The 72,089-nt window shown below is 34.6% G+C and overlaps 3 protein-coding genes across 3 annotated transcripts; 1 reads left to right on the top strand and 2 right to left on the bottom strand.

The window, feature by feature from the left end:
* Positions 1 to 4,876: 4,876 nt before the first annotated feature.
* On the bottom strand, positions 4,877 to 9,505 carry LOC115228421 (zinc finger BED domain-containing protein 5-like). Its single transcript, XM_029799002.1, has 4 exons — positions 9,092 to 9,505; positions 8,375 to 8,461; positions 5,701 to 5,761; positions 4,877 to 5,013 (listed from the first exon to the last, which is right to left on the bottom strand). Exons 1-4 carry the CDS (start codon positions 9,503 to 9,505, stop codon positions 4,877 to 4,879), a joined length of 699 nt encoding a protein of 232 aa, XP_029654862.1.
* Positions 9,506 to 47,536: 38,031 nt separating this feature from the next.
* Positions 47,537 to 49,331, top strand: LOC115228420 (tigger transposable element-derived protein 4-like). The gene is made up of 3 exons (XM_029799001.1): positions 47,537 to 47,794; positions 48,009 to 48,456; positions 49,192 to 49,331. The coding sequence occupies exons 1-3, from the start codon at positions 47,537 to 47,539 to the stop codon at positions 49,329 to 49,331; spliced, it is 846 nt and encodes a 281-aa protein (XP_029654861.1).
* A 473-nt stretch (positions 49,332 to 49,804) lies between these two features.
* LOC115228419 (tigger transposable element-derived protein 6-like) lies at positions 49,805 to 50,329 on the bottom strand. The gene has a single exon (XM_029799000.1). The coding sequence runs from the start codon at positions 50,327 to 50,329 to the stop codon at positions 49,805 to 49,807; it is 525 nt and encodes a 174-aa protein (XP_029654860.1).
* Between the last annotated feature and the right edge of the window lie 21,760 nt (positions 50,330 to 72,089).

Genomic DNA, 72,089 nt, shown 5'->3' with positions numbered 1-72,089 from the left:
CATGACTCAATTATATCAAACGAAAAAATTAAAATGTTACGTCCTTGTAATTTAATAAAGAAGGCAATAGTCCTTGGATTCTGGCTATTAACTTAGCACAAATATTTGGAGTTACTTCGTCCATAGATTGTTTAATTAAATCCTCCAATCTCTGTTTCCGAAATTCTGTTTTTGACAAGTCAAGATGCAGGCGAACGCACTCACCTGACACTTTTATTCCGTACTTATCTTGGATCTCTGCAGCCAATTGTTTGCAAGTAATTTTCGGATTTGACTCGACCATTTCTTGCATATAATCTCGTACGGTATTTGAAATTTTTGAATATCGAAAACCACCTCTTAAATCATCCTTAAAGCCTTCTTTTATCCACCTGTATGCAGTTGTTCTTTTTATTCCGAGAGAACATTCAACTTGATTCCAATCCCCATCATTTTCGTAAACGGTCAACAAATTTTTTCTTTTTTCAGCTAATTCTTTCTTTTTATTAACGTACATTTTGTAATTTAAGGCAATTTTAAATTAATAAATGAATTCAATAACGAAAAAGGCGATAAAAGTGTTTTAAAACAACTATCGTATACATTCGTTCGAGGAAAGGACTCACATAAACAGCCGACTCCCGGAGAAACAAAAAATCATAAAATGTATTCACCTCAAAACAATCAGACAGAAATGGGATTTCCAAAATTAGACATATTCAGGATTGCTTTTACGGAATTATGGCCCTCAGCACACATATTTTTATGAAATTATGTTATTTTAGGTTAAATAACTCCTAAGGGCGAATCCAGGCCAAAACATCTTCAATTTGTTAAGTATTGGAGAATGACACACAATAAATTCCATCTCGTTGTGTATATATATGTTTTAGAAAGCCATTGCAGTAAAAATAATTGCCGAAATGACGCAGCATCACCTTAGCCGGAAAATAAAAAAGATAAGCAGATTATATCCATCAATAGTGTCTTTATATAAAAACCAAATAAGAAAATTCACTAATCACTTTTAATAATGTTTATTAGCATTTATAAATGCCTTCAAATCAACTTCCTTGGTATAAGAAAGGACTTGAAAAACCAATAAACATACTAATAATGAATAATGAGAAATAAACAATAAATAGACAAATAAAATAAAAATGTGTTCATAATAATGAATGAAAATATGTAAAAATTCAATTTATATTAATACAAAATTCCATAAAGGACCACAACAAAAACAAATAACAGCACAGCGTATCAACACGTTGAAAATAATTGATTGTTTATATGTCAATTAAATTTTATAATTCTTATGAATTATAAAGTATAATAAATAACAAAAAATATAACAGCTCGACGATATCGATTGTCTTTTCTGGAACACAATTGAACGCATGTGAAATTTGACGACCAAGGGTGAGACCAAGCGACCCTACCCATTAACCTGGGTGGACTGAGAATCCCTTCACCGAAAGATCTAGCTTGCCCGCATATCTATCCTCTTTTGACTCAGCCGACTGCTGATCAGAATGATTCTCCAATTCCAAAAAGAATCATCTGAAATCACAGACATGGAGCATCCGAGGAGGATGATGCCAGGACAGAAAGACAGGATTATCTGCGAGGATAAATATGAGAGGCTTCAGAACTACTCAAACCAACACAGACGTGCCTGTCTATAGCTTTTTAAGTTCAATATGGGAATTTCCAAATTCAATATGGGATTTCCAAGTTCAAAGTGGGATTTTCCAAATTCAATATGGGATTTCCAAGTTAATTTTAAAATATTTGAAAAAAAATCATGACTCATTTATATCAAACGAAAAAATTAAAATGTTACGTCCTTGTAATTTAATAAAGAAGGCAATAGTCCTTGGATTCTGGCTATTAACTTAGCACAAATCTTATGTTTTTTATGGTAAGCGAATCAAGATGCAGGCGAACGCACTTACCTGACACCTTTATTCCGTACTTATCTGCTGCTCTCAGGACGAAAGAGAGAATCCCATCTGTTACGTCCTCTTCAAGTAGATTGGGTAATTGTCTTGGGCAAGGCGAAATCCGAGGTCGTTTGGGACACTTGGGTGGCACTCAACAGGTGATTAGGACTGTTCAGACGGCTCAATTATACGGTGTTGATCTGCAAGGCTTCTCGCAGCAGCACGGATTCCACCTTCCGAAAGTTTTCGACGGATTGCATTTCTTAATCTCCGAGTGTCAGAGATAGTTGATTTCTTAAATATAATTTCAATTGAATTAAAAAAATTTGTGTTGCTTAGATATTATAGGCACTTTCGCGATGCCATGGATCATGACAAAGCTTGTGCAGCACAGGAAACAATACGAGTAATTAGTTTATTCCATTTCCCGCGATCTTGGGCGACGTCCCGTAGTGCATCGAGATCGTCCCCCTCCTTCAATTCTTTACCTGCCCTCTTTAGGTCTCTATCTAGCGTACCCGGGAGAGTATTTCTTGGTCGCCCACGGAAACGATGGTCCCCTATTTATAAAAAATAATTTTAAGCGCGAAAATAATGCCATACGAAATCGTTTGGTGTGTTTCCAAAAGTATTAATTCAAAGACAGCTCGTTGAAGGTTATCAAATAAGAAAAGGAGACAATCAAGCCTTTATCCTCACGAAAACTCGTCGAAGGGACAGGAGATAGAAATGACTGACTTTGTGAGCATATTCACTAGGGATGAACGAAGAGTAACTTGTTAGTATTTCACAAACTCTAGGCCAGAGGTTTCCAAGCTTTTTTTACGCGCCTCCCTTAGAGAAAAAGTACAATCTTGCGCCTCCCTTATATTCCATAATATAATACAATTATATTTTATCAAAAACAATTTTTTAAAACAAAAAGTTAATGAGATAATTTTTTTTCCATCTTGGCGCAAAGTTTTTCAAATCTTGGTGTCATCGCAGAGAGTGCTACTCTTAGCTCATTAGTCACTACTAAACGAGTTCGATATTTAGATTTAATTGCAGCTAGTGCAGAAAATCCAGTTTCGCATAAATATGAAGTAGCAAATGGCAACAAAACTTTCATTGCTTTATTCGACAAAATTTCATATTCCGTACTTACATTCAACCAAAAATAAATTAGCGGTTCTCTCTCAAATTTTTGTTTCAATAATGTATCACATGACAATTCTATCAATTTTTCTTTTTCAAAAGTTTTCAATGAAAATTCATTATTTTCATCAATAAATAGATTCTGTATTCATTCGAACGTTTTACAGTCGAGATCTTTAAAATAATGAGCAAAATGTTTCAACAAACAATCCAAATGTTCAGCAAATATGTCTTTGTTTGCTTTAATGTTCACTATGGCGCAGAAGGTATTTAAAAGTGGAAACATGTCATAGATATTTTTTTGTATATTTGATTTCCATAATACCAATTTTTTCATAAATGCTTTTATTTTGTCCTTTTGAGAGAATAAATGTAGTTGTGGTCCCTGCATTGATTTATTCAATATACTCAATTTCCCAAAAATGTCAACTAAATAGGCAAATTTGACAATAAAGTCATCATCCCTGAACAACTTTGCATCTTCAATATCATTTTCATCAAGAAAATCTGCAACTTGATCTTTGAGTTCAAACACCCTTCTAATCAAGTTTTTTTAACGATTTCGTTTGGTTATCAAACTCTTCTAATTTTCTTTTAAAAAATTCTTCAGACTTATGGACATGTTCAGAATGCATCGTTTCAAAATGTCTTCTTAATTTGCATGGCCTCATACTATCTGCTGCAAGTGTTTTGAGGCAAAGCAAACAGAGGGGTTTTTCCATAGAATCAACAAAGATACGTGTGAATCCTAACAATAAGTAAGATGGAAAGTATTTTCTTGTCTTTGGAGTGGTATTGATTATATTCCAATCATTTTGATTTTTTGAACCATCGTCAAAATCTTTATTATTCGTGAATTTTCTTTTGCAACCACTCAAGAATTTATCATGTGTTAAAATTATTTAATTGTCTAATAAATTAAATAAATTTTTGAAAAAATATAATTTTTAAATTAATAACTCTTATTATCGGAAATAGTCACGTTTTTTACATAGATATAATTTTCTAAAAAATGTTTCTGAAATACTTTTCGCGCCTCCCTTGACACGAGTCAACGCCTCCCTAGGGAGGCGCGCCTCCCCATTTGGAAACCTCTGCTCTAGGCCATGGGAATGGAATGAGTTGAGTCTTTACTGTTTTATTCATTTAAAAGTTCAATAAAAATACACAATTTTCTTAAGTCAATTAGTATAATCACTGAATTAAACATTTTTATGTAAAGGAGGACTTTTATGAAATTTACTATTATCAAATTCAATTCCTGTACGCTAATATTTTTAGGATATTTTATGTAAAATGAATATCAGGATCATAAAATAATCGTTTTAATTAATATTCCTAATCATTCCCTCAAAACTGATCAAGTTAAAAATCTGACCCAGAGAATAGAACCATCATTCAGGAAATTTACATATGGTTTCCTAAGGTTTGTCCAACCTTTTGTATAAATATTATAAATAATCGAAAAATTATCACAATAGTTCAAATCAATGGCCTTTTGAAAAACCGTTCTTATCAGTAAGGTCTCAATATGAATTAAAATCTGTTTCATAAATCTAATACTAATCACAGACAATCGAAAACGGGTCAACCAATTATAAAAATAGACCAATAAGCAGGTCATACAGCTGAAATCACTACTCGAATAAAAGACTACAAAAAGAGTACAAAACAACGACTGTCTCGAAACCGAACAATTAACGACACTTTAAAACATCTGATTTAATAAAACAATTTTCAGTAAACAAAACTTTCATAAAACACTTATTGTTGTCGAAATGCACAAAAATAGATAGCTACACTGACTCGAATGACTTTCAGAATAGTTCGAGTGAGTGGTCGCTGTTAGTGATATGCGGTTTGATTGTATCAAGCTCCTCTTCAATGATCTTTAAGCCCTCAACTGGGATCATAAAGAGAGAGTCTTTTTTGTAGTTTTCGGAGGACAAGACACCTGCATACGAAGAGTACAAAAAACGAATTGTATCAATCTAATTGTTAAAAACCCACAAAAACCTGTTCTCATTATAGGCCTCATTTTCAGTGTTAGTCAAAATTCTATTAATTTCATTAATTCGTTTTTTCGTCAAACGATTTATCTACAATATTATCAACATCAAACCTCTTGGAGAAAAATGTTAATAAAATTTTTCAAAACATTTTCATCAACTCCAAACTTCAAGGCAAGCAAATTGTTTTCACTCAACTCAGAAATCCTTCCCAAAACGTGCATCTCGGCATCAACCAATTTGAGCAGATGACTGTTGGAAGGAGTTTGGACGGGAAGCAGGGAGTCCAAAGAACTTGAAAAATCCGTCAGTGAATCTGAGAGAAGACTCAAAATAGCTGCCGAAATATTGTCAGAATTGAAATAGTTGGAGAAGACTGATTTGGTATTTCAATTTTGAGTTCAAGTTTTTCGTCCCTGCACGAGGAATGGTTTTCAGGAACATAGAATGTACTGTCGAAGAAGATGTCAGTATTTCTTGGAGGGCCTTGTGCAGGTCTTCTGAGCCATTCTTCCACTCTGAGTACGTTTCGGTAGCCCATCTCAGTTAAACAAACAAATCTGCCAATTTGCCAAAAGAGAAATGTGATTTTTTGTGCAATTTTTCAATTTGAGGCTCAGTTATCGACAAACATATTTTGATGTCACTTTCAATATTCAGTCTTGCACGAACTTTTTCTTTCAACAGTTGTAACTTCAAAACAAAACAAAGGCACCAATAGTTAATATTAAACGCTCAAAACGTCTAGAGCAATGACCAACAAATCTCTGGATCTCGTTGGGAGGATCGTCAACTGATTGCCAAAAGACGACGAGAGCTCCGGGAGAAGCAATGGCTATTTCAAAGAATCTCCATTGCCATCCTGAGGGGTAACGTCTTCTCGATCATTAGCGGTTTGTTTTCAATTTGAGGCGCAGTTATCGACAAACATATTTTGATGTCATCCTCAATATGCAGTCTTGCACGAATTTTTTCTTTTTAGAGTTGTAACTTCCTAACAAAGGGACTAATAATTAATATTAAACAGTTCACAAACTTAATTTTATTTACAAAATAAACTATAGTTTCACGTCTTCTCTAAAGCTATTTGTTGAGTGAATTTATACGAAAAAAACATCTTTCAAGTAGGCAAGCTTTGATAGTCATGGACTATCCATCAATTTCAAAATAAATTCCGATGATTTCGAATTGTTTTCGCGATTAAATATTCAGATAGTTCATTCCTCAAAAAACTCTGGCAAGAATGTTTTCCCGAGATAACCACCTCACTTCAGTGTGGAATAGCAAAGTCTTTCCATCCCTTTTAAAATCTTCGCAAATTAGATCGTAAATGCAATATATACGACATTATCAAGAACATATCTTAAATCTGAACGTAATGTTTATGCAGTTAGTGCATATCGATGTAGCATACAATGCAAATGTTTCGTTTTCGCATTAGCCAGTCTAATTTGACCTCTAAAGTAAAAATGAAAGCTAAGCATTGCTGGTGCTCCATCGGTTGTGCAAAAATAGTTTCAAAATAATTCAACATTCACAAAAAGTAGAAATTGCTTGAAAAATATCTTCTCCTTTATTGGTCGAATCAAGCGAATAGGAAAATGAAAATTTTGTAAAATCTCCATTATAGACATAACGAACAAATATTATTACTTGAGCACAGTTCGCTACATCAGTGGATTTGTCAACTTGTATCGAGAAATTTTCATGACATGAAGTTTTAACTTGTTCTACAACCTTATTTATTTATTATTTACTGTTACAATGAATAATATAATATCAATAACCTGCTCCTTAATATTTTCTGACATGTCAGAAATTCGTTAATGAACCGTGTCATTCGATAGTGGTATATTAAAATCATATTTTTAGTATGAATGGAATAAGGGTACGCATCATGTCTTTACTACAAGGAAGAATCACTAAAATATACACGATTTTATTATAATTGAGTAACAAAGATATTAATTTATCTAATAATGGCCATACCGTTAAACAGAGGCCAGACGGTCTTAGAGGTGATCCTGGAGATGCATCTCTGTTTCTTTCCATACCCAGAGATCATGTTTCGAAAATGTGAACAGAAAATGAACGTGCTGAGAATTTTATCCGGATTATAGAACAACGGTTCTCGCTCAATATTTAAGAACATTTATCGCCAATATTTTGAAACGTCCATATTCTACGCCTCATGGAGATCGCTGCAATCTGGACCAATAGGAGAAGAATCGAGGAGGCCCAACTAAGGGCGTACAGATTAACTGAACGTTGATCTTACGATAAAAAAACTTTCAAGATCGGCTTTTCTGGAGGATTTGATTATGCTGGGAATTGTTTTTAATGTCGCAGCAAAACCGATCAGCCGCCCGGTATAAACAAACTCATCCTGTTGATGTATCAGTGAACAATCTACAAAACTGTACATCTTAATTATTGTCACGCTAAATCGATTTACGCCGCTTGCCGTAATACTAAAAGTTAACGGTAAAAGACCAAGAAGGTTAAATACAAGTAATTAAGTATCCAACCTTAATGAACCATGCCTAGTGTTCTTTGGACAGAAAAACAAGCGTGACGATTTGTCTAAGCTAGCCTTAAATAATTCAAAGAGCAAGATGTACGTTCTAACAAATTTAAAGAATGAATTATCGATTTTAAATCATAAACCTTTCGACTTGCTCTTGTATCCTAGGAGCATGAGGCCTTCCACGTACATGTTTTATACCATATTTAGTACATAGAATAAAATACTTGAATTTTCAATTGAGTCTAAATTTGAACAAATCTCTGAATTTTCAAAATGATTTTTAATATTTTCTAAAACATAATTTGATAATTATAACCTACATCAACGGTGTTTATTTCGCTTATCCCTCGACATCTTTCGAAAGGACTCTGATTTGAAAATGAGTGTACAGCCTTGTTATAACTGTACACTGCTTTTTCGAGAATTTCCAGCCACTTGTTTCATCTGTGTCTATCATTTTGGAAAGTTTTCGGGTGATGGTTTGATTAAAACGTTCTACAATCCCCCGTGTACGGGGATTGTTTGGTCTTCCATGTATCTGAACTACATTGAACTCTTCGCATAGATCACTCAGAGACACATTCTTGAATTCTGAACCATTATCTGATTGCAAAATTTTGCAAGGTACATATATGTAGAAAAGTTGTTGCATACTTCTTTTGAAGATTTATGAAAAAGTGGTCTGACAAATGCAAATCTGAATAAATTGTTGAGAGACCTACTACCAACCTACTATGAACATCGATGACTGTTAAAATCCATTTGTAATTATTATTTACCACTGAAAACTTTTTTAGATCTACAAGATCTAGCTGAAACCTTTCATTCGGAGAAGAAGCAAAAATATGATGATTCATATCACCAACCTACATTAAAAAATTAAAAAGAATTAAAAATTTCTGATTATTTCATTTTTAACAATGAAGTATCTTTGTCGACACTCATATTCAATATTATTTATTCCTCCGTGTAAATATTCTTGTAGAGATTTAGCTCCATGCTCCATTTCAGTTTCATTGTCCAAAGTAATGACAAGCTTTAGATCGTCAGATTTGAGATACAATCTGCACATTAATCGTAAATCTGGAGTACCTTTCATTGATTATTGTAAAATTCTCGATCTTTTTTTATGAGTCTGTATTTTGCTTGCCTAGAAAAATCTTGCGGGAATTTATTTTCCAGAGCATCTTTTAAAATTCAATACTCCTAAGAATCTTTGACATAACCTCTATAAAAAGCCATTACAGAAACAAATCTAGCACGCTAAAAATTTTCCAATAAGTTTAGGTTTACCAACGTTTAAAAAATAACTTTTTTAAATTATTTAAGTACATGAACAAAAACTAATTTAAATCAATACAAGGCATAGTTAAACTTTATAATTGGCCGATAAAAATAATATTTGTGATAATCAAAGGATTTAATTTTGACCGGTCAAAAAATGTAACCGGTTGCCCATGCGTAACGCGTTGCCCATGTCACATATTATCATTTACAAATCGAACAAATACAATAACATGAGATTCTGAAGAAAAATCTGTTGATTCGTCCACCTGAATAGAAAAATTGCTATGAATTAGTTTTCCGTTAACAAATTCTTCAATATTCTCAGATATGTCTTGTAGACGGCGACTGATAGTATTGTTCGATAATGGAATATTATCAATCTTTTTGGTTGCTTCCTTCCCAAGAATTTTACTAACAATAATTTTGCAGGCGGGTAATATCAATTTTTCTCCAATAGTGTGATTCTTACGGTTTTTGAATATGAGCTCGGCAACGAGGTAACTAGCTTCTAAAGCTTTTTGAGAAACGTGAAGTGTTTTAACGAATGTGGCACTTTGAGTTTTCTGGGATTTTAACATGTTCTTGAAATATGATGATTTCTTATCTCTTAAAGAAAAGTGCATAGTGGCTAAATGCCTTTTCATCTTAGACGGCACCATCCCATCATTTGAAAGAATTTTACTGCATATTCCATGTAAAGAACGTCAAGACATGTTCTAGTAGGAAAATATTCGATACGGAATTTTCTCATCAAATAAAGTCATGATTACTCTCATTCCTTTCTAGGCGTCATGGGGCACGAGAATCATGTCCTCTTACTCACGTTACAAATACTTGCCTAACGGAATTCCCTAAGGCTCGGTTCTTTCACCTGTCTTATTTAACTTACATCTGTCCAGTATCCAGACGAACAATAATACTCTACTTCTCTCCTACGCTGATGACATAATTATTGCCTCTCGCCACCAAAACATTAACACCGCTTCCTGATCTCTGCAGGAACACATAAACACTCTATCGTCTTGGCCAAAGTGCAATCTTCTTCAACCTTCCCCATCCAAATCATCTGTTATCTATTCACTACTGACTGTCAACAGTTCAACTTAAAGCCTAAACTATTGCTAGACAACATTCCAGTTCCAGTTGAAAAATCCCCCAAAATCTTGAGTCTGAAATTTAATTGCTGTTTATCTTTCTCGAAACATGTTTCATACATCTGTGAAAAATCCCAGAAAAAACTCAATGTGCTTCGGGCTATTACGGGGACATCATTTGGGCAGGATAAGGAGAGTCTAATAACTGTATACAAGCAGTTTATCAGGACAACTATGAACTACGCTGTCCCTGTTTGGGGCTCCTGCTTATCTAATGCAAACCTTGAAAAACTTCACTTCAGAGAACTCAAAATTCAGCATTACGAATTATTACGGGCTGTCTAAAAACGACATATACTGACCACTTACATTGGTAATCGAAAATCCTTCCTATCAGAGACCATTTTGAAATGCTCGGGCTACAATTTTTTGAAAAATACCGAACGCCAAATCACCCCGCCTACTTTCTCTGGCACTCCTCTAATAACAGGAAAATAATTCCGACCCTCGCGGACAAAATCCGCATGCTTAAACCATTTCCTCCAGACAATAACCAGAAGAGAATTCACGACTTGGTAGCTACGAAGGCAATCAGATGTCTTGGAATAAACAAGCTTCTGGGACGCTTTCCGCCACCAATAAACAACAACGAATCCTCCCTTTCGAGAGAAGCCCCGATGAACTTGGCCCGTCTCCGTTGTGGCCATTATACCTGGCTACGCAATTATCGTCGAAGAATAAGCTTTGCTGAATCCACGCATTCCCACTCTCTCAGTGACCTTTTATCGTGTCCAGGCCCACCTTCTGATTCCTCAAAACGCCGGATCGCGATCGGGAATTTTTGGCAGCGTCCGACATTGACAATTTCGTTCTTGGTAGCCACCGGTTTCCTTCAACTGAAGGGGCCGGGGGTAAATAAATAAATTATATGTATAAATCGATATTTTAGAAATATCCTTATGCGATAAAAATCTTAACATAAGCAAACTTAAATTTAAACTAGTGTACCATGGCTTCTTGATAACGATTCTCACTTTTACTCTGACTTTTCCAACGGATTTTCATGGCCAGTCAAAAAATGAACGCTAATTTGCTAGTCTGTAAATCTTTTATATTTCGGCAGCCTTAAATCAAAGACTTCTAGTTCCATTAGGATAATTTTATATTCATTATGTGGTTGATTACTAGGTATTTTCTAATTAATTGGTGTTTTTGTTAGTTAAAAAAGTGTTCAAATCCTAAATCCTAAAAATTGATTTAATACATTTTTTATGTCAGTGGAATCTAAAGGTAGTATAAAAAATAAATAATCATTAAAGTATTATTCTGCTATAATACAAACTGGGCGAAATACAGGCCAGGGGGGTTTGAATTTGATGACAGCCATTTAGCAAACCTCTGTACGCATATAATATATGCATTCTGGTACTTTTTATTCTAAAAAATTTTTAGTATTCTAATCAAGGTTATAATGAAATTTGGGACGATAAGCAAAAAGCTTCTCATGAAGTTAAGGACTATCATTATTTGGGATATGAAAGTATCAGAAGTATTAAAGAAAAGGGAAATAAATTTTTCTTTACCTTGTAGGCAAAATATGTGAAAGATAATGGACTAGCAGGGATGTTTGTGTGGACTTTAGATTTTGACGATGTTAATGGAAATGAATGCGGCCAAGGACAATCGCCCTTGATATCACAAATGAAAAAATCACTGAATATTAGATAGAGGCATGTCTTAAATAATTATTCACTCCTAGTCTCAGGAAAAATTCTATATAACTAACAATTAATTTTTTTGGACAAATACAAATCTTTATTAAAATCAAATATTAAAAAAAATTTTCCAATTAAGACTAAGTTGAATAAACTTTTTATCAAATATAACTTTGGTAATTTTTCTGTACAAAAAAATTCTTAAAATAAAATTGAATGATTATTACTTCTGATAGTATAAGAAAAAAGAACTACAGAAAGTAAAGAGAACAATAGTGGTTTGAATAAATAATAGGTTTCTTTGCGGTAATAAAGAATGATGCTGTTTAAATTATAATTAGCAGATTTACCACGAGTTTTAATATAATAGTACATTTATTCTGGCAAAAGTATGTCTTTAAAGTACAAAAACAACACAGTTACATTTTCTTGAAGAAACTTATTATTTATAATCATATAAGCGCACAGAAAAATCGTTAAAATTAACGTGCAAAACTGCCGCAAGTGCAATAAAACACTCAAAAAGTATATTTCATTGATATTTGTTCAAAAAGTTTACCAACGATCACCACTTCATTGAATATGTTAGATTTCCCAAAAAAATTTGTTGAATATATGACTGGGAAAGGAGAAATAACTATCCAAAAAATTTAAAGAGAAACGAAAATACTTATTTGTCTCAAACGTTGCAAAAAAGCGGATTTGTAAATTATTGAAATCTTGACTATGAAAAAATTGCATTTGATGTTATTCAAACATATTTGAGAATTCGAAAAAGCTTTTTTAAAAACTGGATTTTAAATTTATTTTCTTTAATTTAAAATCATGATATAGTCACTAATAATTACATTAATGATTTAAGCTTCAATATGACAGAAATTCTAGATTCTGTAATAATCAAAGTTTTTGGCATTTTTACCAAATTTAAAATGGATTCAAAAATCTTAACGTCATAAATGAAAATTTCTATCAACTTCGTAAAAAATGGGTACGAGTTCGTGCTGTATGAGAATGCTTAAATTCTTAATATCGTTTTGGCACAACCATAATGTCTCCAGAAGACCCTGAGGTTGGCCATAACCCCTATTGACCCCCCTAAGACAATAGCAGACGTGGTTTAGACGCGAATGTATCCAGGTTGACCGTCAATGCTTCGAGTTTCGACAATAATATTTATGAATTAATGATAATAGTTGTCGTAATGATGTTAAAGCATAGAACAACCTCTCTTTTTGCGCGCTAGAATAAAAATAATTTTTTATTAAAAATTAACGATAAATTTTATCTGAAAATTTTATTAGGATAACCTAAAATGGAATAACTAATTTTTCCGACTATTCTTCAAAACTAATATTTATTTTGTTCAAACCAATGTTCACTTCAGCTAGAACGAAAACTGAAGCTTTAACATGTAATGAAATTTTTCCATTGGGTCAAGAAGAATTGGCAACTGAATTAATTACGGTCCGTTTTTAAAAATTGCATTTGAATTATCTCTTAAAAATGGCTTACCCAAAAGTATATTAATTTTAGCAGCGTGGTTTCCCACACTTTGTGATGTCTGGGTTTCAGGGTTACGTCAGAAATATTAACGAATACAATCAAATTAAGGAAGCGTTAATCGGGATATTTCCGGAGGGTATGAATGCCCGAAGCAAACGCCGGTTGGCCAAAAAAGCTTCCAATTTTTGTCAAAAAATGATAAGTATTAGTCTTTTTAATTTAAAGACTTTATTTGAAAGGGAAAATTGAAAAATTAGTCATTCCTTTGGACTGTCGAGCAGAGATGGAGACCCATGCTCGTTCTCTACATTTTATGTCTCACGGAGGCGTCAACAAAACTGAATTTCTCTGTCGCCGTCATTACTTGATCGTGAAAAGTGATGTTGTAAGAAAAGTCATATCCGAGTGTGATGTCTGTAAGTTTTTTTTCCACATAAAGTTAAGTCTGTTTTAGTAATGGTTTAGACCGTGGATGAAACTACCCATGTTTTCCCTAACTAAAATAAATGGGTCTCCATTCTCGAATATTCGGTGTATTGCTACAACAACGATGCATTCATTTTCGAATGAATAGGAAAATAGGCGTGCATTGTAGTAAATACAATTATGCGATAGGGGAAAGTTGTAAATCAATTTTTAATATTATTAAGGTTCGGATGGGAAGGGATTACGGGACGAATTCAGCTTTAATGTTGGATAAATTCGAATCCAAGCATTTCGATACTTGTAAAATACTCGCAATTTTGTCCAATTCATGAAGTATAGGTCGAAATTCATAGCTAGGTTGAATTTTCAAATAGTAAGAAAAAATCGGTGTTAATGTCGCGTTCAAAACAATAACTATTAAATATCAATTAATTAATTTTCAAAGTTATTAGTATTAATTTGTTAAGTAGTTGCCGACCTTATCAAGCTGAATCTCGGTCCGTCAGCCAATGCTCCGTCAAAAACGACCTGCCGCCCGGCGCGATCTTGTGTGGGCTCGTGGAAAGATCACCGAGCGAAGATGAGGTCCCTGTGTGCATCGGGATCACGTGACTTTCTTTTTCCCAATGGAGCTATGTAAAGCTGAAAAGGAAGGGTTTAGAAGATTATCTAAAAAATTTATTTTCAAAAATGATCTTACATTCATTGTGGTAATCTCCGTTGTATAGAATTCTAGATAAAAAACATAAAAATGAGATACTTTGCCACTGATGAACTAGAACTTAAAAAAGCCTATATAGAAGTACAGTGCTCGTCAAAAAAAATTGCTCAGCCATTTTTTCATGCTTTTATTGACAAATTAATAAAAAATTTAATCTTACGCTTCATTTTTTATTCTAATTCTTAAATATAATAATTTATTAATGCGATTTTATTTCAATATAAGGAATTTAAAGCATAAAAATTTAAATCTCGTGACAAAAAACATTGCTCACTTTTCTTGTTATTGCATATGCCACGTTCTCCCAAGAAACAGTTAACTGAATTTAAAAAAGAAATGATTATTGCGTACTTTAAAGAGGGTTAAATCAATCAGAGAAATCTCAAAAATACTTTATTTGCCGTATTCCACAATTTCATTTAATATTCGAAAATTTCGAGAATTTGGAACACTGCATCGGAGACCGGGCTCAGGACGTCTTCCGAAACTAAGTTCCCCCCAAATACAATTTTTATGTAATGAAACCGAATCACATCCTACATTGTTGGCAGTGGATTTGTCCAACAAAACTAAAGAAACTTTCAATATTGATGTTTCCCCTAGGACAATTCTGAGAACTTTGAACAAAAATGGGGTATATTGTCGTGTAGCAAAAAGAAAGCCATTGCTTTCTCAAAAAATATCATTTCGAGATGGTCTGCGTCACTACGATTTTTATCGATATCTGATAGTACATGGAAATCGGTGATATTCTCAGATGAGTCAATGTTCGATGTTTTTAACAACAGAAAACATCAGCTTGTTTACAGAAAAAATAAAACGGAGTTAAAAAATGCACATTTGCTGCCGACTGTTAAGTTCGGATTAGGGAGAGTTATGATTTGGGGCTGTATATCGTATAGTGGTGTAGGCAATTTGGTTTTTATCGTAGAAACTATGAACTCTGGATATTATATAACTTTACTGTCTAATAATCTGGACCAATCAGCTGAAAAAATGGGCTTATCCTCGTTTATTTTTCAACAGGATAATGCTTCATGCCATACATCTCGTATGGTAAAGGCATATTTCGAGACCAAAAAATATATTATTCTTGATTGGCCATCGCAATCACCGGATCTTAACCTAATAGAGCATGTATGGTGCTTTATGAAAAGAGAATTAGCTAAAAATCCCCCGAAAAGTAAAAAGGATCTAAAGACAAATATTATGAAAATTTGGCAGTCAATTCCTAAAAGTTTTTTACAAAACTTAGTAAATTCAATGAGAAAAAGGAGTTATTCTTTATATTTAGCAAGGGGAGGACATATTAATTATTGATAATGAGATTTCCAAATTTGTGCTAATGTTTTTTGTCTTGCAATTTTTTGTTTTGTTTAAGTTTGTAAATAAAAAAGAAAAATTTTATTATAAAAATTAAGGTATAATAATAAAATACTACTTAAAGATGTTTACAAAAAAAATAAATCAAAATAATGCTATATAAAGACATAAACATTGGTGAGCAATTTTTTTGACGACCACTGTAGTTCTTACAATTATTTTTAGGCTGAACATAACAAATATCATTTTTGACGAAACCGACTATTCAGTATTTTAAGAAGAACTTTTTACAATTGCACTAGAGACCAAATTTCTGTTTTTCAAAAAACAACGGCTACTAAACCTACAGTTACTCCAATCATTGCTAAAAATCCGCGCGATAGATATTTCGCGGATCTAATAGATCTTAGGCGGTATTCTTCAAAAAATGATGGTTATTCTTGGGTAAGAATCAATAAATTAATGAATAGATTCTTGTGGTCATTGAATCATTCTCCAAATTTGGAATTGTTGATATTGCAAAGACAAAAAATGGAGAAGAGATTACTGAATTGTTTCGGAAAATTTTTTATGCATATCAACCACCAACAATTCTGCATACCGACAATGGTAGAGAATTTAAAAATTCTAAAATGCATGCGATGTGCCTCGAGTTCGGCACTAAACAGATATTTGGTAGACCTCGTGCCCCTTGGATACAAGGTCAAGTTGAAAGGTAGATACAAGGTAATTTAACATTAAGATTCAATCAATAAAAAGGTGAATTTCGTCAACAACTGCTTCAGAGAATAAATTTGGCAGTTATTTAACCTGCCTTAAACGAATTGTATTCATGTACAACAACACCATTCACGAGACAACAAGAAAAATACCATTCGAAATTTTTATCGGAGCCAAATATCCGAATGAAGTTTGCCTTGAAGATTATCAAGGCTTGTTGGCTTTCGACGACGATTCTGTAACCTCTAATTTGATAAAAATAAGACGAGATCTTGAGTATAAAAATAGGATGACACAATAGACAATGTGATGGAAAATAGTCTTAATACAATGAATGTTCTGCAAAAAGAACAGGAGAAGGCAAGAATAAATACTCTTCGAGCAGCTTTAAAAATGTCTCAAAAAAGAAAATGGCCAAACGACAAGGAATTCCTGAGTATCGATTACTAGAAAAAGTTTTAAATGGACAAAATATCGAAAATCAATCGAGACAAAAAGTTTACTGCCTTAAAAATAAAGCTGAAAAGTTTATTTTAATCAATGGAAGAATATACCTCAAACAGCCGTGTGGAAATCACAAATTAGTGATTTCGACGGACAACGTTGACGAGATGAAATTGGTGGCTAGCCAAATTCATCTCGTTTCGCATTGTGGACATAATACTCTCGAGTACATGTCCCATGAAAGATACTTCACTGTAAAAAGACAAATAATCCGAAAAATTGTTGCCGATTGTGAAATTTGCAAATTTCCAACTCCCATGAAACTAGGGGATGAAAAAAATCATGTGATTGCTAATCGTCCAAATTAAAAATTCCAGATGGATTTAATTGATCTGAAGATGTATCAATTTTTTGTATTATATATTAAAGATTAAAACAAACAAATGAAACTATAGCATGGCTTTTAACGGTCATTGACGTCTACTCGAAGTTTGCATTCACTCGAAACCTAGAACATAAAAGCGGAATTGACGTTGCTGAAAATCTCAAAAAAATTTTCTACGTTTTGGACCGTGTCAATATTTTCAATCGGATAATGGAACTAAATTCAAAAATCCACATGTCACTGCCTTGTGTGAATGTTTCAACATTCAACAGATACACAGTAGGCCAAACAATCCGAGAAATCAAGGCATCATCAAGCGTTTTGACCAAACGGTTACGAGGTCGCTATCTAAAATGATGGCTAATGATGAAGATGAGTGTTGGACGAAGTATATAGATGAAGCTGTTTATTTTTATAATTTAAGTAAACATTCTTCTACTGGTTTTCTTTAAATTATTCATTTTTAGGAGATTCCCCATTTCATAGATATCGTGGGATTAAAGGATCGAACAACTTCATTCCCGAAAAAGACACTGAGATGAAGAGTGACAATTCAGATATATAGAATAGATTCAAAAACATAGAATTTTCCTTTAATTTTCCTCCAACCGATGTGACATCTCCATATTTCTAAAAAATGAACAGAAAAATGGGTGTTCATCAGTCAAAACATTCATTTAAAATTGAAGATAAGGTAAACTCAAATTATTCTAAATTGTAGATAAGGATTCAAAAGGACTATGGTACCAATCCTTCACTTGCACTCAAGAAATTTGAAAGTCCATACGGAGAAATTTGTACAATAAGTCTAATTTTTTCTAAGTCCATAAGTGTAACGACCTAGGCTCGGTAACAACCTAGGCTCGTGACATATAATGTCACCGTCCATCCAATAAACCACGCCGTTGAGTGGACCGACAACTTTTTATTAAAATAAAAATGTAACTTTTATGAAATAGATGACAATCGAATTATTTTAAGTTAATAGATAATATTATGTGACCGTCCATAGAATGGACACGCCGTTGAATGGACACTAGAGCATAAAAAGCAAAATAAATAGCAAATTCTATAAATAATTGATTGAAAATGCATTTTTTAATTAATTAAAATATTAATAGTTAATATTTTTAATTATTTTTTTAAGCGTGCAAAATGGGTTTTGTGAAACTGAAAGCTTCGGATTTAAAAATAATCAAAGAAATTCAAGACGGCCAGTCAATTGATGAGTCGGATGGGAATGTCGACCGTAAGAAAAGATTTCGATACAAAAATTTGGCCAAAAAATGATATTCAATGAAGATAAAGTGTATATTTTACACAAGGGCCTTCGGTTACGTTTTTTTGTGAGGACGAAGTGGAACTAAGGGAAAAAACCTTAGAGGTATTCAAAAAAGTTAAAAAAAATTTAGGCGGAGCATAACTACAATCATTTCGGACGAGATAGATTGTTTAGTAAATTGCGAACATCTTATTATTCCATATCTCCTCGAGAGATTGCTAATGCTATAAAAAATGTGTTCATTGTCAGGTATTTTTTATGTTTCAAATTCCTAGTCATTAAAGTTGATGGCCACTAAACCTCCTATTACGCCAATAATTGCTAAAAGACCAAGAGATCGTTATATAGCTGATTTAATAGATTTACGAAGATATAGTGACATCAATGATTCATTTTCTTTGTTATTTATAATTTTAAATACAAGCTCTTTTAGATTCTGGTCATCGTCGACTTTTTTTCAAAGTATGCAATTGTGGAATTAGCCAAGACAAAATCGGCTAAAGAAATATCGGATTTATTTCAGAACGTGTTTTACTATGTCGGACCACCACGGAGTTTACATACTGATAATGGAAAGGAATTTACTAATTCCTATATGACTAAATTGTGTGAAAAGTACAATTTAAATAAAATTTAGGTTAAACCAAAGCGTAAAACGTTAGATATCCTCAACAAGCTCGTCATCTGGTCTATTTGGACGCTATGTAGAAATTATTAAAGATATAATTTTTGATTATAACAACACGATACACGCTACTACGAAACAAATTCCTTTTTACATTTTTATGGGCTGTGAATATCCAAATACAATATCAGATCTGGATCTTGAAGGAATGAAGGCATATGAGATCGATTCCGCGATATCTGATGCACGAGAACATGCATACACGAATATAATTATTGCCGGAGAAAAAATGATAAATAAACGGAAATGGAGATTGTCCACTTAACGGCGTGTCCATTCAACGGACGGTGACATATTATAACTAATAAAAAATAATTATTTCAAATCAACGTCAATTATGTTGGCGGGGTCCACTTAGGATAGATGACTTTGTTAACTTCTAGTAAATAACAGTTTCATTCAAATCTGCCGATAATTAGTTACACAAAAATTAATTTCTTTTATTTTTTTATCATAAATTGTTTCATTCAAATTATAAAGATTTGAATTATTTCAAATTGCCGCATGGTTTCAGTGAAGCTTTTTTTGCAAGAAATAGAACAAATTAAAGATTATATTAATTCTGATCGCGATCCAACATCTTTTAAAGATGTCGACAAGAAAAAAAGATATAGACTAAGAAAAGAACATAATATGGATCACTTTGGACGAGATCGTCTACTCGACAAACTTCGTAATCGTTATTACGATGTTACCCGATCCAAAGTTGCTCAGATTGTGTCAAAATGTTCATTTTATCAAGTATTTTTTGGATCTATATTTGTCAGTCAAAGAAATTGATGGCTACAAAGCCTCAAATAACTCCTATAATCGCTAAGAGACCTCGTGACAGATACATTGCTGATTTGGTGACATATAATATAAGATTCAAATATCACAAAAGTATAAATAAGTAAAAAAGGAGATTCTTGCTATACAATCCTTGCTATAAGATATATTGGAGGTGTGATCTTAAGTGGAGATTCTCGGATAACTGGACCATCTAGAAATCATGTCATATTGAATTTGGAAAATCCCACTTTGAACTTGAAATCCCATATTGAATTTGGAAAATCCCACTTTGAACTTGAAATCCCATATTGAATTTGGAAAATCCCACTTTGAACTTAATAAAGTTCAGGAGTCCACTTTGAACTTAATAAGGACATTAATAAAGTTCAGGAAATTTCAATTGATGAGTTAAATCAGTAAAATGTTTGCAGCTATCAAGAACTCGCTTAGGCTAAAATCCCCACATCAGAGCGCCGAGAACTACGGATTTTCCACTATATGTACCCTCAATTAGTCAGTGAAGATATATTCTTGTAAAGATCCCAAAGGCATTCGGGATACATTCTGCGGCTCTTGATTTTAAATTTTACGAAGGACAGTCTAAATTGTATATTTATCCGATTTTAAAGCTTCCAGTAAGGTGGCTTGATCGTTTTATGAAATGTCATCAACTTTTTAAAAATAATTTCTGGTCATCAACTTATTTTAAGAATGCTCTTTTGTGATACTCAGGTCGTAGGTAAAGGCATGGTTCTTTATAAAATTGACAATCCAGAGAGAGAGTTCCAAGTTTATAGAGACCTCAGGAATCGTCGGCTAGGTTGTGATTCAATTTCTCACTGAAATTGGTAGGAGAAGCTTCTCGAAAATATAAATAAAATTTATATTTATTAAAATTAAAATCATTACACAAATGGTTAACCTATTTTTAAAGATAAGCCTAATAAATATTAACACGTTGATACATGTGGTTGACTTAGTTTGTTGGTATTTTATGTGTACTTTTCTACATTCTTATTTAATTTGATTTGTAAGGAATAAATCTTTATGAACTTTCATTTCCTGATTACAGAATTTGAAATTTTATCATTTTCATCATTTTTTTGATTTTATTCCTTAAAAGTCAATCTCTTATTATTTTGACATTTTTATAATGATTTTTTAATATCTTTTTGAATTTTTTTACTCCATCTTTATTCTGATTTATCTATTAACAAGAAATCTATTAAAAATAATGAAGAATCAAAAAATGATCAAATAAAACTAAAATCAATCAATAGCAGACATCCAGAAAAATTAAGTCTTTGATTTGTCTTTTTTTGGCGTCTCTACTTTCTGGCTATATCGTAATCCACGAAAATCATTAAAAATGCTTGTTGTCGAGGAAGCACACAACCTTGATTGATTTGTCTCTCATAATTTTTAATGTACTCCAGATGTCAATAACACTGGGCGTATTTTATATTGATAATACATTAATTCGAGTATTAGCTTCACATCTCCCGAAAATCCCGTAAAATTGTTTGAAAAAACTTCGATTTTTGGACTTCATTTGTATCTACAAGTTTAAAAAAGTTAATACGTTTTAAAGAATTTTTTTGACCGAACAATTTTTCATATACGTGCATGTTCCCTATGAACCCAAGATCCTAATATTATTCGACTTCTTTTGTATCTACAAGTTTAAAAAAGTTAATACGTTTTAAAGAATTTTTTTGACCGAACAATTTTTCATATACGTGCATGTTCCCTATGAACCCAAGATCCTAATATTATTCGACTTCTTTTGTATCTACAAGTTTAAAAAAGTTAATACGTTTTAAAGAATTTTTTTGACCGAACAATTTTTCATATACGTGCATGTTCCCTATGAACCCAAGATCCTAATATTATTCGACTTCTTTTGTATCTACAAGTTTAAAAAAGTTAATACGTTTTAAAGAATTTTTTGACCGAACAATTTTTCATATACGTGCATGTTCCCTGTGAACCCAAATTATTATTATTGGCAACTCCCCCTGAACATAGTAGTTATGTTTACAAAGTACAACTGTACTTGGGGAAGCTTTTCGAATGAGCCTGCCACAATATACGCATCTTCCAAGCTCTTCACCTCCGAATGTTTCTGCTGTGACTCTCTTGTGGAGAAGGTTGTTATTTTTTATACAGTGAATCCTCGCAAATTGGCCATTTTGAAAAAAATCAATATTTAAAAAATAAAATAAACACGTTTAAATTTTATTAAAATAAAATTCAATCCCTAATTCCTTTTTATTTGCTCTTTTTACATTTTCTTTGTATTTTCTTATTGCAGTAATCAGCGAAACATCATTCTCATTTTCTGCATTACAGTAAAGTTGCCTTTCTATTCTAGTTAATGTCTTTGCAATATCTTTTCTATCGAGTGGATATATGATTTTTGTCTCTTCGTCGCTAATTTCAGACTCTTGATCCTCTTGTAAACAATTTTCGTTTATATCTTGATCTTCTGTGTTTTCGATATTTAGAAAATCTTCGCTCATTAGAGGATCGAAAATGTCAGTTCTTTCAATTTCAGTCTCATAATGTTCAATTAATGTATTTTCGTGATTAGATTCATTTAAAATCTTAAAACAATTTTGAATAGTTTCAGTAGATACGTCATCCCAAGCCATATTAACAAACAAAATTGCATCTTTTAATGTCAATTTTTTGTATGAATTGTATACAGAAATATTTTCAGTCTCCAGCAAATCAGTTAAGTACTGTAGCTTTCTTCTCATGAAATGAGTCTTGAAGGTTTTTATAATTCCAATATCCATTGGTTGTAGTAATCCAGTAGAATTTTTAGGAAAAAATAAAATCTTAATACAATCCAAGTTTTGAGGAATAGAATGTGCAGGACAGTGGTCTATTAGCAATAAAATTTTCTTCTTTTTAATTTTAAGCTGGAGATCAAAGCTAATAATCCAATCAATAAAAATAGATCCAGTCATCCAAGCTTTCTGTGAGACAAGACATCCATAGTCAAAATTTTTAAAACATCTAGGCATTTAGCTTGTAGTATAATGCAGTTTCATCCAAATTATAAATTAGATCAGGCTTATACGATTTAGAAATTTCTTTAAATTCTTCACGAAAAGAATTAATGTCAACTACTTTATCTGTTCGCATCTCTCCATGTAATTTTAGCATTCTAAAACCGTGTCTCTTTTTGAATTTTGCCAGAAATCCATTAGAATTTTTAAAGTTACTAAGTTGTAGCTCTTCGGCAAAATGCGCAGCCTTACACGATATTAAGGAATCATTCAAAAAACCACCTAAAAATTGGTTTTCAATTAATACCTTTAGACTCTATTGTATCCATCCATTCGATCAATTTTTCTTCAAGCGTAGGAAATTTTGTTTGTGAGCAGCTTTATACGAATTTTGATAGATTTTCGAATCCCGTAAAATAGAGTCTTTATTAAGCAGTAGATTATTGATCGTCTTTCTCGAGATCGTCTTGTGGAATAAATGTGAGAATCTGTCAGCCAGAAGCTGACACGAAACACTGTCATTTTCTTCCTTGTAGTTTATAATTTGTGTTTTTTCAAGAAAAGTGAGCCGAGTATAACGTCCACGAGAAATTTTATAAGACATGTGATTAAAAAAATAGTTTATTTTCTAATTAAAAAAAATAATAATTCAAAAATTGTGGCCAATTTGAAAATTGGCCAATTTACTAAGAAAATTAATTTTTTTCTTAGTAAATTGTGAAAAAATTGGCCAATTTAAAAATTGGCCAATTTGCGAGGTGGCCAATTTGCGAGGATTCACTGTATACTCTTTGTCGCTGGGTGACAGCAAATATACTTTGGGAAAATCCTCCTGGATTTCTGTACAAGCTGCAATGAAATCTAAATATCGAACTCGTTTAGTAGTGACTAATGAGCTAAAAGTAGCACTCTCTTCAATTACACCAAGATTTCAAAAACTTTGCGCAAAGATAAAAAATGATATCTAACTAACTTTTTGTTTTAAAAAATTGTTTTTGATAAATTAATAATTGTATTATGTCGCGACCCATGCTGGCGACCATCTCACGCTGGCGACCTTCAGTTTGACAGGTGATTTAATTTAAATTTGATATTTAATTTAAACCAGAAAAATTCATTTTAAGAAATGGTTTAGCGTCATTTTAGAAAAAAAATTATGGTTTCTCTCAAAAGATGTTAGCATGAAAAAAGCGACTCAATTTATCATTATTCAAAGAGGTCGGGCAGTTCATCGGGAGAAGGCTCAAGGACTCGAGAGAGAGCCTCTGGTTTCGCCAGCGCATCGGCCTGGCCATTGTTCGGGGCAACGCACACTGCGTCCTCGCCGCTGGAACTTAACTATTTTCGGTGTTAATTGTTAGTTAAAAAAAAAAAATTTATCATTATTAATGATCGGTATATTTGCGACTCCTAACTCATAGTCTTTATCTAAAGGACGAGAATAACCAAAAACACAAATTGGTCATTTGTCTGGACAATGAAATCGAGATGAGGACACTAGCATTCGCCATTCACCAAGAATCCCACTGGAGAATACGAAAGCTTCAGAAAAAGTGCAGTGAATTCTATTTCACTGTAAAACGTCCAATCATCGTACAAATTATATAATAAAAAAAAAATAAATATACCTAGGTGTCTGATTTTAATTACCATGTAACTGCAGGAAAACCCAATGAAAGATTCCAGGCGGATCTTATCGATGTTAGAAGATATAAAGAGTTTAACGATGGATCTAATTGGATACTGACAATTAAGACATCTACAGCAAATTTGTTGTCTGCAAATCTTTAAAAAATAAAACTGCTTCTGGTAAGACTTGAAATTTAATTGAAGAAGTGGTGAATAAATTCCAAAAGGAACTAAAAATTGGAAACAATACGGCGGACTCGTCAATCAAGCTCGTCACTGAGTCTAAAAGTAAGTCTAAATGTATCACCTTCTGTGATTTCGTCCATATGTAAGGAATTTATCCCCGAAATTCCTCGATAGCGTTTAAAAGGTGTCTCATTCGAGAACGAATGCATTGTCGTATTGTAGCAGTAAACTGCATTATCCCTTTATGCGAGATCACATGCAGGGACCTGGCGTGGGCTTCCATCTCTGACTCACAGTCGAGAGGAATAACCAATTTTTCAATATTTCCTTTCAGAAACAGTCTAAATTAAATTAGAATTAAACGTAAAACTTATTGTTCCTCACGAAAAAATGTGAGGATTTTTTTCGCAATCTGCGATTCCTCTGAGTATTGGTATCCTCAATTTGAATTCCACATAATATCTTTTTAATGTTGTCGTATTCATTAATATCCTTGACATAAGCCCTGAAGTGCGACATTAGATAACACCAATACCATGCGACAAAATTCTACAGAAATTAGGTCAGCCATTTAATATATACAGTTTTAATTATTTTTTTTATTTGAAAATAACAAATTCCTTAGATAAATTCAAAAATAAATTTTTTTTTCTTTGTATTAGTAAATATTTAAATATATTTAACGAATATTTAAATAACGAAAATTAAAATTTTTGATAAAATTTTAAAATAATTTTTCCTCGCTATTTCTTTGTAGTAAACCATGTGTGCAAGGGTGAACAATATGAAGAAAAAAAGAAAAACTTATCAAATTCAACAAAAACTGGAAGTTATTGATTTCAAGAAAAATAATCCTGCTGTTACTAAAGAAAATTTGGCTTAGCGGTTTAATATGCCAATTGGAGTGATCAATTCAACGTTGAAGAAAATGCAATTGTATGGATCAAGGCGTCACAAACAAAAAAAGAATATTACATTTAAAAGTTGTACTGATAAGATATATGAACCACTATATGCATGGATTCAGAACAAACGTCTATTCACCTCGTCTATTCAATCTGGTGAACATATTCACCTAATTACAAATTTGAGAAATATATTGGCAAAAATTAAAAAGAAGGAACCTAAAATTACCGATTACATGACACATTTTTAATTAAACAATTTTTTTCGTTAAATTCATTTAACGAATGCTCAATTTTCATTTTCGTTAAATGAATAGTCTACTGTATATAACATGCTACTGAACCGGTCTTATCGTACAATTTCTCTAGATAAAAATACGTAAAAATTGGGAACAATTTGTAGACAAAGTAACTTTTTCGTATAATACGACACACCACTCGGCGATCAATGAGACCCCTTTCAAAAGTTTAGGGGTATTTCTGGAATTAACACTGTGATTCATGAAATACCAGGTTATAATCTTATTTATAATTTAGATAAAAACAACGAGGCATCGTTTGTCGAAGATGAACTTAATGGTAAATTTACGATGTATTTATTTTTAGAAACGAATAATAAATGATTGTGGGACGAATCCGTCATTGAAGCTACACAGATTTGAATCCCCATATGAAGAAAAGGGAAAAGTAAAAAATATAATGTCTAAATACAGATTAATGGTTAGTTGTCTTTCCTAACAAACATTTAGTTCGAATTACGAAATAGTTACTATGAATAGAGATAAAAAAATGTAAAGTTTTTTGATTTTTTAGCAATTATCTTTAGTCAGTAATTAGTGTCAAACTATGTAGGTCGCCCTGTCAATCTTGTCAACAATAAAGGTCGCTCTGGTCGCCAGCGTGGGTCGCGACAAATTACATTCCCAAAGTTTTTAAAATCGCAAACAACGCAATATTGTCATTTTCAGGAAATGTAAAAAATGGATGGGCGCTAGTTTGGTACCTCATTTCATTGTTTTCGTAAGTCTCAATATTTTCAAAATTTGGTGTGATCTTAAGTGGAGATTCTCGGATAACTGTACCTTTTAGAAATCATGTGTAATTCATTGATAACGCTCCTAAACTTTTTCAAATCGGGACATCCTTGTGTCCAAATAATCTACACTAAGTGGTTCGAAAAAATATGATAAAGCTTGATGGTTTGCCATAATATTTTAGAATTAATATTGTATTAATATTTGTCGTAAGTTATAGCGTCCGGGCCAGTTCTAAGTGTCCGGAGTGATAAATCGGATTTATCACTCCAAATCATTATGATTTTGGGAATAAATTTTATTTGTGTCGCCTAATTTTATTTTTGTTGAATTAGATAGGAAATGGGTCGAATTGGGGATAAAATGTCTATATTTTTTTCCGGATTTTTATATTAAAAAGTTTAAATTTTTATTTAACAGTTTCACGTTTTTTAAACATAATTCGTGATTTTGTATCAAAATGCATACCGTGCCAATCATTTAACTCTTTAAGTACTTGTGAAAATATCAGAATGATTTCTGTGGAAAAAAATACGAAAGATTTATCGCCGACTGTATAGATCTAAGGCGGTATTCTGCAAATAATGACAATTTTAAATGGATACTTACTGTCATCGATGCATACACAAAGTTTGCATGGTCATTCGCGTTAGAGAATAAAACATCACAAAGCATCTATAATGCAATTGAGAGTTTATTCCAGACTGTCGGTCCTCCAATTTATTTTCATTCGGACAATAGAAAGGAATTCCGCAACAAAGAAGTTTCAAAACTTCTTGATGATTGGAAAATAACTCCGATATATGGAAGACCAAGGCACCCACAATCTCGAGGACAAATAGAAAGATATAACCAAAATCTCAAACGTTGGTTGGGGAGGACTTTGTTCGCAACAGAATCTATAAGGTGGAGAGAAATTCTACAGAAGGTGGTGTATAAATACAACATAACTTGTCATCGCGCAACTGGAAAGTCACCATTTTGGTTAGTCTCTTTTTATTTACCCAGTCTATTTTACGGAATAACGGGTTTTAATATTTTGCCATGTGGAGGCGCAGAAGAAGAGATTAACTCAGAATCGGAAGAAACGGAATTATCCTTAGAAGTAAAAACTCATAATGAAAAGTATAAAAGAAAAGTTACAGAAGACGCAAATAAAAATTTTCGAAAAAAAGATATCACAATTGGAGATAATGTTACAATTAAAATTGATTTCGATAAAAATATAAAAACAAGAAAATATCCACTGACTAGTTTTTTTAGCAAGGAACAATTTCTAGTAGTGGAAGAAGTTTCTCTGCATTCCGTTCTCGTTGAGAATTGCACATCTGGTGAAAGGAAGACAATTCCAAAGTCAATGATTAAAAAAATTAACTTTTAAAAAATTACATTTTCATTTTATATTCAATCAATCTGCTGGCCTCATTGCCCTGTCGAAAGCCGATGGTGGCGTGAGGCCCATTGCGGTCGGTAACGTTTTCAGGAGACTCTCGGCCAAGATAATGTCCCGCAGGGTGGTTCCCCCCCTGAGTCTGGAGTTTCTCCCTTTCCAGTACGGTGTCGGCGTCCAAGGTGCCTGCGAAATTCTCGCGCACGGCACTCGCCAACTTGTCCAGTCAAAGCCAGAAGACTGCAAGTTCATCGTGAAGCTGGACGTCAGCAACGCATTCAACTGCGTCCGCCGGGACCATCTGCTCGAAGTGGTCTCGGCACGTTGCCCCGCTCTCTTCCCAATTGTAAAGCTGGCATACTCTGCCCCAAGCTGCCTTCTGATCCATGATCAGATCATCATGTCAGAATGCGGCATTCAGCAGGGTGACCCACTGGGCCCATTGCTGTTTGCCCTCTCTGTTGACCACATTGCACGGAACCTTTCTTCCACTGTTAACTTCTGGTACCTGGACGACGTGACGATTGGTGGACCTACAGAGGTCGTTATGGAAGACGTTAAGAGAATCACTTCCGGTTTCTCCAAGATCGGACTATCTCTTAACGGCGAAAAATGCGAACTCGTAAACATTTCTCTTGCCCCCCCGCTCTCCGCAACACATTCTCCTCTCTCAGCAGCCTGATCGTTGGGTTAAGGCTAACGCCCACCAGCGATCCAGTTATCTTGGGCTCTCCAATTTCCGCTGTTGGCATAGAAAATGCCTTATCGTCTAAATGGGACGAAATTAAACTACTCACTGATCGGATCCGTGGGCTTGGCTCGCATCTTGCGTTTTTCTTGTTGAAGAACTTTCTTTTCGTCCCCAGACTGACCTATATTCTCCGTTCCTCCCCGTGTTTCGCTGCCACAGACTCATTATCCAGAATCGATAATCTTGTCCACCAATCGCTAACATTCCACCTCAATTTGAGGTTCACTGGTGACGGTTTTACCCGTGCCAGTTTACCAACTCGCTTCGGGGGGATCGGGATCCGCCCCTGTGCGGACCTGGCCCTACCCTGCTATCTCTCATCCATGTCGGCTTCCAGGAATTCCGTTTGCTCAGTTCTACTTCCCTCTCTCGAACTTAATGAGCTCTCGGAATTCTCATCTGCATGCCGTACGTGGTGCTCACTCGACCTTGATTTTCCCACGATCCCTTCAGTTCAAAGGGGCTGGGACGAAATTCTCTGCTTGAACACATTACGAAAACTTCGCTCCAAGTCGGACCAACTCCAGCTGGCCACCCTTAACTGCGCCTGTCAGCCGCACACGGGTGACTGGCTCAAAGCTCTCCCCACTCCTAGTACGGGGTTACTACTGGACGACGAATCCTTGCGGATTGGGATCAGCTTACGATTGGGTTTGGACATCTGCCAGCCCCACCCTTGCCGGTGCGGGTCCTCAATTTCGTCAAACGGCTTGCACGCCTTGTCGTGTAAGAAGAGTGCCGGGAGAATTCCCCGTCACACTCATCTGAATGACGTTGTGAGGAGGGCTCTAGAGTCGGCTGGTTTCCCTTCCACCCTAGAGCCAGTCGGCCTTTCCCGGAGCGACGGCAAGCGTCCCGACGGGATGACGACCTTTCCTTTTAGGGAAGGCAAGTCCCTGGTTTGGGATGCCACGTGTGTCGACTCTTTTTCGGCGACAATGCTTCCCAGGACTGTCGCAAACCCGGGTTCCGCCAGTGCGCTGGCTGAAGAGACAAAGATGACGAAATACCGGTGTATTTCGGACGCTTTTGAGTTTGCCCCCCTCGCCTTCGAAACCTCTGGAATCGTCGGAAAGGCTGCGACTCAACTCCTCACCGCCATTGGTAGAAAAATCTCCACAAAAACAAACGACCGGAGGGAGACGAGCTGGCTGTTCCAGCGAATCTCGGTTGCTGTGCTCCGCGGAAACTGCCACTCAATACGCAGCGCGGCATCGTTGAGCTGACCCTCAGGCCCTCGACAATTCCCTTAGCCACCCAATTGCTTACTTTTTTCCTATTAATGCTCGATTACATTTGTAATGTTTCTTTAAAAATTGTTTCATAATATAAGTGAACTTTTGCTTTGTTTTATTCGACATAGAGATATTATACGAGACTGTTTGGGACAATGTTTGTAAATTTTATTATCTATTTTTATGTTTAGTTTCGGTTTTCGATTTAGTCAATATCTATATTTTATAGTCTTTTTAGCAATCAACAAATAGTTATAAAACTAAAGGATTTGAATTGAATTAATTGAAGTTAATTGTGAAAAAAAATTCGCATAGAGTAATCTTACATTTTTATGTTCGTTACTATGACGCTCAATGATGAAAATTTCTTTGTTTAATTTCCGCGTTCTTGTTAACTGAGTTACTTTTTTCAAATTTTAATAATTTAAAAAATTATTGAATTAACAAAAGTAATCATTAAGAATTTCAGATCTTAAACAAAGAATTTAGATGATTTGGAGTGATAAATCCGATTTATCACTCCGGACACTTAGAACGGGCCTAGACATTATAACTTACGACAATATTTAATACTATATTTGCCGATCAAAATTAAAAAATAAATGGGTAGAGCCATACGTGTCGCCCACCCATATGAGCCGACCGTGACATAAGATTCAAATATCACAAAAATATAAATAAGTAAAAAAGGAGATTAAAAGAACAAAATCGAAAAATATCACAAAAAATATAAATAGAAATAAGTAAAAAAGGAGATTAAAGGAACAAACTCGAAAAATATCACAAAAAGTATAAATAAGTAAAAAAAAGGAGATTAAAGGAACAAACTCGAAAAATATCACAAAAAGTATAGATAAGTAAAAAAAGGAGATTAAAGGAATAAAATCGAAAAATATCACAAAAATGATGAACTTTCAGATAATTAAGTCATTAAAAGAAAATACATCTTGGATTATTCCTTCTGAATCCAATTAAGATAAAAAAATAAAGTATAGCAAATAATTAAGAGAGCACCACAAAGTAAATCAACAGCGTACTCACACGTGGCTTAATTTATTAGGTATTAGGTTTACCATTTTAAAATTAAGATAATTAATAATAATTGATAAAAAAACTTTATTTTTATTACAAAACAGTTTTGAATGTCAATAATTCTCACCTTTAGAGAGAGCAAGGATGCAGTAATAACCAGATTATTGAAAAAGGTTATTTAAATCAATTAATCTTGGCTATACCAATTGGAAACTACTTCCTCCACTTGACTGCTAAATTGGCAGCGAAGAGTGTATTCCCCCGTCTCAGCTCAGAATTTGCTCTTTACCAACTCGGGGTGGGGATCGCCAACGGTTGCGAGTCCAACATCGCCAATGTATTTTTTGTATATCAATCCTCCCTGGTGACATAACTACTGAATTAGCAGTTATTTTGTTTTTTGCGGTGCAAGTGATTTCAATCTTCATTGCTATTTCGAATTTGGTTGGAGGGATTTATGGTTTTATGCTTAAAAAGTTGAATATTTATATCATTTAATCTAAAAAAAATATTGTTGTCACCACGCCTCGGAAAATAAGTGCAAAGTAACATATATTAGCAATAAAGTTAAACTCTGAAAAGAACACGTAATTATTAGTTATTCAATTTCCGTTTTTGTAATTTGTAGTATTTTTTTACATCAAACTCACTCTCTTAGGGCCCACGTATAATGCACCGATGGGCAGATTCATGTCAACGCAGAGTCTAGATTCAGGGCCTACCTCTTTAACAGGCATCGATAACCCGTGCTTTGTCTTGGCTTGCATGCTTTCTAAGGTCTTCCGCAACACCAGTGTCTCGATGTATGCCTTCACTCTGTCCTCCATGCCAAGCACCGCCAGATGATTTTTGAAGAATTTTGACATTATTCCGTCTCAGGTCATGACGACAGGAACGATCTTTACTTTCGCCCGGTGGATCGCTCCCAGTCCATTCGCCACCAAATCGTACTTCCACTTCGACCTGCTCGAGACAAATTTTTGAGGTGGTCTCAACTTCGATAAGAGTAATTGTGTTGCTCGATTTGTCATGAAAAAATATTTCTGGCTTATTATTCTGGTTAGAATTATCAGTCGGTAGGTTTTTATCGACTCGAATTTCTACAAATTCATTGGTGGTAACAGATTGGACTGAACATTCAAAATATAAGAAATAAAATAAGCCGGTTCTTCAGCCTGAGCGAATTTTTTGAAAAAAACTTTTTAAACGAATGTTTTTGCAGAATATTATTTCGTTGTCATTATAAATATTTTCAGGTTCATATTTTTCCAATTTTGTGAAAATCACTGAAATAAAACAATTGATTTCATCTTCAAGGTTTACGTCAGTCATATAAGACTATCCGTGAAAAGTTCTTAATTTTATATTGCTCCGTTTCTTGGATTTATAAAGCCACCCATTGCTACCCTTAAAATCAATGAATCCGTGTAGATCGGCAACTTTTTTCGCTTTCAAAAAAATAGAATTGTCGTCAATGAATCCGCCACAAAGTTTGATATGTTCCATCAATGTCATAACCTCTGTATTAATGGTTGAATATGTTAAAATGAATGGGAGTTTTTTGCTTGAGAAAAAAGAATCACTATCAAGTATTTTTTCTCAATCCTGAGATCATTGATTGATCTTGGTTAAATTTTTTTCTTAAAATTGAAGAAAAAACAGAGGCTATATGTTCTATTGTTATATGTATGTTATCATCGATGTAGGCTATTATGTGTCTTTTATCATTATACGTCAGTCTGATACACTTTCGCATGTTAAATAAAGCGCCGTCAAGATTATTTCATATTAAAAGATAGTTTAACTAAAAAAATTTTTAACATTGGAAAATAGCGGTGAGATTTAGAATTTGGCAAGCAATGGAGGTTTCTTTAGAAATTTTCAATTTTTTGAAAAAAGGTGGCGAGCAATAGAGGTTTGACCTCTACATTGAAAAGTTGTCTATTGAAGTAGGAACTTGGATCTAAATACAGTCTTGACGAAAACACTGGAGAGTATTATGGTCGAACCAAGAATATAATCAAAATCCCTGAAAATGAGATAAACTCAGCCGGGAGTTTCATAATTGACGCAAATCATTTGTATGAAGACAACATGGAAAGTGAGAAAAAAATCGTAACTGACTGAAAACAAAGTATTATTTTTGTTTATTTCTTTCTTTTAAAGAAGAATAATTTTCTCCCAATAACTAGCAAATTAATACGTTTGGAATAAATTATTTTGGTTTAAGAACTCAGTTTCCTTTTTGACACGGGACCGGGACATCTAGAGGGCCTCTGAAAGGCTCCAAGCTAACTTGAATTGGCTAAACCTATGGCTGACGGACAAGAGACTCGTGGTAAACCCGGCGAAATCCGCCACGTCACTTTTCACTTCCGACAAAAGATTGGGAAGGACTTCAGTCGACTTAAAGCTGAACAACGTGTCCGTACCCTTCTAGGGGTAACCCTCGAAATGCACCTCTGCTTTCCCGCACGCAAACAACCTCCTTCGCAAATGCGAAAAAAAATTGAACATCCTCAGAACTTTATCCGGCCTATAGAAAAACGGGTCACACCCGGTACTGGCGAATATTTACCGCCAATACTTCGAACCATCAATTGCCTACGCCTGCGGATTATGAGGTTCGTGGTTATCGTGGTCCAACAGGAGGCGAATCCAGGAGATCCAACAAAGGGCCCACAGATTAACTGATCGTTGGTCACACGATAACGAACGCCTCGGTCCAGCTCCTCTGGAAGACCTTATCAAGCTGAACCTCGGATCGTCAGCAAATCCCGTCAAAACGGCCTGCCGCCCAATGCGATCTTGTGTGGGCTCGTGAAAAGATCACCGAGTGAAGATAAGGTCCCTGGTCGAGTGCATCGGGATCACGTGACGCTTGTTTGATTTTTACCGTGGTCTTGGCGGTTAAATAAATAAATAAATGTCGGATTTAATACATTGACTGCTTCCTCGTGGCTGGTCATGCTGGACATAAAAATGTTTTGAATAAAGATTCCCTATTTAGTCGATATGCTTTTCATTGGGTTTGTTTCAGTTTATTCCAGTTTTTCTCTTATATTTTCAAGAAATTATAATTCTAGTAACAAAAATCATTAATACATTTATTAAAAATACATTTTTAACTTGCATATTACAAAACTACACTGAATTTATTATCACTTTTCAGCAGCAAAATACTTCCCGGTTATAAATGTAACAGATAATCTTGGGAATCTTTTTAAGAAGATATTTGAAATGTCAGAAACTAATGAGGAAAACATTAACTATTTAAAAAAGCGCTGGTAAATTAAATGACTTTTAAAGAAATTTGAGACAGCTCTATTTCATGTAAAGACTACCCGAATAATCTTTACTTTTGCTATATAAAGAACCGACTGTTTGTTTGCAGACAGGTCGTATCTGTGAAATTTCTCTACTTCAATTTGCTTTAAGTGATTTTGTCTTCGAAAATAATATTAAATATCACAGTCCAAACGTGTAAGACGCCAGGGCATGATAAGCTTAATTACAGGTTTAGTCGCAAGCATTTTTAATACCAAACTTGTTAAAAATAATAATTAACCTGACAATAAACGCATTTAGATGCTACAGTGGCAACTTCACTACGTCTTGTACCATAAATCGTAAGTATCAATAAACTTTATAATTTGTCACGTCCAAAGTGATTTAAATTGTGTTGAGCCTAATTTAAATCAGCAAATATCAAACTTCAATGTATTTTAGCTTAAATTCAGTTTCCTCAATACAAAAGAATCGCAACTCTCGACCATTTTTAGTAATGTAGGCTGCGGATTTTTTGAAACTAAAAATTTCGGCATACGTTTGATTTTTGACTTTTCCCTCCAGTCAATGAATTCGTCGATTGGTTTGGATTCAGTAAAAATCTTAATTTTTTTCAATTGTTTCACGTGTTAATTCCATTAGAAATAAGTAAAATAAAACTATATAATAAGTTTTATTTTTGTATTATTAATAATTTCTTTCAATGAAGAGTTTTCTGAAAAAATATTTTTTGGTATTTTAGGCATTGACTTCGGCGCCCTGGCGTTTCGCAGATCTGGACTGGATTTTTTAGATTAGAAAGAAACTATTTTAACTTGAGTTATTTAGTGCAATATCCGATGGATATCAAATCCAAATTCTTTTTAAAAGGACCACGTAGGGTGTTTCCGAAAGCAACTCGGATTTCTTGGCCGACACTTTGTATTTGACATGTTTTATTGAATATCGTTTCTAAATTCATCAGACATCTTTCCGTTCAAATTTAGTAATTTAATATTGTGCTCAAATTTCGTGGTGTATGCCGATGGTATGTTTGAGACAGCGAAAATCCTTAATAGGGAAGTATTCCAAGTTTTACTGTCAAAATTCAACACAAGTAATTCAAGCGTTCTCAAAATAGTTCTCTAATTACTCCGTCACCTAAATAGCATAGGTTACCTTCAATACTATTCCTTCAGGAACATGCCATCAGGCACTAGTAACAAAACATTGAATCTTATTAAAATAAATTCAAAATAATATTTAAAGGATTAATTATTCCATAATAATTTTAATTTGGTGAAAAAGAATGTCTCAGCACCAGTGACGTAAACCGGCCGACCAAATTCCCAGGACAGTATTTACGTAGAAAAATAAATTAACAAACTATCTGAATATTTTAAGCTCAAAAAACATAGTTTAATTTTTTACGTAAGAAAAAATATCAACAAATATCCAACAAGAAACATTTAAAATATCAAACATTTTATTAAAAAAATAATATAAAATAATATTATTTATGTACATTTTTATAATGTTCATTCATTTTTTGCTATCATATTAGTAGAATAAATTCTACTTTAGAAGAAAAAGTCAAAGAGCACCCATCTCCAAATTTACAAGGAAAAGTGACCCCTTTATGTATTCGATTTATATGGCTTTGAAGATTGGACTTTGTTGTGTATTTTTTTAAGCAGAGGGGAAATTCGCAAGTAAAAACTTTTAGTTTTTATTCGTATTGCACAATAAAGACATATTTTGATTGTGTGAGTGTAATGATCGTTTTGATGAAAAAGACGTACCACAATGACCACAAATAAATTCTGTTAAAAACATTATTAATTTAATATATTAAAATTCGACTTAAAATTTAAAATACAAATAGTATTTGAATATACCCTTCTGTTTATGTTGACGTTTGTGGACACAAAATTGTTCCTGGTAAATATTATCCCTCACATGTTTCCTGGTGTGACAAAAAAGTTGTCTTTTATTTGAAAATGTGGCATCACATTGATTGAAGTTACATTTCAAGCTCAAATTTGAATGAAATCTATTTTTGTGTCGAGATAAGGTTTGTTCAGACACAAAAGTGGCACTACAATCCTCGAATGGACAACTTTAAATTTTAAAAATGCTAATAAACTTTAATTTTGTTATTTCTTGTGGTTTGGTGGGATGACTGATGGATTGATGTCTTAATAAATGTTGTTTGCGTGTATATGCTTTGTTACACCAGTCAATATTGCAGATATATGGTCTCTATTAATATTTTTGTTATAATTAGTCATTACTTCGTCTAAATGTGTTCGAATGTGTGCTTCTAATTTGTATGGACGAGTAAATGACTTGTCACATGATTTAAACGTGCAAGGATGCATTTTATTATTGTTTTTTTAAAATTATTAATATTTTTAATTTAATAAATAATTTGTTTGTATTACCTATAATATTGAAAAAATATATTATAAATAAATAAATTTGGATCGGTTATCGTTTAACCTTTATATTGGGTGGCACACGTGAAGATTATGACCTCCCAATATAAAAAATCCCCCCACTAAGTTTACCAAATTTTCTCATCCGAGACTACCCAAATCACCTAATTTACACAAAAGACCGCCAATTTTTATCATTTCTGGGTAAAGTGCTCTCTCAACTGCCTCAAACATAATAAAAATTGATATCAGATCAAGAAATATGTTATTCATAAGTCCTGAAAACTTACTATAGTCCAAGAGAATGTGAAATCAGTTGAATAACAAATACAAGAAGTCATTCCACGTTCCATATAACAAATCAACAACAGTAGATGACAGATTTACTAACAAAAATAAGTTAATACAACGATATTTGAGGTCAGAACAAATATTTTTAACGATTGAGCTGAGAAAGTGGTACTTTGAAGTATATATGTGGTCACCATTACTTGTAATTTACAACAATACTATTAAAATACATTTAAAGTAATAGCACCTATAATTACAACTAAATCAATGTACTTCAAAATGAGAATTTTCACCAAAATCGAGAAATGCGACAGAAATACAACTTGTAAGGAAAAATGTCCAGGATATGTCCATATTTGAAGGCTATATAACTAACTACAAAAAAAGAACAAAAGAATTCCAACTTTTTTAGATTTTGAAATTAGGATGCAATTAACTTTAAAAAACTAAAAAAATCAGTTTTTAATTAAAAAAATTAATTTTATTAAAGTTTGGCCAAGTCCCTCATAATTTTATAATCAAATTAGGTCAAGAGAAAAATCGTCATTGGCAGATAGCCAGAGTATTGCCTCTGACTATGGCTATAGATATTTGTTCGATTAAATACCGGTGCTCACACGGGTCGCCGGTAACCCTTTCGATTAATGAGGCAATGCGCTGGAGTAGGGTCCGAGTAGAAGGCCCCTGTATTCCTGACGTCTCAACAGCCAGGGGGACAAACACTCTGCCATTCCCAATTCCAGTGTATTTCTCAGCTTTTCTCTTCTCAGCCCGTTCAGACGGGACTCCAGGATTCTCGATGCATAATTTGATATTCTGATTGGAAAAGGAGTTCACACACGGTGACGTCCCAAACCAGACACTTTCCCCTCTGAAATGGAAATGTGGTCATCCCATCGGGTCTTCTGCCGTCCACTACGAAAATCCCTATAGGTTCCAATTGTGTGTGGAATCCAGCAGTTCGAAGAGATCGACAGATGATTTTCGTCAAACTGTGTTTATAAAATAGTGATTTTGCTGGAAATTAATTTTTGGAAATTTATCAATCATATTAATGTTAATGGAGGGGATATTAAAAAATTTATACATAACAGGACTGTGAGAAATCACAATTGGAACACCCTCCAGTCAAAAAGCAACCTACTGCAGGATCAGGACGCCAATGCGGGATTTAAAATGAAGAAGGTCATTTTACAGAAAACAGTGTATCTTTAGTGATTGAAATGTATTTTTAGATTATTGTTGTATTCTCAGAAGAGCCAAGTTTTTCGGGAAATGAAGGAATACGTCTTATAACAGATTTTATTCATTAAAAAATTATAATTCAGGATCGCTTTCGACTAAGCAAATATTTTCTGTGTTTTTGAACGGTCTAAGTGCCGTTTGGCGAAAAATTTCGAAATGCGCAAAAAATCAAGCGTAAAAAATTGGTTTAATTTTATTTGAATTTTCTTAATGAAAATTTGTAATATCATGTGCAGGTTGTATAAAAATGTATTTTCTTTGATAAATTTTCTAAGATTATTTAATCCTGGGATAGTCCGACCTCCTATTTAGAACATCTTCAAGTTTTTGGGGACACACAAACTTTTTTATGGAAATTTTAAAAATCCATCAAAAAATCTTAATTAGAAAAAAATAATATTAATTGTTTTATTTAGGTTGGGAGATCCGAATTGAGAGATTTTAGAGCGTAAAGTAATATATTTCTAACAATTTTTAACCTATGGACAATCACTTCAGAGTTGTTTTGTTTGTCGACAATAATTATAGAATTTATTTAAACTTTTTTGTGATGGTTATCAATTACGAAACAAAATTAATAATTGTCAAATTGATATTAAAGAAACAAATTATCTCAAATACCAATAATTAAAAAAATACAATACCATTAAAGGTATGATATTGCAATCTTTTGCAATCTTTCAATTGCAATCTTTCTTGAACAAGGAACTGTAAAAACGGATTAAAATCTTATGCTCTACTGCAAGAAATGATCATATTTTGAAATACATTGCCCGAAAACAAAAATTTGATTTGCAATAAATCGACTTTCTTATCTAAAAAATCATAACTTAATATTTTAAAGTACTAAAAGAATTTTACGATTTTACATTTGTTGGCTTTATTTTATAAAAAAATACGAAATATAAGGAAAACTGGGGATAAAATAATTATTTTTTAAATGCTTAAAAATCTCTGTTTTATAAAACCCCATTTTTGAGTGTTCGAGTTTCAAGTGTTCTCGACGTATAATGTGCTCTCGAATTTGTATATCATGTCGTATTCATGTCGATGTATAGCTTAGAATACTTGGAGGCAAAAATACTTAGCTAATACTAGAGTATATATCCATATCTATTTCATAGCCTAGTAATAATTATGAGTGACAAATGTTTTCCGGAACAATCACCGTGTCCACTGTGGGAGCAACAAGCATGAATATTATTTATTCAGGTATGCAACGATGTCTCTCAAATGATATGGACGACGTGATGTGCTGAGATAGCAAGAAATGAAACAAATATGAAATTTTTTCTTTAACTACTAATATTCACTCCTGTACTTAAATAAGCTCTTTTCAATTATTGCATTTTTGCTCGTTTAATTCAGGGGTTCTGATCCGAACAAAAAAGCTAATCTGTCAGAAAAGACATAAACAAAAATCCCTGCAATCAACCAACACTGCACCTCGATTTGCACATCAAATGAGAAGACTAATACAAGGAGGATAGTTTCAGTATGTCAAGAGCCCTCTTGAAGTCACAAAAATAAACTCACTACGTCATTTTCCTTCATTAGGAACTGATACATGCACACCAAGCGATCATAGCGAATTTTTTTAAAAAATTCAAGTGACTTTAAAAAACCAAAAAAAGATTTTTTCAATTCAAAAACTTAATGTTAATAAGCTTTGGCCAAGTTCCTCGCAATTTTCGTCATGTTTTAAATCATTATTTGTGATTTTAAATTCTGACTTTGTAATTATTTTGAGCGTTGGTTTATCAAACCCAATAGTTTCATCTTTAAGTGTAAGATATCCAAACTCCTTAACAATCTATTAAAATTTAACATAATTTGAAACATTGGAGATTATTAATCTGTCATATCTGGACGGATATACATCAAATATGTATTCTCCTCTTTTACAGGCCACCGAGATGGCCAACGAACGAATTTCTTCGTGGAGTGTTGAATAGACTGACCAAGGTGAACAAGGATCAAATTCTATAACCCATTTCAAAAAAATCTAATGGACTTAGTCGAACGTCAGCAAAATTTGAAATATATTCAACCATTTTTGGTAAAAATTTGTAACAATGTTGGCGGGAAAATGTATTGGTGTCTATAACAAGAATCAAAAGTCGTCGTGCTCTGGTTAGTGCCACATTAATTCTTCTAAAATCTGACAAAAAACCAACTATATCTAGAAAATATATTATATATATAACCACGAGTATTGGACCTGACAAATGAAAGAATTATGGCTTCCTTTTCCCGTCCTTGGAAAGAATCGACGCTGTTTACTTTGAGTTTTTTGAATTTTGACAAATTTTTGACAATTTCTTCAACTTGTACAGAGTAGAAAGTGATAACTTCTATATCGTTCTGTTTAACCCCTGCATTGAGCAGTCTGTGGACAGATTCTACCACAATATCAACCAAGCCTGTAAAAATATTTAAAAAATAAAAACCAGGATTAAATTTTGATGCACGATTTATTTTTTCCTCATAAAATGAAAAATCGGCAGTGTCAATCACAACGAGGGCAGCTGAGGTGATCAGAGTACGTCTGACCCCTTTAACGTCACTGAAAACTCATAAAAATGTCTTTTTATACGTAAGAAGATGAGATTCAACAGATATGTCTGGAATTAGTTTATCCTCGTAGAATTCGGTAGAAGGAAAAGACATTATTTTTAAATGCATTCGGTACTGAATAGTCAACATTTTTACACACTCGGGATATAAAAAACCCTCCATTTCTGCTCTACAAAAATATATTTATTATTACTTTAGGGAAAGCACTGTTGGCGGCAATTGATTACAATCTCCAGCCATTACACATTTGTTTGTCAAAGGAAGTCCCAACCAACATATGGCTTCCGATGCCTACTTTTTTCAAATAAAACAACTTGGCTGCATTCGTCGATTATGAACAAATCAAATTTATATGTAGGCTTTTCGTTTTTTCGGAAAATAATCTTTTTTAACCTTTCCACTCCTGTCAATGTAGCAAAGACTACATGAGAAGAAAGGAAAATTTTTTTTAATTTCTCTATTTTTGATTTCCATGTAGTTTTTTAGTAATTTATCAGTCCTTTTCTGATCTTTGATGATCTGCTATATTTTTTAATACAGTAAACCAAAATAAAAAACGAACACTACATTTTTCCTAAAATTTCCAAGAAACGAATCAAAAAAAATATCTAAATAGAATTTTAACAATATATAAACAATAACTAATATTTTTATTTTTGCAAAAAAAATATATTTACCGCCTTTTTACGGCAAAAGTATAATCTGAACCAAAATAAAAAACGAACAAAATTTTTTATTTGTAAATGTTATTAAATATATGATTTTTTTAAAAAAATTATTAATATTTTGTACGCTATAATAACTTATTATGGCCAGACAATTGAGTTTTGAAGAAAAGGGAACAATTATCGGTATTTACAAATGCGGAAAGACGTATCGCGAAATACAACGTATAACTAAAAGATGGTGTAAAAGATCACTTGATACCATATCGAAAACAATTCGAAAATATAAACAAAATATTCCATGCACAAAAAAATATGGTTCTGGTCGTCCCCAGCTCCTAAATGAAGAAGATTTTTAAAAAATCAATAAGGCAAGGATTGAAGATCCAAATTTTAATTGCATAAAATATGCGAAGGCACTGAAAGAAGAAACTGGGAAAAATGTAACACCTGAAACAATCAAAATACACTAATATGTTGGGTGTGTGCACCCGTAGTTGGATCAACAAACACAATATCTGTGATTCACTTGCAGGTGCTGATATCCTGCATCCTGAAGATCTTTTGTTGAATAACCCTTCCAGCAGTCTGAAATGAGAATGGTGCCTTCTTCTACATTCTCAAGAATAGCCTTCGTAAGGGTCTTCATTGTTCTGTCAGGTATTGCTTCTAAGAAGCTTGGTTCGTTTCTCTGCAGATTCCGCCGAAAACCCATTGCTCAGGCAACATTCTGCCTCTGTGTATTTCCTTTTTGAAAAATGACTTTCGTCAATTTCCACAATCATTCCTTCACCGCCTATTATATTATAATTTACGCACACCTATTTGGATCTCTGACGAGATGTCAATGATAGCATGCAAATTTCACGCATGTACATTGACCAGTCCACGGTTGTATGTGAAGCCCAACCAAGATTTTCCATGCATATCTCCATAGAAGATATATTTTTTGCCCACAGGTAACAAACCGGATTATATCTTCGAATGGTACTTGGGTTCCTGCTAACCACGTTCCTGTTGAGTTTTAATGATATAAATACCAGTTTTTAGACTCGATTACTTCGACAGCCCCTCTGTAGCAATTCCAAGCCGGAGAGCTGCCAATGTTTAAAGTCATTTGGTGTCCGTTGCGACACACTTTTTTTTGGGATGATTCCTCTGGATTGCATGAAATTGATAGCTTCTGACATATTTGTGGTAGATTGATAGATTGACCTCACTTCTCATTTAAATTAAAGTAGCGTGGCATTTTATTATTTTTATATTGTATTATTTTTAATTATATATTTTTTTTAACTAAAAAATAGTTTTTTAAAATTCGCTAAAAAGTGGCGCCAACTACTACATATGTACCGCAAACAATTGTTGCCATTTCTGGAAAAATTAGGATTATTGATCCAATTTTTCAACAGGACAACGACCCAAAACACACATGTGACCAAAACCAAATACCCAAAATATTCTTTGAGACTAATAATATCGAATTGCTACCTTGGCCAGCGCAAAGCCCGGATCTTAACCCCATTGAACACGTATGGAGTTATATGAAGGCAAAAATAAGGGGGAAATCGTATTCCAAAAAAGAGGAACTTTTTGAAGAATTACAAAAAATTTGGAATGAGATAGGAGTGGATTATGCAAAATCATTGGTAGGAACTATGAGTGAACGAATATTGTCTGTAATTGCGACACGTGGTGGCCATAGTAAATAAAATAAAATTTTGTTCTTTTTTTATTTTAATTCAGATTATACTTTTGCCGTAAAAAGGCGGTAAATATTTTTTTTTGCAGAAATAAAAATATTAGTTATTGTTTATATATTGTTAAAATTCTATTTAGATATTTTTTTTGATTCGTTTCTTGGATATTTTAGGAAAAATGTAGTGTTCGTTTTTTATTTTGGTTTACTGTATAAGAGAACTTGAGGTTTATTCAATAAAGTTTCAATTTTTTTTAATTCAGGATAACAGTCATTTTCTTATAGTCGGGAAGCATCAGAATTTATACGTCCGACTTTTAACATTTTTGTCAAAAATGCGTCCATTATTAATTTTTACGAATTAATTCCTTAACATTTTTGTTTCATTTCCAATTCTAACAAATGATATTTCGGGCATTTTAAGGGCACTGAACAATATTAGAAGGTGCAGTTACGATAATCTAAAATATTATCAAAAACTAGAAAACTCGGCTATTTTTGTCTTTTAATGATTGTTGAATTATTTCAAGTATTACACTTGACTTTCCGGTCCCCGGTGGTCCTTGGATTATATTAAGATTGGACTGAGAGACCACACAGTCCACCGCCTCTTTTTGACCAATATTTAGATTTTTATTAAAAAATGAAGTTTTGAATTTTTTTATGTACAAACCAGCCAATAACTACAAGTTAATTAATTAAAAGCTTCAAGGGCGGGAAGCCGACGCGATCGAGAAAGAGTTAGAGCGTACTATCGCAAGGGATATCCGCTCGAAAAACCATCTCGGTTCGCGGGCGTCGCCTGTGATGGCAGACATGCGGGACCCGATCTCCTGAACGAAGCTGATTGCCTTACTGCCCAAGGAACCGGAAGTCTCAACCGCGAATGGAAGGAATTGGAACTTCTCCATAAGTGAGGAGTACTTCCGCATCTTTTTGCATTCCGCGGTTGTGACAATAGATCCAGGAGCGGAGGCCAACATCAGCAGGTTCTGAGGCAAGAAAGAGTCCACACACGTGGCATCCCAGGTGAGAGGCTTCCCCCTGTTGAAAGGAAACACAGTTATCCCGTCAGGCCTTTTTCCGTCCCCCCGATCGATCCCAGTGGGTTTAAGCAGGGAGGGGATTCCGGCGACTTCCAGGGCTCTCCTGATAAGGTCGTTGAGAGCGGCGTGACGCGGGATGCACTGAATTAATTGTGGATTTTGGATTTATTTGTGTTTCTTCCTTTGGAGTAGGAAAAAACATTTTTGCAAATATACAAGATGATTCAAGTAATTCTTCCAAAGCGCTAATTTATTACTTTAATGTGAAACTTTTCCATTAGCTCATAAACTTTATAATTTGGAATTTTGATTAGTTTATATGGTTGTTTGACGCAGATTTTTTCATGCAAAAATAGATCCAATAGACCCAAAAAAATTGAATTAGATTTTCCAATACCCCAAAATACTGTTTCTGCAATTTTAACAATTTTGGCCTCAGTTGATAAAAATACATGAAATGGATCGCCTATGTTTTAATGTCAAAATTAAACCCTTTTTTAAGTTTATATCACAAATTTTTTGGTAGGACTTTTTTGTCGAAAATTGAAGTATTACTCGATCGGTAATAGCTCTAGTTTTGTTTAAGAAGTACACATTCTCAATGCACTGTTCATTGACATTAGAAATGTTATCCCGTCTAAATGTTAGTCTTATTTAATTGCTTTTTCAACTCTAATTCTGCTATTTTCTCGAACTGTACAAGTTTTATCTGTGTCTCGACAAACTTTTCAATTGTAATCTCCTCCATTAATTTTATCTAAAATAATTACTTCTAAGAAATTAAATATTAATATACTAAAAATATAAAAATACTAATCACAAATTAATTTAATTTTAAAAGAGATAAACGTTTAAGAAGCAACAAACATACTCTTACGTATATATTCATTACATATATCGGCTAATTGCATATCGGTTAATTCAGGGGTGGCCAACCTTTTTCACCGGCGAGCTACTTTTCATTTTGCGATTTTTTGGAGATCGACTTATATATTTTAATATCAAAAATTTTATTTTACAAATAAAAATTAATGCGATTTTTGGCATTGTAATTCACTTGCGATTATTTCAAATTCTGGCTCGTATAAGCTTATTGCTATTCTCATGCAATCCCCAAGATGGTCATCCGTTAAATGTGTCCTGTATTGAGATTTTATCATTTTCATACTTGAAAATGATGTTTCGGATAAATATGTGCTTCCAAAGCATGAAAGAATTCGTTGATACGAATCAATCAAAATTGGATATTTTTCCTGAGACATAAATTTCCACATGTTGACATTTGAATGTAATTTTAAAGTGATGTCATTTTTTAGATTTATAATTTCTATTTGACTTTTTCTTCGATCAACGTCAAAAATCTTGCTAAATTCTTTAGAAAATTCTTTAATGTATGATAATAATTCTCTGAAACGACTGAGAATTAATCCCTTGCTTAACCATCTTATGTCACAATGTAAAGGTAGATCGCCATAGATTGCATCGACTTGTTGTAAAAAAGGTCGAAATAATCTTCTTTGTAGGGGCTTGGCTCGGATGGAATTAATAATTTTAACTGTTGTCTCCATAACATAGTTGAAATTTAACATTTTCCCACATAATGCATGTTGGTGAATGATGCAATGATATGATAAAAATTTCGGAAAATGTTCATCTTTCCGACAAAATGCAATAAATCCATTTTGATTCCCAATCATTGCAGGGGCTCCATCTGTTGTTATGAATACAAGTTTCTTCATTAACGGTAATAATTCGAATGATAACAAAAACGTTTTGAAAGAATTATAAATATTTTCACCAGTTGTTCTTTCTTTCATAGGTATAATAGCAAATAACTCTTCCTTGACAGTTAGATCATGGAAGATTAAACGGGAAAATACACATAGTTGGGCGATATCAATAGCATCGTTTGATTCGTCAAACTGTAGAGAAAAACACGAACATGCGTAAAGATACTTTTTAACTGCGAAAGAAGATTTTCAGAAATGCTTTCAGCCCTTCTGACAATTGACTGTTTTGAGAGCTGAAGCTCTTTGATGCAATTTGAAATTTCCTGTTTATTTTTCATACCATCAAATAGTGAATCGGCAGCTTCCAAAAAACAAGATTTTAAAATTTCCCCATCAGTGAAAGGTTTTTTGTGTTTTACGAGGAGACGAGTCACTCGCAATGATGCAATTGTTGCAGATCTGGACGAATTAATAAACTTTTTCAAAATTGTATGTTGTGAAAAAAGATTTTTTTAATTGTTCAACTTTCTCTTCCCGTAATAAGGAATTTAAAGGAAAGTGTTTGTTGAACTCGGGATGTAAAGAATTAAAATGCCGACAAAGATTTCCCCTTTTTGGTAATGAAATGATTTTATTGCATAGCATACATGTGCATTTTTCCATGTGCATCGTAAAAATATAGTCTTTTTCCCATTTGGCATTAAAATTATATGATTTGGACTTTTTGTTACACCTCATAACAAGACACGTGAAAAATACTTACTTTAATATTGATAAATATTTTTTTTATAATAATTTAAATACAAAAAAAATAATTAGCAATTTATATATCGAGCGATCGACCACGAAACATGCCGCGATCGACCAGTCGCGATCGACCGGTTGGCCACCCCTGGGTTAATTGCATAAATCGGTTAATTGCATACTCTCATTGGGAACATTTACTATTTTTCTTATAAAAATTTTCGCATAATTGCATAATTATAATTTGTAATTGTAAAATTTAATTATTATTACACATGTCATCTTCGTTACGTCGTGATCTTACACTTTCTCAAAAATTGGAAATAATCAATTTGTTTATTCAAGGAGGTCAAACTCAATCAGCTCTATCTGCAAGATTCAACTGTTCTCAGTCTCACGGATTTTGAAGAATAGAGAAGAAATTATGCTATTGGCTGAATCTAATTTCACCAATTTGAGTCGAAAAAGACGACGCGATGGGAAAGAAAAGAACGTGCATTGTCCGTTTGGTTTGCTCAAACCAGGACCAAAAATGTACCAATAAATGGTAACATACTAATCCACAAAGCTACTAGCTTTGCTAAAACAATGAAAATGGATGACTTTATTCCTACTTCAGGTTGGCTTCAGCGTTGGAAAGAAAGAAACAACGCATTTATGGGGAGAAAAAGATTCCGATATAATGCTGCTGAATACTGGTGCCAATGGACATTAAAAGATCTTTTAAAAATTATACACCAGAAAACATTTATAATTGTGATGAAACAGGACTCATATTCCGAGGTTTACCCGACCGGACACTATCGATTGGAAGTAAAAAAATGAAGGATAGAATAACTGTAATGGTATCCTGCAACATGACGGGTTCGAACAAACACCCATTGATGGTCATTGGGAAAAGAAAGAATCCTAGGTGCTTCAAAGGAATCAAAACACTTCCAGTTAACTACGTTGTCAATAAGGTAGCATATCAATTTCAGTAGAATTATAGAATGCATGGATGACATCACCATTTTTAAAAACTGGTTATCATGTGTTAACAAAAAAATGAAAATACAAAAAAGAAATATAGCCATGGTCCTTGACAATTGTGCTGCGCATCCAAAAGATGTTGGAGAAAATCTATCAAATGTTAAATTGTATTTTATTCCACCAAACACATCCGCATGCATTCAGCCATGTGATATGGGGATCATAAAAAGTCTAAAGCACAACTACAGATTGGCATTTTTACAAAGAGTGATTGCCGTAATTGATTCAGACGATGCCTGTCTCAAATCCGTTGTGAATTCTATCACTCTTTTGGATGCGCTACACATGCTCAAAATGGCTTGGAGGGAAGTCAAAATAGCAACAATTTACAACTGTTTCCGTAAGGCTGGATTCCATGAGGAAGTGGGGGAAAATATGTTTAGTGACATTGAATATGACGAAATAACGATGGATGTTGCTAATGAGGATGAAGAATGTATCGGAATCATGTCCGATGAAGAAATATGTTTAATGTCAAGAGATATTTCTTGTGAAGGCGATGAAGATCCCATACCCGTGAAAACAACCAGTTCGGAAGCTATGGGTGCATGCAGATTAATACGCCAGTTTCTTACTAACAGCGATTTAACAAGTGAAATGGATATGGACAACTTCTATGAACTAGAAAAAAGCGTCCTACGCCTTTGCCAGAAGACTAGACAGTCCAAAATTAATGATTTTTTAAACGTTTTTGATTATTTTCTTTCCTTGACTATTAAAAAAATTATTGATTTTTATTAAAACATCGGTTAATTGCGTATATCGGTTAATTGCATAAGATTTTCCGTGGACAAATGCATAAGATTTTCCGTGGATGTTTACTGTAATTCCATCTAAAATATTTGCAAGACTCAGTTTGGACTTGCAATCAGACAATGATACGGAGTTAAACTCTGTTAAAAGTACAAAATTGTCCAAATTCATGGACGACCCAACAATCCCCAGAGTCAGGGAAAGATTTAATTAGACAATCACAAGAAGTTTATCCAAATTGATGGCTTTGGATGATAAAAAAGAGTGGATATAACACATTCGAAAAGCTGTGTTTTGTACATTCGGAAAGTTTTAAAAAATCTATATCCTAATCTTTTCCATGTCAATTGCGTCGCCCATATTTTACATAATTGTTCAATGGAGGTCAGAAAATGACTCATTACTGAAATAAAAAGTGCTGCTTTTAAAAAATTCTACCCGAAATATTGCCAAAAACTATCAAATAAAAAATTTATTGATCTGATTAAATTACTATGTGACGGCAACAAGTCCAAATGAAAGATTCCAGATTTCATTGATGTTAGAAGATATAAAGATTTTAACTTTCAATTAGATCAATTAGTTGAGTTGTTGTGCGTTCAAAATGATGAAAATGAATTTAAGAAAGACCAGCCACCAATTAAAATCTTAATAAACATGAAAATACGAAAAAATAAGGTTTTGAAAAATATCCAAAAAGTATTAAATCGTTAGCATTAAAAAGATTAAATTATTGTCAAAATAAAACCAATTACAGTAGACTATTCATTTAACGAAAATGAAAATTGAGCATTCGTTAAATGAATTTAACGAAAAAAATTGTTTAATTAAAAATGTGTCATGTAATCAGTAATTTTAGGTTCCTTCTTTTTAATTTTTGCCAATATATTTCTCAAATTTGTAATTAGGTGAATATGTTCACCAGATTCTTGCAAAAAATATTTTTCAATATTTTCCAAATATTTAAGTGCATCTGCATAACCAATGGGATTGTCATTTGTGCTATCTATTTCTTCATGCTCATTTTCTTCCTCACATTGTATTGTATCAAGATACGCGTTTTCTTCGCAGACGACAGGTGCACAGACAGGAAACTCAATCATAATTTCACTTTTATTATCTTTAATTGTAAGGTGATTTAAATTTAATACCTTTTTCGTCAGTGGATTCTTCAAGTATTTTTTCATCTACATCCACTGTATCTTCGCCCAATTATTTAATGCCTTGTTAAAGCAATTTTTGATAGTGTCCACTGTGACTTCGTTCCAAGCCTCAATAATTAAAGGTAGAGCATTCACTAATTTGAATTTGGTAAGTTCATCTGTATATGACAATGTTCCTATATTTGTTCCCATACTCAAATTTCTAGTCATTCCTTTTTTATACAACAATTTAAATGAATGCACAATCCCTTGATCAATTGGTTGAATCTTAGATGTTGTCTTTGGAGGAAGAAAATACAATTCGATATTACTGAACTCGCCATCAAAATAGTGAACTGGCGCATTATCTAAAAGAAGCAAAATCTTTCTATTTTCCACACTCATTTTGGAATTTAACCGTTCAACCCAGTTTTTAAAAATTAAACTGGTCATCCAAGATTTATTGCTATTTGTATATTGAATCCCAAGATTATTCATATTAATATTTTTAAAACCATGAGGATTTTTGAATTTTCCGATTACCAACGGATGCTCTTTATCTCCTTCCATATTTGTGCATAATAACAGTGTTATTCGTTCTTTAGAAAATTTTCCTGAAGCCCTTGATTCAGAGTCAAGAACTAATGTTTTTTTGGAGTACATTTGAAAAAAGGGCAGTTTCATCGCAGTTGTAAAAATTTTTCGATCCATATTTTTTTAACATGGCTGCAAAGCGTTCATATGAATCTATAAGCAAAACGGGATCCACTAATTGTTCTTCTCCAGAAATCGTGAGTGTTTTTATTTTATACTCTTCCTTAAAGCGTGAAATCCATGGGTGAGATGCTTTGAAATTTTCAATATAAAATCGTTGAGCAATTTTGAGTGCCATTTCGCGTACCATTTCATTAGTTATGGTGTGATTACAGAAACGTTTGTTCTGAATCCATGCATATAGTGGTTCATATATCTTATCAGTACAACTTTTAAATGTAATATTCTTTTTTTGTTTGTGACGCCTTGATCCATACAATTGCATTTTCGTCAACGTTGAATTGATCACTCCAATAGGCATATTAAACCGCTGAGCCATTTTTCTTGAGTAACAGCAGGATTATTCTTCTTGAAATCAATAACTTCCAGTTTTTGTTGAATTTGATAAGTTTTTCTTTTTTTCTTCATATTGTTCACCCTTGCACACATGGTTTACTACAAAGAAATAGCGAGGAAAAATTATTTTAAAATTTTATCAAAAATTTTAATTTTCGTTATTTAAATATTCGTTAAATATATTTAAATATTCACTAATACAAAGAAAAAAAAATTTATTTTTGAATTTATCTAAGGAAAAACGTAAAAAAATATTTTGACTTTCGTAAAATGAATATTTTCGTTAAATTTTTTTTCGTTAAATGGATAGTCTACTGTATATTACAGAATATCGAATACTATAAGAAATTCTGTAAGTCAACAATATATTTAATCGATTTTAATACACACATTAACCATTAATAAAAGTGATAAATAAAAGTGATAAAGCACAACAACAAACAAATAAAATTATTAGGAGAACAAAATTTGTTGAATCCACAACAAAAGCATCGTAAGTTGCAACGTGGTTATCTAATTACATTAGGTTTACCAGATATTTTATTATAATATGTCACGGTCCACGAGTGTGCCTATGCCGTAGGTGTGCCTCCATCGCAATTTTTTTTCAACTTCATAGTTGTCGCCATTCTGTTTCACAACTTTATATATAGTCGTATCCACCTGGTCGTAAAGCGGCATCGTTCGATGTGCCGGATTTGTGTTAAAATCTCCTCTTATGAGGACAGAATCACCACTTCCTATACACGTTTCATCATCCTTCCATCTCCTTCTTTTTTGCATTTTTTCCCCTGCCCTGATTGTGTTCCTCAATGCATCATGACATGCCTATCAACATGCATTAAAATAAATTACCTGAACTACTTCCATCTTGGGTTCAAACGCAATTAGATTATTTAAATCATCGCAATTAATTTTTGGAGGATACTGACAGCCAGTAAAAAGTGAGAATGGAGTTTTTTGTGTTGTCTCGTGGACGGTCGTATTGTATCTGAATACGATCCTTCCAAGAAATGGCATATAACTCCCAAATGTTCCTTCTGACGCACTTGTTAAAGACAACCATCTTTTAATCTATTGAATCTATTGAATGAATACTAAAATTATACCTTTCAACTTGTCCCTGAACCCATGGTGCACGAGGACGCCCAAAAACATGTTTGGTCCCAAACTCCTCACAAAACTTAACCATTTTTGAGTTTTTAAACTCTTTTCCATTATCTGTATGAAGTATGAGGGGAGGACCATTCGTATAAAAGATTTTCCCGATAAAATAGTTGATAATTTGGAAAAAAAATTTTAAAAATCGGTTTACCAAATAAAAATAACCCACCAAGTAAATTTTTATGAAAAAAAATTGCGATGGAGGCACACCTACGGCATAGGCACACCACTGGACCGTGACATAATATAATCAAAGTTATTTATAAACAAATAATTAAATATATAAATAACAAGTTTGGGAAATTTGTAAAAGTCTTGAACCCTCATTTAAAAGAACAATTTTCATCTCATAAAAATGAACAATCCGTTTTTAAAAAATATTTTTACAAAATAAGAAAAGAACAAGCATTGAGGTGACCAAAAAGGAGACAGAAGCAGAAAATTCTTACGTCAGCTTTAGTACTAAGGGAATCACGGAAAACGATTGATTATCTACAGAACTGGACGTGTGCTTTTTCGTGAACTGGACAACCGTGCACGTGTGCTTTTTCGTAAAAGCGGGGACAGATTTTCATCAAGACCTATGACCATCTGGCTATTCCGACTAATTTTATTTACGATTTTTGAAGAATTTAAAGTCAATTCTTTTGCCGGCGTCTTTATCTTGGAATTAATATGAACTAGATTTTTTTATAATTTCAACAATAAAAAAATTTCCAAGATTGTACCAATTTTTGTGTCCTGTTTCCGGGAACCCAACCTGTTGTCTGACATGGATTTTATTATCTGAAAGTCTGTCGAGAAATTACTCAATGTTACCTTATCTGGAGAAAAACTTACTCGTCCAATGTTACCTCTACAAATTGGTGGTATTGATATCTGCTCGTGTATTGACATCTTTCTTCTTTGGTACCTATCTTCGCTCTCGGCATTGAGAAATTTTGTCAATTCTGTTCTTTTCCCTTTCCTGAACATTTCGAACTGACTGAATATATTCATTACACATAAAATGTCTCTATATATGTAAATATTTCACGTTATTAACAATAATGGAAGTTATCAAAGTTTAAAACGTCAATGGAAGTTATCGCTTGCCGGCGGAGTGCCGGTCGTGCCCCCCGTCACAGTAAACTCAACTCAGTCATACAGAGAGCCCTCGCTTCAGCAGGCATCCCGTCAATCCTTGAACCAGTTGGTTTGGATAGAGGGGATGGCAAACGCCCTGACGGCATGTCCCTTTTCCTTTACGAGCAGGGGAAATCCCTTATTTGGGATTCTACCTCTTTGGACACGTTCTCGTTGAAAAATCTCGCTCTGTCCGCCGCCAATCCTGGGCACGCTTCGGGGCAGGCCGAGGAGCGAAAGATTCTCAAGTACGGCCACCTCTCCAACTCGCTGTTCTTTACTCCAATTGCCGTGGAGTCCTTTGGGATCTTCGGCCCCAAGACACTCCGCTTCCTTCGCTCGCTCGGTCGACGGATTTCAAGGACTAGTCACGATCCAAGAGAGTTTTCTTGGCTCCTGGAACGTCTGTCGATTGCTGTGATCCGAGGGAACGGCTTCGCCATTCGCGAGGCTGGCCGGGTGTCTCGTAAGGCCTTTAATTAACTTAGCTATCTTTAAATAACAATAACTCAGTTAAACACAAAAAAAACAAATTTTATCTAAAGTAAAAAGATACTCTCTTGGATCGTGGCTAGTCCTTGAAATCCGTCGACCGAGCGAGCGAAGGAAGCGGAGTGTCTTGGGGCCGAAGATCCCGAATATATTTTATTTGATGTCAAATCTTGTACGTCATTATATAGCCTAAAATAATAGCCTTCTATGAACAGTGAGAATTCTGAACAAAAAAGCAAAAATGTAAAAAGAAAAAGATACCAAAGGCACTATAAACATTAAATAATAATAGTCGATGGTTCCATGAATTACGGGACGAACTAGAAAGAACTCCTACAAGTAAAAAACTACTTATTTCATGACCAACAGCCCCAATTTTCACGACCAATACACTAAAGACTGAAAAAATGAATGCAATTATCCGAGCGAAGATGCAATTATCCGATATTTTAATAAAAATCAACAATTTTTTATTAGGCAAGATCAAAAACGTTAAATTATTTTGATAATTAAATTATTTAAATCCGCCAGTACATAATAGCTAGATTTTTTTAACGATTTCTTTTTATGAATTAATTAAAAAAAATTAATTAATTTAATTAAGCACTAAAAAGTGGCATGTAGCTAACCTAAGTACCACAAAAACTTATTTTATAGAGTTATAAAAAGAATGCTTTTTAATATCAAAAAACCCCGGAAACTAATCTAGTATTCGATGAGTGTTCGTCAGTTTGGTCGTCACAAATTGCATCAATAATGTGCGTAATCTTCTAAACATGTAATTGATTGACAAATAGTGTATAACATCTTGTTTCAAATGGGAGATTCGCCTAAACTAACAACTTACACACAAATAATCATTCCAAGCCTGTATATCTGAAAGTACAGAGACTAATTCTGTCGACCCAACATGGCCGTTCTTATTGAGAATAGACAATGGTTCTACAAACGATGTCAAATGCAAATTCTTAAGGAAAATAGACCAAAAATAGCACAAATAAGATTCCCTCAAAGAAGAAAAGTCCTATTAACGCAAAAGATACTCAGTGGCCTTCTCCACGTCCCAGTCAATGGAGGAGAGTGCGTGTAGTGAATTCTCTGAATCAAACCCCATATCGACCATATAGTTTTGCTTTGCCTTGAGTGAGTTGTCGCACATTTTGCCCGATGCGTAGAAAAAGTTCCAATACTGGGCGGTCTTCTTGTACATCTCCAAATCCCTGTTCATTTGGTTAGCCACCACAGCGTCCTGCGGGTCATTCGGGTTGGGGTCGGCCAGCATTGCTTGAAGGGAGATCAGCACCACTCGAATCGTCATGGCCGCAGCCCTACAGCTCAATCACGTGCACAAAACACCAATTCGAGCTCAGAATGTCGAGGCAAATGAAGCCTGTCTTAGAACTGATGTTCGGATGCCACACTTTGGTAAGAAACCTCATCTAGGATATTCTTCTGTCTAGTCACCTTCGGAGGGTAGAAGGGGTACGAATCGGGAATTATTATCTCCACTTTGTAGTGCCCTCCGTCGAACGGCGAATCCGGGGCCCCGCTGATATAACCATAAAGAAGTTTGTTGTTGTCATCTACTTCCTCGATTTCAATTCCTTCTATCTATTTCTTTTATGTATTGCTTGCATAAACCTTGTTTTTCTTAAATTCGCTGATCTCTCTTAGTAACCGCTGGACTGACATAACTAGAATAATAGCATTCAATTATTTATTAAATTAAATTCATTTCTTTAAGTGATAAACATAATCTAATTAAAGAAGAAAATTTACTCTAATATCAGTATTATTTCTTGCATTTAATAGTGGCTAACATTTAATAGATTACTTTGGTTATTGTTAATACATAAGAGAGTCACTTGTGGGATGACTGATAGAAATAAGTATCCTCATTTATTACTTTTCTAATCAATAAATTTGTCATAATATTTGTCAATAAATAGTTTTTACTGATTTGTACTTTGGGATATTCAGCCGCTTTCACTTCTTCTAGTAAGGACTTTTCAGGGAATTATGTCGTAATAGTTTACTGGCATCTCCGTTGGGGTAAACTGCATAATTCGTTTGCTTGTGCCACGACTTATTCTTTGGCGTTTTGAGTTGAAAAAACATGGTGTTAGTCACTAAGCCAACACACAACTCTATTATATCATGAAGAAATATTGTTCTGTGCTTCTGACTTTAGCAGTTTCTTAAATCTTTGAGTTTCATACTGCAATTTCAGTTAATGTCTTAATTCTTAGTCAGAAAGAAGTGACCTTGGGTGACTTAGTTGAGACTAAATATATAACAAATGGAGGGGCAATTTTTATCTAACAGAGAAAAATAAACAACTTAATATTATTAAACAGTAAGGGTAGATTTTGAGGTTAGTTCAGTTTTATTTGGCTGATAAATGAAATGATTAAATCTACTTTTCCAGTTTTGTTATGTTTTCTTCAATTTCTTTAATATTCCGCGGACATGCCTGAAGGTGTCTTTTAATATCGAGGCACTGGATTTATTCAATAAACAACTTTTTTGAGCATCATGGACGCTTCCTTGTATTTTTTCGCCAATGTTAGAGCAGATGACATAAGTTTGTACGTTAAAGCCTTCTCCTCTGAACAGTCACGGCATATTTCGTCGTCAACCTTCTTGAGGACATTGATAGCCTCCTTAAAAATTCTGGAATCAAAAAAACCGTCATTTTGCCCCTCTTTGTCAAAAAGCATGCGAAAGTGTGATTAACACGAATTAATATTTTGGCTTTGTTGAGTGTTTGGTAGTGTTTGATTGATTCTTCAAATAAACGTTCGCCCTCGTCTGAAATATGGTTATATGACTGACCGAGTTTTTCCCTTTCCTGGCAACGAGAATACTGCTTTGCTAAAGAAAAAGTTATCTCTGCCAATTCCTCGTGTTTGTTTTCACTGAAAATGAAAATAAGAACATAACTTGGACTTGGCGATAAAATAAGCCTTCTGCAGAGTCTCGACGGCTGATAAGCAAAAGGCTTGACTGGATTCCTGATGTATTCGGGCTGTGGTCAGCCTTCAAATATACCCTCAAGTTGGTATAATCCAATCAATTTGATGTCGTATGGACCAACAAGTTTTTTACATAGTTCAACAGCCGTTTTGATGCATTCCAGAGCTCTGTCCGTTTTGGTATTCTCAACGAACAATCTTCCAATGCCAAAATTGTGAATTACAGGGAAGCAACATGGTTTATCTCCAAAGACCAGCACATTTGCTCGTCTTGTTTTAAGTAAGGCAATTCCGAAAATTGTTTATGAATTCCATTCAGTCGTGTCAACCTGATTTCTGCTTCAGCATAACTTGATTAGATTAATTGGCCAACTTTTTTTGTTGGATCAGCGTCTTCACCAAAAAGCAGAGAGCGGCTAATAACAACCGCCATAGTTTAATGTCAATTTTTCTTTCCTTCTTCCTGATGTTTTCGATATCATCGACTACTGACTGAATCATTTGTCTTGAGTGTTCTAAATGTCCTGTTGAAGTGGCTTGGTCAGCAAATCAACTTTTAATATGTGCATAACCCTCGGCAAGTCTGAGCTTAAACAGCAAATGTTCGAATGATGCATCTCCGTGTACAAGTCTTGCCAGAGCTGTGCATTTCACGAGTTCGTTCACTGCCGATTGATTCTGCTTTATGTCAATGGATTTATACTTGTGATAACTTGCGGAACTTTCTTGCTTTTTTGTGAGACTTTTTTAATAAAACTTCTGGAGGTTCTTGTTTCGGATTATGGTTTATGAGTATTTCCACGTGCCCGATGTTTACAAGTTTCTGATTCGTCACTTGAGACTGATCATCGCTGCTTACATCGTCGAGACTACTAATATTTTAAATATTTCAAGATTCTTCACTTGGAAGAGTTTGTTTCAAAAAAATTATTATTTGATATTTTTGACAGATTTTCTAGAATTGTTTGTTCCAGCCAGCAATTTGGAATTTCGACTGCATCTTGGTCCATCTACGGTGTTGCTTGGTTACTTAATTTCATTTAATTCCTAATTCTTTCCAAGCTCAAACAAATGTTACGCAAGTCCTTTTTAACAATTATTTAAACAAGTGATTTGTCTTTGCAGAATGCCATCAGAAACCATCCCAATCTCGGAGTTGATTCTGGTTGCAAGATGAAGGCTTTTTGGTTACAACCTCAGGTTAAATATTGAGGATCCGCATGGCCTGGATGCACCACGCACTAGAGTCGGCCAAGAGCAATATTGCCGGTTGTCCGTGACGAGGATCTCAAAAGTATTGGGAAACGTTGATCGCAATAAAACGAAATGAAGAAATTTGTCCGAAAATCTAACCCAGAGATCGACAGGCTTATTTAGGCACTAATTAATGTAGACATGCTCTTTAGCAGCCTGAAACTGTCTTTTCATACCAAGTTGATTGTCGGAAATTAAGCCAAATGCATTCACAAACTCAGACAGTTTGCCACGAACACACCTGATAACTAATTTGTAGTGTCAAAATACATTTTGTATTTAGAGTCTCACAATCATTTTTTTAGTGATTAGGTATGTTTTTTCTGCATAAAACCAGGTTTCTGGCATGTAGTCCCCATTGATTATTCTTTTTCGAAAATGTTATGTTGAACTCTATTTCTTCTTTTTTTGAAGATGAAACTTAAGCCACCTTTAGGTATTCTCCCCAGTTTCAGAGACAGGTATAGAGGGAGCCACATTCATTTTCCAAAATAGAAAATTACGACCTCAATTAGTTATAGAGTACAATCCCGTCCAAATGTTAGAGGCACTCTATTTTTAACTAAAAATCCATATTTGTGGTAAAATTTCGAAATGTCTAAAAGAATAAAATAATTTTTTGTCCAAGATCGATCAGTTTGCAACAATTATAAGAACGTTGATGGAATATTTCTGGCAATTTAGAAAATGGAATAGAACAATCCGCCCATATGTTAGAGGCACCCTTTTAAAAAACGCAAAAAATCAAATTTAATTTTATTTAATAAGTCAATATTTCGTAGTTCCGCCTTTATTTTTTTAATGAAGAAATTCTTTCCGGAATGGATTAAAAAATCTTACAATGACATGCATTTTTGTTTCACTCCATAATTCCTGATTTGAGGACGCATTGACGTTTCTTATTCTATTTTTTCAAATTGACCATAGATTTTCGATTATGTTTAAGTCCGGAGACTGACTTGGTCAATTTCCCAAAAGATTTATATTATTTTTAGTGAGGTACTCTTTCATTGACTTGGATGTATGACAGGTCACTCCGCCTTGCAGAAGAAGAACTCTTCCGCGTACAAATTATCAAATCCTTCACTTAAAATTCGTTGATATTCAGATGAGTTGACATTAGAGCGACATAAAATGATTGCTTTTCTTTATTACTTTTTATGCTCCCTAAATCGTAATAGAGAGCAGATATTTTACAGTTTCTGTGACATATTTTGGATGTAATTTTTTCCCGGGAGGACTTTTGACATTCTGTCTTGAGAGTTGGCCTTGCTGAATGCGGGATTCGTCAGAAAAAATGACATGGTTCCAGTCCATTTGATTCCAAGTAATTTTGTTGATGTACCAAGTATAATATGAAATCGCTTCAATTTTGGTTTTCTGATTGAAATACCACCGAAAAGATTATTTTTTATAAAATTCTTTTTATGGTCGTTACACTGACTTTTTCGGTGAAGTTACAGTAATTTCGTAACTCATTTGTGTTATTTTTTGGTATGATTTGAATACTCTACAGAGAAGTTCCAATTCCTTCCATTCGCGGTTGAGACTTCCGGTTCCTTGGGCGGTAAGGCAATCAGCTTCGTTCAGGAGATGTCTACTATCACAGGCGACGCCCGCAAATCAAGATGGTTTTTTGAGCGGATATCCCTTACGCTCTAATTCTTTCTCGATCGCGTCGGCTTCCCGTCCATGAAGCTTTCAACACTTGACCGAATTCTTTTTTCGTAATAAACTAATCACTCTTAAAAAAATGAATACTTTAACGAGAAAACGTTTATCAATTTTGTATAATTTTTTATTTCGACCTTTTTTCGGCATATGAAAGTATTGATATCGATTGTAAAATCTCTGCTTAATCTTTTGAATGGCACATCGAGAGATTTCAAGATCTTCGGATATTTGAACCTGAGAAATCTTCAATTTCAATTTTCGATAAAAACAATTCGACTTTGAAATGATAAACGAGGCATTTTATTGTTTTTATTTTATTTAAATTAATAATGCATATGTAATTTATCACTTATGAAAGGACGTCTCTAACATGTATGGGCGGGTTGTTTTCCTGTTATCTAATAAACCAGAATTATTAGAAAAATTTTCTTATAATTATTGTAAGCTAAACAATCTTAACCCTAAAATTATTTTATTCTTTTAGAGTTCTCGAAATTTAGCGAAAAATATGCATTTTTAAGAAAAAATAGGGTGTCACTAACATTTGGGTTGGACTTTAAAACCTCTTGTGCTTGCTACTAATACAACCTCCCAATCGCAATAGACACCGTCAATCGACGCCAAAACCTATGAAAAATTAAATGAATGCATGAGCCAAAACAAACTGATCTGCTCAAAAATGAATAGCCATTCCATGAGCAGTGGTGGGCTGAACTGTTATCCCTGTGAAACAACTGGCAGCCATTTGAACGATTGTTGGGAAGTGGTTCAAGCTAATAATTATATGGTTCAGAGTTACATAAGTGCACTAGATTGTTTATTCTTAAAAAACGCTGTATTATTAGAAAGAACACATAGCCTTTATTTTTTTATTGTGATGAAAAAAACATTTTTCTTATAACTACCATTTAATTACCCTGCCAAGTTGCAATTAATGAATATACAATGACCCGTGTTATTTAAAGTTGAAATGCCAAAGAACATGAATCTAAAACACTTCCTTATTAACCTAATTCAGAATAGAGAAAATTATATTCAAACCTCGACTTTAGACATTAACTTCCCAGAACGTTTTCGAGAACTATATTTTGTAATACAATAAATTGAATTTTATTGAATATCTCGATAAATTTATAAGACTATCTAAACGAGTCTTCACTGTATTAAACTTTGATTATTCATCAGAATGTTTAATTGTTGACGCGTCTGATCATTTATAAACAAAATGATAAATTCCTTAAGTTCGCGACCATTTCCCTCGACCAATTTATTTTCTAAAGTTAACACAAATTTATACAAATGCTCATAATATAAACTATCTTACTAATTCAGATACATTTTCAGTATTTAACCTACTTCTCTCTCGTTAACTACTCATTTCGACAAAATATAAAACCACTAAACATTGACCGAAATTGAACTTAATTGCAGTATGGTCAAACATAGACATAAATTAAAAACGATTAAATTTAATCCTTGTTCAATTGGTTTCTTCAGTTCCGATAGAGACGATATGGCCACTTAACATTTCCCAATTGTGTGGAGTCCTTCCCAATGACGAGACACTGAATTATGTAATCAACACTAAATTATTACAAACAAAAAATACAAATTACAAATTTTTGCATATCAGGAAAGACAATTTTCTTGCAATTTACCACAAAAATTAATAACTTTAACGTCTAGTAATTTGATAAATGGTTAAAGTTGTTAATTAATTTAATTACTTTAGAATACATAAAGTTGTTAGTTAATTAATAATACATTTATGCTCATAATTACTAAAGATTTGTGATGAGATTAGATTTATCATTCATAAAGGAAGATTTGCTTAAAATCGACGTGATAGTACTGACGATCGGGTCCATTATATTTGGATTTATACTTTCTTTTATTTTAAATAACTTTTATATTCTCAAAGGTAATATAAATATCCCTGATGATCAGTAAAATGTACTTCCATGTTATTCTCTTGTCTGAGAAGAAGCAGATTCTATCAGAACATGACTAACAAGCATATTTCTAAATTCATCATCGAAACAGAAAAAGAAATGTATAAAAATATGAAGAACCCTACTTTTCTGACAAAAATGCCTTTGAATGGAATGCCAAAAGTTATTTCTTAATTAATGTCTCAGGACGAGGTCATCCGATTGGCAGGAGAAGAAATAACCCTCAGAGGTGTGTCTTTTTTAATTATCCAGACGAGAAACGGTGGGAGGAGGGGTGGTGTTCAGGCACGGTGTACAGTGGAGAGGATGATATGACTCATTTCTTCGGAAAAGTGCTTTGGACGTAAATAAACTAGATTTTCGAATTGTTTTGTTTGCACAACCAATTGCATGCACAAGTATTCCCGACGACCATCAAAATGGAGGCCGAGTGTGTGCGGATGATTGCCGACATGTTCCACGGCGACGAGGAGACCATTGGCTGTGTAGTCGGCCGTGTTATCCGTAGATCACCTCGGGGGGCACTGAAAGCAATATGCTGGCCTGCAAGACTTACCGAGACTTGGCAATGGAACGAGGCATCCACACTCCCTCAATGTGACTTGATTGGATGATTTGAAGGATTATCCCCGAGTCGGCTCACTGCTCTTTCGACAAAGCGGGGATGATTCTTGGGATAAAAGTAATCAAAGTGAGACTGAATTCGCACACAATGATGGTCGATCTGGCAGAGATGGAGAGTTTGATTGACAGCCAAACATGTCTCGTTTGTCAGTCACAGTCACGTGTAGTTGGTGGGGTCAGTCCCCAACTTCCCTCATGGCATAGTCGACCCCATCGATCAAATCTCCAAAGTATGTCTGTCCATTATGGCATAGCTCGGACTGAAATATTCAATTCCCGTGCACGTGGATTGCTGTCTTGGGGGTTTCCTGGTTGGATTTGCAGATCAAGACCTGAGAAGTAGACTTCCAGCATTCGACTTTGCGTTGGAGGGGGTGACGAGCATATCGTGTGACCCACACAAAGTGAGGCATTGAGGGAGTTGTAGTATGGGACCACTCCTAAGGGCATATCGTCGGTGATATACCGCAGTAGAAACTACATTGAGCATCAATATTTTGTGTTCAGTGACTGGCAGGGAGGGATATATGCCACTGCCACGTTTGCAGGTTTCATTGCCCATAACGGAAGGGAGTCGGAGTGGGGGGCTTGTTGCGTTGTGTTGGGCCACGTTTATGCACCACGGACAGTTATTTTATGAAGAACAGACAAGACAAATCGTCACAACTGCCCAGAATATTAAAAATAGGTTTTGTTCTTTTTTAATTAGGATTGTCCAATGTGGAGGGAATAGTCATTATTGGTGACCCACAACTGTCGATTGTTGCCTTCAAGTCCCTCTCAGTCAATATTTACTCGATCGGGGATTTCCTAGTCGAGAAAGGATGGGATCTTAACTTTTTGAACAATCCATCGAGGCAATCAATGACTGTCTAATTAACAGTATTCACATTTGCGTAACTGCTCTTCACACCAGAGGGGGAGTGGAGGATCGGTTGGTGGAGGATGTGGCAGAGGCGGTGGCCTATTCTCGTCAGAAAGGACTGACTGATGGCCAAGTATGTGCATGCTTGTATATTGGCAGTGCAGCAGAATATATGGCACTGCTTCTAAAATTTTGGACGATAAATTAAAGGATCAAATAGCTATAAAATACATGAATGTACAACTTTCGGATGATCTGACATATTATCAGAGAAAATAAATTATAATTTATTTAATTAATATTAAAAACAATAATTACGTATTTAAAACACTCTTGTTGTGTCAAATGATAAAAAAGCAGAGTGATTCTGTGGGTTCTTACAATAAAAAGTTTAATATCTCTCAACTAAGCAGAAGGAGACGAATAAACGAGAACATACTGCCCAGCCAAGTCATCCAAGACATGGACTGTTCTGAGGCATTTTACCAGGGAATCGAACTCGAACGTAAATTGGAGACTCTGATCGTAAAGAAGCGTCATGAAATCCACGAAGCAATAAAAAGACCCCAGAAAGTAATATAAAAAGTAATAAAAAGCGCACTGGGACTCTGCGGGTGTTTGTATCCTCAGTCTACCAGCCAGCAGTGTCTTCGAACGAGTACGGAGACATGTCTGTGCCCAATTGGATGCTCAAAGTGGAAGGAAAGCTGACCGAGAATCCAGTCGGGTCTGTCGAGCCTAAATTCTCGACTTATTTACGGAGCATTGTGATTGAGTTGGACAGGGACTTGTATGGGCCAGACAGCCACCTGTTCGACTGGCACAGGACGACTAACGTGGAGGAGTGTGAGGGATTCCAGATCTGCAAACACGGAAGTGTGGATGTGCGGTGTCAAATATACCTCTGTCTCAACCACTCGGTATACTCCCCTTCGCATGGCAGCCGGCCAAGTTCAAGCCGGAGAGGAGGCTGAGGGAATTGTTGGGGCTGGGGAGTCCGTCCACTCGTCCTGAGATAATCTCTGCCCTGTGGCACTACATCAAGACGAATGGTCTGCAGGATCACTCCGACCGATATTGCATCAACTGTGATGTCCGAATGAGGAAGGTTGGGCTTCTCAATACTCCCAGGTGTTTGGAGTCCATCGAATGCAGTTCGACGAGTTGAATTCGCGAGTTCTCAAACTTATTTCCCCCGCTGATCCACTTGTCCTTAATTTCCTTATCAAGTAGTCTTTTTGGATGACCCCAGGACTGATCCTTGCAGTCCCATCAGTCGTTCATACTACGACATTTCTGTCGAGTTGGTCGGCCTTTGTTTTGCACGTTTTAGAACGACGAAGTGGACGAAAAGATTAAAACTTTTCTCATGAACGGGCAGTACCAGCGAGAATTGGACAATTATGATGAGACTGTAGAGTGGGCGTGTTTTACTCGCAGATTCACTCTCTCGTCGAGGAATTGACGCTTTCTCAAGTCAATGTTGACTTTTTTAATTCGTTCGGGGAGAATCCTGTGGCTTTCCTCAAGAAATGGCTCAGTTCCCAGTCTAAGGATTTTGACTATTTGTCAAATTCAGACAGAATGAAGGAGACTGAGTGTCATTCGGAGCATTACAATCAGCCGTGGGTGCCTGAGGCTGTCTGTCGATATTTCTTTAATAAAATGCAGCAGCGGGTAGTCGACTTTGACAAGAACTTTGTTGATAAATAAAGGACTGTTTTCTTAGGGAGTTATCTCATTTGAGTAGACTGCGGCAGATCCTTTAACTAAATTAGTCAGTCTTTGATGTTCTGTAGATAAGGCTACAAAAAACAAAGAACTGTGAGACTATTCGAGTTTTCATTATTTATTGGGACACTTTCTGTTTCTCTCTGGACATGGCTTGCAGTTCTACAATCGGCTGAGAGCAAAAATTGGGCTGATTGCGATCACAGATGTGATCTACGCGAATGACTTTGTTGCATAAGAAATTGATTAAATATAAAGTAAGCATGACAATTTCAATGACTCTCAAAACGAAGCCCTCTTACAATCGAAGCTATTAATTTATTTCTCGTTGAAAATCATAAAAGATCCATCGAGATTAACTATCTGAAAGATATTTAAAAATTTCATCAATAGCTGAGAATCCATGGGGGTGTCAATTTTATTAAACTATGATCTTTGCTAAGTGATTCACGATGTTAATTCTTTGATTGAGAGGACGAGCGAATAGATAGGCAGTTTCCGCGCAATATCGCGAGCGAAATGAGCTGAAAAAGCCAGCTAGACTCACGTCTCTCGTGACTTTTCCTCGAGATCATCAAACCGATTTCTGAAAGGAACTCCAGGGCTTTTGGGCCAATTATCCCACTCGTCTTGAAAGCCAGGGGGACGAAAAGGCAGGTGTTCTCCAATGAGGCGTACTTTGCGATTTTTTTCGTTTAGGCATGTGCGGAAGCTGAGCCAGGGCATGACGCAGAGTCGATGAGAGATGACGAGGAAAACGAGTCGACACAGGTCACGTCCCAAGTAATGTCCTGAGTGTTCTGAATTGGACGAGGGAGCTTTTCAGCAGCATGAAGGGAAAAATAGCTGATATCAAATTCTGAATTGTTGAAAAACTCGCAGTTTGTTTTAATTTGCTGCGAGACGGACAAGCGGTCACCACGAAGAGGGCCGTTTAAAGGGCTGCCTAGACAGATAGGGACAAATGAAAGAAACTTGCACCAATCGCACCAAGAATTCGAGGCCAGAGCCCGCTCAATAACCAGAGCTAGGGAATTAGCCACTTGAATCCTGGCTGATTTAGGAATGCGTGACGGGATAGACTTCGATTTCCGGAAACGAGACAAAAGTAAAAGAAATTCACGAGCCTCGGAACAAGATCGGTCCTTGGATATTTTGGGAAAAGTCGGGGCCTCGATATACAGCGGAGTAGAAGACATTTCCAGTTTGGGATGCTTACCGAGCTGATCTTCGATAAGCCGACACAGGAGAGGTGGAAGTAGACTTGGCACGAAAAACAATACCTTCCCTTTTTTCGAGGACACGTAAGTCTGCACTTGCTGTAGGAAGACATAGGATTAGATAAGTCGCACCATAATCAAAGAATTTTTTTGAAATAATCTTTGGATACGGTCAGATGATATCCAAAACTGCTTTCTCACCCTTAAGAGTGTGATTTTCTGGGCAGCACGACATCACAATCTGCTTTAGTATGCTTCATATTTCACGACATTACATGCTACTCTCAATTTTCTATCCAATTTGGACATATTCAAAATCATTCACTTATTTTCATAAATTGTTTTCAAGTTCAGTTCAACGATCATTTCTTATGTGTCAGGTAAAAAGTTTAATTGTGTGCATGTTTTGCTAGATTCTTATTTACTATTCGAGTTTGGAGATATTCCCTTTTCAATAATGCTGCAAATCAGTCTCATGTGGAGGAATAATCAAACTTTTTTGGTTCATACCAATAATTGAAAATTTTCAAATTGCAGGTATATGACAGAACTAATTATAATTGATAGAACCCTCTAATTTAAAATATATTAATTAAATACTTGTTGTGAAGTGTGATGTGTGCAGCCGTTGATCTTGAGTTAAAAAAGGCTTTCACTGAGTTGAAACAGCAGCTAATCATGACTGAACAACAGCTTAAACTTACTGACTCTCAAACAGAAGCACTGAGAAGACGTGCCTACCACGTCAGTCTCGTTCGCACTCAAATTGAGGCACTCCCCGAGGACACTCGAATATTCAAGGCGATGGGCAGAGCGTAATTATGCTGTAGTGGATTTTTAGTTTTATTATCACTTCTGTCAATGGATTTGTTTCTTCTTTGGACGACCAACAGGAATTGAATGCTGCAAAACTGGAAAAGCTGAAGGTTTATATTCGTGTTTGTATTCTAGAACATTCAAACCAATCTTAAGACTTCCTATGCTAGCAAAGATCAAAGTCTCAGAGAATTAGTGGCCAGTAAACAGCGAGCCAAACATTTCTAACATTTCTTTTCACTTTTCCTATTTTCAAAACTAATTCATGTCTTTTTGAAACTTAGACGATTTATGTGATGCCACTGTTGCTTAACTTGCTTGCCATATTTTTAACATTTTAGAGCAAGTGATGAAATTCTTTTATAAATCCAATCTCTTGTCGAGCACTAGTAAGGCTTTGGATATTTTGTTTTTTAGGACATAAGCTGTTTGGCTCAAACTTACAAAATTGAGATAGGCTAAATTGTTTTTTATAATCAAACCGAGTTTATTTGTTTTCAAATAATTTAGTTTTAAGAACTATAATTATTTGGAATGAAACTTCAAAAAGCATCACAAGTCTTTAAAAATTTTCAATTTGATAAAGAAAAGTCTGTATTTTAGGAAAAAGGAAACTTTTGAGGTAAACTTATTGATTAGAATATTAAGTCTAAGCACAATTTTAACCATTTTGGTCGGGATTTCAAACAAATTAAGCAATTTAATTTCTAGTCTAAACGGTTAATGCTATCTAAACCTCCCTTTACATCCATAATTGTTTATGTGTTACTGTACAGTCGATTTCATAGATCTACGAAGATACTCGAATTTATACAATTTGTTCTCATGGGTTTGCCTTTCTATATATTTATAGAAAGGTTGTCGTACTTATTCACTTCTTTAAATTTGGCGTGGTTGGAACTGCCAGATCGAAATCTACAATTGTAATTTCCAATATCTTAAAGGGGATTTCTGTGAACTTTGGCCTTCAATTATATTGCACACCGACAATAAAACAGAGTTTAAAAACTCCTATTTGAATGAAGTGTCTGAACTGTTCCAAATTAAGCATGTTTATGGTCAAAAGATATTTAGGAATTATTTAATTTCAATGATTCAATCACTCCATAAAGAGATGGATATCGTCCACTAGTGAATCAAACAATCACTTCAGACATTATTTTGAAATACTAAAATGTACAACTGATTGACAACATGAGATAACTCAACATAAATTTTTTGAGGTTTTAATGCGAATTGGATATGAGGGTTCAAAAAGTGTGGATCAAATCAAAGCGCTTAATCAATTTGAGAATTAATTTTTTATCATTCAATCCTCTAGATATAATATTCCTGTCAACATGTCTCTTATGTAGCTTATTTAAACTAACATCACTTCCCGGCTGAATTTATTCTTTCTTCAGTGATTTTGATCCCATGGCTGTGTTCAATAATCATACTCTTCAATTTTTTTCTAGCAAGACTGACTGTATGTAGGTTAGAGTCCATTCTTTAATAGACAACTTTCAGCGTTAAAATATTTGGAAACGACCCCATTACAAGTTAGTGAAATTATTCTAAATTGAGCGTGTAGATGCGGGACATCACTCCAGCCAAGAAATTGTATTTATGGCATTTCCCAACCTCAACTCGCTTCAGGCGGTTCTGGGAAGTGATTCCTACTTTGATGGATTATTTCTTCATAAACAAAAATATCGAGTTTTTCTAAACTATATAGGGAGTTATAATAATAATGCCAATTTCGGAAAAATTTATGAAAACTACTTTTTCAGTCTCCGGTTACAAATCTTCAAAGTTCTGGATTTTGAAAAGTGCTTAATCACTGAAACAAATTAAGCCAAGTGCTAATCCAGTAATTTAAAGCACCTGATAATAGCTAATCAAGAAACGCTGAGATGGAAATTTGTGATTGATCAATTTTTTTATTTTTTTCTGTTTTGTTAAAAATTCTTGCAACTTTCCCTGTTTGTAGAGAAAAGATGGTAAATGAAATATTACATATTTAGTTGACAAATTAACTCATTAATATCAATATTTTGTTGTTTATTAGTACTACTTTTTTAAATTAATAATATGATGAGTAATTAACTCGTTTTGTGTCGTAAAAATGTCTTGGTGGCCCATCACGAAATGTCTCTCGCAGATCATGCCTCATCGACCCTTCCCTCTCCTAGAAACGACTCGTTTCGGGCGCAGAATCCACAAGAAATATATATTCCGACCAAAAGATAAAAACAAGAAAAAAAAGTACAAATCTTTGATTATTTCAAAGACGTGTGAAAAAAGTGGACCTTGATTCTCCACCCCCATTAACGAAAGCCCCCGCGGATTTGAATGTTTTGATTGGCGATTGGTATCTTCCGCCCAGATTCAGTCTATCGGAATCCATAAATATGCTAAAAGAGTTACTCCACCCCTCGATGATCGACCGCGAATTTCTGCCCATCAAGTTAAAGGTTGAAATGGATTTTTCTGCCCCCAAAAAAGTACAATTTTAAATATATTTTAGCGAGATACTCTAAAAATGATTCAAAAAGTGATCCACTACCCACACAACTTTAAGGATGAACTTTCCAAACGGTTTATCGTCTTCTCTAACGTTGAACCGCCTGATTGACCCCCACAGGACACAGACGAATGCCGAGAAGCCATGTCTTTGGGTGCGGTCGATGCCGGAGGGGCTGATTTGGTGAGGAAGATCAGAGAAGCCGTCATCCGCTACGATGAGTTTGACTATGTCTTCGCCGGAGTGGACATGTCGTCGGGAATGGGCAAAATTAGGCCGATTCTGCGAGATAAATTCCCCACAAATAACCTGAGTGAGCATTCTATTGGACTCTTAGAGAACATTGGGACCAATCTGAGTCTTCTTATTAAGAATTATCTTTCTGGCAAGACTTATAAGGCCATTCGACCAGAGACCTCCAACATAGCCACCGTGGACTTTCCCATTGGAATTGTATTTTTGAGTATTCAGGAATTACAGGCGAGGATGAGTCGGGAGGAACTCGTCGATAATTCCCTTCATTTTTTGGAGAATTTGTTGATGCACAAAAAACCTGGAGTCGGGCCATTCCTTGTTAGACAGATAATTTGCTATGCTTCTGATTTGCAGTACAAATATCTGGTTGACTGTGATTTCCTTCATGAATTAAATCAGGAAGATTAATTCATTTGTTATTTTGGACATCCATCAGTAATTATCCAAAACTCGATAATTAGATTTTTAGTTAATAAAATTTAAATTCACACACCTCACAAAATTATCTAACTTATGTACTCTCCTTATCTGAGCACTCTTTCTATATTCGGCTTATTTCCTCGCCCAAATCGGAATCCTTTGGTTCCGATATGGGGCTATAAATGATTTATTTATGGCTATCTTATGTTCATAAATACTCTAAAAAGTTCAATTCATTGGAGTCTAGTCACTAAATAGGCTCGAAAAGGAGGAGAATCGACTGAGAGCAGACAAATTATTTAAAAACTAAAATGGTATAAGGTAAGACCAATATTGCATTGTACTGGATAATCTTCCTTGCATCGCAACAAGTGTTGTATAAACAACGTATCAAGTTTCAGAGCAATGTCTCACAGAGACCATTCTTGGCCACACTGGTTTTAGTTTCAATATTTTAAATATAATGTCGTTTGTGCTTCCGAGCTATCCTTGATCATCCTTTAGATTGTTTATAGGCATGGGTCAAACTCATTTCTCTCGCGTCCAGACTGTTAATTTCAAATTTGTTTAGTTTAGCATGATATTTTTTTAAAAAGTTTCCCCCTAAGAACGGCTATTGAGACACGCTCAAAGAGCCGAATTGAGCTCACTAAAGTCGTTTCTAATTCTTCCGAGGTGGCGGCCTCTCTCGGTGAGGAAACGAAGATTTGATGGTCCAAGCGTACCAGACGTTTCAACTAACACTGGTTCAAAAATTAATCTGTCAGCGAGGGATCCGTTTTTTTCGGTTTTTAGGACTTCCGCTTTTGTCGCCGCTGTGCTGGCTTCGATCGAGGAGGCAAAAAGGCATGATAACGAAAAAGTGTTCGAGCATGTCGCGTCCCAGACGATCGCTTTACTGCACTTGTACGGGAAGAGCGAAATTCCGTCTGGCCTCTCGCCACTTTCCCTGTTGAGACCAGAGGGCTCCAGCCAGCACGGGATGCAGGTTGGCTCAAGTAAGCGTTTTACAATGCTGTTGAGCTCCACGTGCCTAGGGTCCTCCCTGGGCTTTTACGGCAAGAGACTGGGTGTAGACCTTTGCGGTCTATATAGGCCCCGCAGCGGCATTGGTGAGGCTGGCAAATGTCCAAGCCAAGTCGAAAAGAGATTCCGATTCTTAAGAACTCTGGTTATAGCAAGGTTTCTGTTGCAGGAGAGGGATAGGCGTTAATCCAAGCGCACGAACGCGAAGATGCTTCTGATAACAGGTATGCACGCCGATGTAGGTCTCCGTGAAACACCAAGTGCCGAAAAGACTGTCGGCCTTCACCCACTCGCGTATTTGGCAAGGGTCGTCGGGAATTTTAAGTCTGCTAGCTGTCCACAACGATGTGCCGTATGAGAGCTCTTTGTCCGTAAGTGATCCGGAGGGGAGAGGAAGGATCTGGACTACGAGAGGACTTCATCGGTATGAGAAGGAAAGAAAGCACAGCATGGAGAGAACAGAGGGGGCCTCGACTTCAAAACCGAAGTGCCATATAGGCAGGATAGCCTGTTTCCACCCCCTGTCGTCGAAATGTACGTTGGAAATCTGAACGAGAGTATTTCTCATCAGCGAATCAAATTCCCCGACTTGGTCAGGAAAACGGAAACAGGTTGCGTATTCCAAACGAGTAAAAGCAAGAAAGTTCTTAAGTAGAAAAAAAGCAACATGGCCGTCGATGGATTTAAGTGTGTCGAATGATTTGTCCATTTTGCAAAGTTTAGCGTGAAGGAATGATAAAATTTCGAACGAGAAAAGATGCGTTCAAAGAAGAATAAGATCTGAGGGCAAAACGGTGCGCATGGCTGGGAGATGATGATTTCCAAAGTAAAGATTGCTGGTTCGTAGTCAATGTTGAAAATCTCTGATTTGTGTGGGTTAACCGTTACACCTATAGAGGCCAGAATCGGAGCCACTTTATTCAGGTCATTTACTACGCAATCGAGCGGTGGCGTCGTCGAGGTACCAGACGTTTAACTACGACGTGGAAGTGCGGACAGGCTCATCAATGGCCAGCAAGCAAAAAAGATGGCCAAGTGGCGGAAATAACTGTAGAGGAGCTGGAAATAAGAAGAGAAGCCCGTGGGATTAGTGCACGAACCGATAAATGGATGGGCAGCAG

The sequence above is a fragment of the Octopus sinensis genome, unplaced genomic scaffold (genome assembly GCF_006345805.1).
Source record: "Octopus sinensis unplaced genomic scaffold, ASM634580v1 Contig10412, whole genome shotgun sequence".
NCBI classification, from domain to species: Eukaryota; Metazoa; Mollusca; class Cephalopoda; order Octopoda; family Octopodidae; genus Octopus; species Octopus sinensis.
Note: the sequence above shows the minus strand (reverse complement) of the source record. Positions and strands in the feature narration are given on the sequence as shown.

What these genes read in the sequence shown, in the direction of transcription:
- LOC115228421 (XM_029799002.1), bottom strand. Translation starts at nt 9,505, where the DNA reads ATGCACTTTTCTTTAAGAGATAAGAAATCATCATATTTCAAGAACATG. An exon ending in ATCTAAAAAAGTTTTCAGTG is followed by an intron (nt 5,762 to 8,374) that starts GTAAATAATAAT and finishes TTTGTTTTGAAG; the next exon opens with TTACAACTGTTGAAAGAAAA. An exon ending in TGAAAGTGACATCAAAATAT is followed by an intron (nt 5,014 to 5,700) that starts GTTTGTCGATAA and finishes CTTCGTATGCAG; the next exon opens with GTGTCTTGTCCTCCGAAAAC.
- LOC115228420 (XM_029799001.1), top strand. Translation starts at nt 47,537, where the DNA reads ATGGACATTAAAAGATCTTTTAAAAATTATACACCAGAAAACATTTAT. An exon ending in TTAACTACGTTGTCAATAAG is followed by an intron (nt 47,795 to 48,008) that starts GTAGCATATCAA and finishes GCATGCATTCAG; the next exon opens with CCATGTGATATGGGGATCAT. An exon ending in TACTAACAGCGATTTAACAA is followed by an intron (nt 48,457 to 49,191) that starts GTGAAATGGATA and finishes ACTTTCAATTAG; the next exon opens with ATCAATTAGTTGAGTTGTTG.
- LOC115228419 (XM_029799000.1), bottom strand. Translation starts at nt 50,329, where the DNA reads ATGGAAGGAGATAAAGAGCATCCGTTGGTAATCGGAAAATTCAAAAAT.